General features: G+C 42.7%; 1 protein-coding gene, 1 long non-coding RNA gene, 1 other non-coding gene and 1 pseudogene across 5 annotated transcripts; 3 read left to right on the top strand and 1 right to left on the bottom strand.

Moving 5' to 3' along the window:
• Window positions 1–17,819: 17,819 nt before the first annotated feature.
• Window positions 17,820–31,253, bottom strand: CCNL1 (cyclin L1). 3 transcript variants are annotated; one of them, XM_070406927.1, is made up of 11 exons: window positions 30,873–31,218; window positions 30,505–30,579; window positions 29,898–30,007; window positions 24,188–24,308; window positions 23,043–23,107; window positions 21,250–21,349; window positions 21,046–21,150; window positions 20,810–20,951; window positions 20,461–20,572; window positions 20,249–20,347; window positions 17,820–18,622 (listed from the first exon to the last, which is right to left on the bottom strand). In XM_070406927.1, the coding sequence occupies exons 1-11, from the start codon at window positions 31,176–31,178 to the stop codon at window positions 18,274–18,276; spliced, it is 1,584 nt and encodes a 527-aa protein (XP_070263028.1). In that variant the 5' UTR covers window positions 31,179–31,218; the 3' UTR covers window positions 17,820–18,273. The 3 variants fall into 3 exon arrangements, with proteins under 3 accessions (XP_070263028.1, XP_070263029.1, XP_070263030.1); XM_070406929.1 differs by lacking the exons at window positions 17,820–18,622; window positions 20,249–20,347; window positions 20,461–20,572; window positions 20,810–20,951; window positions 21,046–21,150 and adding an exon at window positions 22,784–22,797 and having other exon boundaries at window positions 21,279–21,349; window positions 30,873–31,253; XM_070406928.1 differs by lacking the exons at window positions 17,820–18,622; window positions 20,249–20,347; window positions 20,461–20,572; window positions 20,810–20,951; window positions 21,046–21,150 and having other exon boundaries at window positions 21,257–22,797; window positions 30,873–31,252.
• Window positions 31,254–39,057: 7,804 nt separating this feature from the next.
• On the top strand, window positions 39,058–39,167 carry LOC139004698 (small nucleolar RNA SNORA2/SNORA34 family; annotated as a pseudogene).
• A 1,950-nt stretch (window positions 39,168–41,117) lies between these two features.
• On the top strand, window positions 41,118–48,239 carry LOC139002284 (uncharacterized). The gene is made up of 6 exons (XR_011470135.1): window positions 41,118–41,202; window positions 42,131–42,257; window positions 44,435–44,492; window positions 46,389–46,433; window positions 47,005–47,122; window positions 48,038–48,239. It is a non-coding gene; the product is annotated as an uncharacterized lncRNA (long non-coding RNA).
• LOC139004627 (small nucleolar RNA SNORA73 family) lies at window positions 45,834–46,033 on the top strand. Its single transcript, XR_011470483.1, has one exon. It is a non-coding gene; the product is annotated as a small nucleolar RNA SNORA73 family (small nucleolar RNA).
• Window positions 48,240–71,578: the final 23,339 nt, after the last annotated feature.

Below are 71,578 nucleotides of genomic sequence, written 5' to 3'. Positions count from 1 at the left end.
GATATCCCTTTACTGCCCTGGCGGCCTTTCCCCAGGCCCCCGAGGAGCTCCCTTTGAGACCCGGCTTCCTGGCGTTGGGACTGGGATGAACGGTTCCCAGACTGCTGAAGGTTCCCCTGCGTGCCCCCCTCCAGCTCAGGGCCCTTGCTCTCCCCGTCCTAAGTGGGCAGGATGACGGGCATCCAGACACTCACTGCAGAACTGAGGAAAACTGGGTCCACCTGTGGCAAGTATCACCTTGCTTTAAGGAAACCAGTGAGCACAACACGGAAAAGCCGGGAGGGTCTGAAAGTGAAGGGGCAACCTGGCCGGTGTGGCTCAGTGGTTGGGCATCGACCTAGGAACCAAGAGGTCACGGTTAGATTCCTGGTCAGGTTGTGGGCTCGATCCCCAGTAGGGGGCATGCAGGAGGCAGCCGGTCAATGCTCTCTCTTATCATTGATGTTTCTATCTCTCTCTCCCTCCCTCTCCCTTCCTCTCTGAAATCAATAACATTTATCAAAAGTGGAGGGGCATGTGGACAACAGTGTCACAGAGGCCTGTAGAGACACAGACAGACAGTTGACGACCCGTCACAGACACCGCTGGATCCAGGTGGGGGTTTCCTGAGAAGGGCCCCTGGCACCCACAGGGCAGTAAAGTGACACGCAGGCTTGCTTCTTTATCCATGTGAGGCTGCGCCCAGATCTTTGTCTCTGGGGTGGAACTAAGCCCTTGGGTGCTTACACAGTCTAGGAAGACTCCCATTTCGTCAACACCTCCTGTGTGCAAGCCCCTGCCTGGCGTGCCTGCGTATGGCCTCCCATTTCACCATTAGGAACACCTGTGAGGTTGGGCTCATTTGTCCTGCTTTACATATTAGTAAATTGAGGTTAAGCGAGGCGGAGAGATTTGGCCTATGATGTCAGCTCCAGAGAACACTGCGCGTAGCTCACCTGACCCAAGACAGGTCTGGGTCCTTTTCTGCTTTGGGCCTGAAGGGAGTCCCTCGGCATGTGAGGTGGGTGCCTCTGATCTTCCTGTCCGTTGGATTTCCAAATGGAGTGATCACATCACTCAGCTATGCATATGTGTGTGCCTGCACTCATCGTTGGCCTTTGTCCCAGTTTCCTGTCCTCTTCCTCCACCGCACAGGAAGGCCAAGTCGTGACTGTGCCAGGCCCCGTGGCCTCATTTGTCTGTCTGCCACAGAGGTCTGGGCAGCTGTGGGGCAACGGGCTGAGATAAGAAGGGAGAAAACATGGGCAAGTCAGGCAGAAAACCCAAGGCAGGCAGGCCTGGGTTTAAACTCCAGCTCTGCCATAGTTTCAGGAAAAACCGCCCAGGTTCTAGGATGGGGATGGGGACAAGGAGGTTCAAGTCAGAATGGTGTGGCTTCGGCCAGCATCTGAGTAGAGGGCGGATGCCAGCGCTAGCTCTCTCTTGAACAGCGGTTCTCAACCTTGGCTGCACATTAGAATCGCCTGGGAATCTTTTTAAAATCCTGATTTCTGGGCCTCATCCTCCGGAAATTCTGTTTCTTTGTTACTAATGTTGTGGCCCCCACCCCATAACAAAGAAACAGAATTTCTGGAGGATGAGGCCCAGAAATCAGGATTTTAAAAAGATTCCCAGGTGATTCTAATGTGCAGCCAAGGTTGAGAACCACTGCTCTAGAACATCCAGAGATGAGACACGGGCCACTGCTGGTTGCTGGCAACCCTCAGCTCATGGGACACAATGTTGGGGGTCCCAAACAAGACCCAGGTGGCTCCTGTTCCCCCAATTCTCTCTCACACGCTGGTCTAAAATGCACTGAAGGCTCTGGTCATGAGCTAAACGTAACTACCCCTGGGACAGCACTTTGCAGTGCTAAAGAGCAGCAAAATGGAACAGGGAAGAACACGTGTGGAGCCCATTAGAATCAGGCTTTGCACGTGGTCTCGTGGCCTCTGTTCTCTCATCTTCAACATATAATAGATAACAACATGGAGGGACAACTGACAGTGTAGGGCTGCTCTATGCAGTTTTTACATAAATTAGCTAATTTACTAGTCAATGCCCACAATAGCCTGATTCCCATTTTCCCAGGGAGGCGGGCATGTAAGTCAATCACCTGCCCAAGGTCGCATAGAGTGTGAGGAGCAAAGCTGCACTTTGAACTCAGCAGTCAAGTCGCAGCATCCCTGCTCTTGACCTCCACACCGTTCTTGTTCTTAGGGGGATGCTGAGGTCTCCCTCTTAGGTATGAGGGCAGGATTGAGAGAGATCATCTAAAGCTCCTGACACCAAGCAAGGACTCAATTAATGCTCTTTCCCTTCCTGGCCTTTTAGATTTGAGAGGAGAGAGCCACAGCCTACCTGTCTCAGCCAAGTTTTGCCTTGCACATATAGGTGCTCAGCCAGAATCTGAGGCATGAACGAAAGGGCAGATTGTGCTAAGGTGGGCGGCAGGAGGAAGGGGAGCACTGGAAACAGATATGTGTATGTGAGGCCGAGGTCTGAAGCTGTGGCAAGTGCCCGGGTTTCCTGGGGCCAGCCCTGCATGCTCAGGTGCCACTTCACTGGCTGGGGCTGGTTCTAAAGGATGTTGGCTTCAGCTTCCACCTGCCCCTATATCAGTGTTAGCCTCAGAGCTCACTAAAGGCCTGGGAGCCCCAGATGACTGGAAAGCCACTGGAGAGGAGGAGGCACCTGCCCTCCCCCAACACTCCCTCACACCCTCCTCCCCCTCCGCCCCCCCCCCCCCCCCCCCACACACACACACACACTGCTCTAGTGCTGAGAAAGGACCAGGGCTGCTCATTAGGGGTGGCAGTGTGGGGTGGGGTGTGGAGTGTGGGGGGCTGGTATATGGAAATAGGACTGTTCTGTTCCAGGCTTATTATAGCCCAGGCCCATACCCAAGCAGTGGCCACCGCACCCATGCTCTGGCCTGAGTCAACCACTGGCAAATGAAATGTTCCTGAGAACCCAGAATGAGGTGTCTGTAGGGGCAGGCATAGGCCAGCTCCCTTGATGGTCTCCAAGCCATCTTGGCACATTTCAGCCAGAATCTGGCTGCAACAACACAGGCTGGCTGTCTGGGCAGTGGTTACTGAGGTGCATTCACTTCTATTTATCAAGATTACACGGGTCAAGGTCAGGTGTACTCAGGCCCAAACGAGCAGACCTTGACCGGGCAACATACCAAAGTACTGGTTTCACCGTGTTCTTTCTGAATGTCTCTCAGCTCAATTGATACATGGTGATCAGGATGGATTAGGATGACTAAAATGGCCTGCCACTCCCTACTTTGACTTTATGTCTGTTTATAGGCACAGCTTCATATCCAAGGGAAGGCGAAACAAGGGCGTTTTTCTCAACAAAGTGGAGTCACTGAATCCCAACTGCTTGGATGTTTTGGGAGTGGTGGTTTAGAAATCCTACCCAGAATAATAACAAAAAAAGAGGAAGGAAAAAAAAAAAAGAACCCTAGCCAGGTGGCTCAGTTTGTTGGAGTGTTGTCCCAACCAAAATGGTTTCGGGGTCCATCCCCAGTCAGAATGTGTATGGGAGGTAACCAATCAATGTTTCTGTCTCACATCAATGTTTCTCTCTCTCCCTTCCTTTCTCTAAAATCAATTTTAAAAAACAACAACAACACATATCCTTGGGTGAGGATTAAAGAAACACACAAAAATGAAAATAATAAAAACAAAAATCCTACCCACTACTTCAGTTTGCTCTGCTCCCTGTAAGTACAGTCACCACCCAAGACTCCAGGACAGATTAATCCACTGCTCCTGTTCTGTTTCTTTCCATGTGACCAGCCAAACTGAGCTTTTTCTTGTGCAAGATCTGCAAAGTATAGTGGAGATCCTGCTTCAATCACAGGCACTTCAGAAGGATTCTGGCCCTAACCAGCTTGGCTCAGTGGATAGAGCGCCGGCCTGTGGACTAAAAGGTCCCAGGTTCGATTCCAGTCAAGGGCATGTACCTCGGTTGCGGGCACATCCCCAGTAGGAGGTGTGCAGGAGGCAGCTGATCGATGTTTCTCTCTCATCGATGTTTCTAACTCTCTATCCCTCTCCCTTCCTCTCTGTAAAAAATCAATAAAATATACTTAAAAAAAAAAAAAAGGATTCTGGAGATGGCAAAATGGTCTCTTTGCATCTTCGCATTTGCATTACCATGAATATTTATGAAGTGCCCACACCAAGGTTGCTTGCCAGTTCTGAACCCAGATAAGAGGAAAGGTTCTTTATTCTGTTTCAGAGAGGGTTGAGTTGGTAAACTCTGTTTCTTTTAAATTTCTAAAGCCTTCCTTTTCCTGGAAAAAAAAAATGTCATGCTGTTTTTGCAAATGAAAGAGTAAAACTTTTGCTAATGTAGAGAATTTCTTCAGTTATCATTTGGGTTTGCAGGCAGTGCTTGCTTTCTGAAACCCTCAAATTACCTTATTTTTCTGCACTAAAAATACTTAGTCATTTGAACATTGGTTGAACTCATGACTTGTGGCAACTTGTGAATTCAACAGATGGTTTCATTTTTTCCGACCCATCCTCCCCCTTTCATCCACTCCACCCAAGAACAAATCATTCAGATACTGCGCTGCTGGAGTGAGTCACATGGGGCCTGTCCCTGACCGAGTTCTCTGCTACCGCAGTCTTGCACTGTCCCCTCGTGGTGAGGACAGCATGGGCCAGCTCCTGCACTCACCGTCTCTTCCCCCTGTGAGAGCAGGGGCTGCTGGGCTGGTCTTAAGGAGCAAGTGGTAGAACCAGCTTGTGAGGGCCTGAATGACCTCCTGGTCCTTGGGCACTGAATGCCAGTTGTGTACTCTCCAGGGTGACATGGCTCTGGGCTGTGGACTTGGCCTTTGCCTGGAGACCCAGGGAAGCAGACAACCTCAACAAAGAAAGCCAGCCCCTGGGAGCTAGATGCTTGGAAAGGAGCATGAACTGCTCCAGGCCTTTGCAGAAACTTGTAGCCAGAGTAGGAGCTCCTGCAGTGGGGGGTGGGTTTTAATCACCTCACTGTTCCCAGAGCCTGGCCCATTGCCAACACTGGGTGAATAGTCTCCATAAATACTTGTGAAATGACTCCAATTAGTCTCTGTTAACAGTCATTTGCCGGGCAGTCACTCTTGTGGGTCCCTGGTTAAGACAGGTTACAAAGAGTTTGTATAAAGGCCAGTCTCAGCTCTGGTGGGAGTCGAGTTAGAGAAAGGCAGGGATAAGAGATGGCACTTGTCAGCCTATGAGTTGTCATTGCTCAAGGAATGACAGAGGAACAGGCAGGGAGAGGCACCAGTGTTTGGGGAAAAGGCGAGATCCACTGAGGATACCACATCAGGGTCAGCTTTTCTGATTGGTGGAAAAGGGGCTGTACCTTTAAGGAAGTGATAATAGTGAAATCGGTCAAGTTCCTCCTACCCTGTGCCAGTGCCCTTTATGTATATCACGAATTCTCACAACATTCATGCCAGGGGAGTGTCATCAGTGTCTACCCACAGATGAGGAAATTTAAGCTCAGAGGAGTTAAGCAACTCTGCCCAAGGCCACACAGCACCGAGCAGGGAGACCAGGCTTCTGAAGCAGGTCCATCTAAGTCCAAGACCCATGCTTCTTCCACCACCCCCTGCCAAGGAGGAAAGGGCTCAAACTTTACCAGGTACCATGGGGCTGAATTTGAAGCCACTTCAAAAGCAAGCCATGACTGCGTCTAGAGAGCAAGGGCGCCAGCAGGGAGGAGCTGGGGGGGATCAGGTTGTCTGAGCACAACACTGACGGATGGAGGTGGAGTCACGCGGTTACTGGGATCGATCCAGGGCGTGGACAGCTTGCAGGTACAGCGGGCAGGCTGGGCCGAGATGTGGCACGGGCATGCCTGCTGGACAAGCTCCCCATGGGCACACAGCTGGTGAGCAGCACCCACTGCCATGGAGAAAAGACGTCTGACGACTTCAGATCTCATTACGTGGACGTTTTATAAAGAGGACAGGGATCCCAGGCTTGGATATGGGAAGATTGGGTTACAATGGGACTCCAGCAAAGCCATGCTGATGGATACACAAGGTAGTGGGTAAGTGGATGGGCTCTGGGTTTCAATCCTGGCTCATCTACGTACGACGTATGTGAAATCAACTCCTCACGGACTTCCCCCCTACCATAGCATTTTAAACAGATGTTAAATGTTATATATATATGAAACAGAATGGCACCTGGAACATAATGCTTATCATATGTGAAGTAGGGGTTGGTTGCTGTCTGTATTTTTCTGTCAGCAGAACTTCAGCAAAGACATGTACCTTTAGAGTTATCAAAGGTTCAAGCCTGTGTTAAGACCTAAATGAGGCCTAAGTGGGAGTGTCTACAGACACTCATGGTCCTTTGGAAACAGACAAATCTTTATTATATTCAGAATAAGGCTTGCCAGTCAGCTGATGAGAGAGTTAGTGAAAGATCTTCTGTTACATGTAGCTGAACAGTGACCTCTAGTGGCACAAGTACTTACTATGACTGTCTTGTACTGCAAACTACTAGTAAAAGGCTCTTGTCCGGAGAGAGCAGATTATAGGAGTACTAGAGGCCCGATGCACGAAGATTTGTGCAAGAATAGGCCTTCCTTCCCCTGGCTGCCAGCACCGGTTTCCCTCCGGCACCCAGGACATGGGCCTTTGCTCTGGCCGCCGCCTCCCGCCTTTACTCCAGGGCCAGGAGCTGCCTCCCGCCTTCACTCTGGGCGGGCTGCCACCATCTTTGTCACATTAATTTGCATATTCCCTCCTTATTGGCTGTGGGCAACGCCATCTTTGTCGCAAACTGACGATCAATTTGCATATTCCATCTTTATTAGATAGGATGGGAACTGATCATGCATTGTCCTACACCAAAAGGAAACTACAGCCATGAGGAGCCCTGTACATTGGCAGTGTCATTTCATCCCTCTAAAGCCAGTCCTGATGAGAAAGCCCATGGGCTTCTCATTAGACACTTCTGGAGAACACACAAATGGTGTGAATCTTTTGGAAAGTACCACAAGTGAAAAAGGACATCTCAAAGGATATAGGATAAATGTTCATCTCAAAGGACATAAGACATAGCTTCAAGGGATTCCTTCCCATTGGCCCCACCAACAAAATAACTGCTGAAATATTTAGGGTAATGTTAACTCAAATGGTTAAAAAAACAATTATATATATATATATCCATCCTATATAATAAAGAGCTAATATGCTAATGGTTGTGACGCCCTCATGCTGTAATGACCGTTCAGCAGGAGGCTGCATGCATGGCGGGGTGGAGCCCCCACGTTGCTCCCGAGATGGGGTGGAAGCGGGGAGGCACCCGGAGGAGGTGGGACCAGCCTGAGGCGACTTGAGATGCTGAGGGCGGGGCTTGAAGTGGCCAGAGAAGGCTGAAGGGGCCGGGGGCAGGGCCAGATGTGCTGGAGCTCTGTGTGGAGAGGTTAGGGTGTCAAGGCAGGGCAGTGCGTGGGTGGGCGGGGCCATGCGATTTCACACGCTGGATCAATTATCTACACTAATAAAAGAGAAACATGGTAATTGGCGTACGACCGCTACCCTTTTCATTGGCTAATCAGTGAGTATATGCAAATTAACTGTCAGCCAAGATGGCGGCCGGCAGCCAGGCAGCTGGAAGCGAACATGAGGCTTGCTTGCTGCAGACTCGAACGTTCCCCGCCTCACTTTCCGGCCTCTCAGTTGCAACTCTAAGAAACTATATACTATGTTGCAAATAAGGAGATAAACAAAACACCAGAAACCAGCTTTCATTCAGTCGGGCTTTAGCAACATTGTATCGATGTTTTCAGCGGCGAGGCCTCAGAGCGAAAGCTGGCCCAGAATAAAAAAAAAAAAGAAAACAAGGAGTGGTTGGAAGCTTCAGTCACCCGCTTCGGGAAAACAGCCCTCAGCCCCTCAGCCAGACTGGCCAGGCACCCCAGTGGGGACCCCCACCCTGATCCAGGACACCCTTCAGGGCAAACCAGCCGGCCCCCACCCGTGCACCAGGCCTCTATCCTATATAGTAAACGGGTAATATGCCTCCCGGCACCGGGATCAGCGTGACAGGGGGCAGCGCCCAAACCCCCTGATCGCCCTGCGGCTCTGTGTGTGACAGGGGGCGGGGCCACAACCTCCCTATCCGAACTGCTCTGTTCATGACAGGGGAAGGCGCCCCAACCCCCTGATCAGCCCTGCTCTGTGCCTGATAGGGGGGAGCTCCCCAATCCCCTGATCACCCTGCGACTCTGTGTTTGACAGGGTGCAGCGCACCAACCCCCTGATCGGCCCTGCTCTGTGTGTGACGGGGTGCGGCGCCCCAACCCCCGCCCCCCCTCAGGCCCTGCTCTGTGTGTGACAGGGTAGAACCATAACCTCTCCATCGGCCCTGCCCCGAGTGTGACAGTGGCGGCGCCCCAACCCCCTGATCGGCCCTGCTCTGTGGGTGATAGAGGGTGGCGCCCCAACCCCCCTCCACGGGCCTTGCTCTGTGTGTGACAGGGTGCGGCGCCCCAACCCCCTGATCCGCCCTGCTCTGTGTGTGACAGGGGGGAGCTCCTCAACCCCCTGATTGACCCTGCTCTGTGAGTGACAGGGTATGGACCCCCAACCCCCGTGATGGGCCCTGCTCTGTGAGCGACAGGGGGCAGCGCCCCAACCCCCTGATTGGCCCTGCTCTGTGTGTGACAGGGGGTGGCGCCGCAACCTCCCCATCGACCCTGCCTTGAGTGTGACAGGGGGCGGTGCCCCAACCCCCCAATCGGCCCTACCCTGAGCGTGACTGAGGGTGGCATCGCAACCTCCCGATCCGCCCTGCTCTGTGCATGACGGGGCGGCGCCCCAACTCCCCAATTGGCCCTGCTCTGAGCCTGACCAGGGGCTGCACCTAGGGATTGGGCCTGCCCTCTGCCACCCAGGAGCAGGCCTAAGCCAGCAGGTCGTTATCTCCCGAGGGGTCCCAGACTGCGAGAGGGCACAGGCCGGGCTGGGGGACCCCCCCCCCCCCTGCCCCCCGAGTGCACAAATTTTTGTGCACCGGGCCTCTAGTATATAGATAGATAGATAGATAGATAGATAGATAGATAGATATAGATATGAAGCAAGTGTAGCAAAATATTAACTGTTAATGAATCTTAGGTAATCAATATAAGGGTATTGGTTGTGCTACTCTTGCAGTTTCCTCAGAGATTTGAAATTTATTAAACTATTAATATTGGGGAAAATAAACTTCCCACAAACAACAAACAAAAATGTTAAGGTCATGAAAGACAAAGTGAGGAACTATTTCAGATCAAAGGAGACTGACTGAAGGCAACATGTGATTCTAGATTGAAGCCTGGCCCAGAAAAGGGAATTAATAGGAAAATTGGCAGTATTTGAAAAAAGCCAATAGATTATAGTTTTAGTCAATATGTTCATTTCTTGACTTGGATAATTACATTGTGGAAATGCAAGTCATGTGGAAATGCAATGTCTTTGTTTTTAGGGAGCATACCCTGACATACTTAGAGGTAATGGGACATCTTGACCACCTATTACTCTCAAAGGTATCAGAAAACTCACAACGTATACGCACACAGATATTTGGAGAGACAGTGATGAAGCAAGTGTGGTTAAGCATTTGGGGAATCTGGGTGAAGAATATATAGGTTCCTTGTACTATTTTTGCAACTATTCCATGTCTGAAATTATCTCAAAATAAAAGTTCTTTTTAAATGTTCACTTCATATTCTCATTCTCTCTGTCTCTCAAGCCTACCGCTTTCCCCACCCCCTTCGTTCCCCACCCCCTTCATTCCCCAGGTGCACACACTCTCTCTCTGGAACACCCTAGCCTTTCCCACTCTCCTCCCCTACCTGCATTCTCTCTGCCTTTCTTCTTCCTAAGCTCCTAAGGCCCTTCTTTGGCCTCTGTAACTTGTTTCCTGAGCCCTAACAGCCCAGTTGGCTCACTTCTTCCACAACTCACTTATTCTAGGTAGATCGCTTCCATGACAGCCCACATCAGGTTACACGCAATTATAGTAGACATTTAACATTTGCAATTTGACTCTTTTCGAATAAGTCAAGTTAATTTGCTGATTCTTAATATTAACTGTGAATAAAATGTGGTCAGCTAGGAACTGAGAGCCTGGCTCATAAATTTCAGCATGGCTCTGTTCACTGTTACTCTATGTTGCAATAATTAACAAGTGAATAAACTTGGTCTGTTTGATAAGATCCGAGAAAATAATAAATACTGAGCAGAAAATTAGTTTTATAATTTAGTGTGAAATATTAAACCTCCTGGTGGCTTAGATTTATGATGTGTCTTGTTTTCTGCACAAAGATCTGATGTGTCATATCCTATATAATAAAAGGCTAATATGCAAATTGTCCCCTCCACCAGGAGTTCGACCTGGAGTTTGACCAGGGGGAGGGGCTGGTCGGCCAACCAACTGCCCAGGCCCCTCCCCCTGGCCAGGATCATGCACCGAGCCTCTAGTGGTCTCTATAAAAACAGGAGAAGTCCATTTGTGGAGTTTTTCTGCAAGTGGTCCAGCTATGCAAGAGCTGCTCGAGGGAGAAATGCCAGTTTTGTCAGCAGTGGTTGGGGTGGTCTCTGGCCAGAGACAGTACTCTGTGCCCCCAGTTCTTGTCCTACTTACAGGAAAAAATTCAAACAAGAAACAGCAAATAACAGCAAAAGCAGGCAAGTATTGATTTGTAGGAAGAAATACACTCAGAACCTGAGGAGGCAACTCAGCTGGCCAAAACCAAATAAAGTGCCACGCTATTTGGAAGTCCAGAGGATTTATTCCCCTAGGCTGGAACGCCCCTCAGTAAGTCTCCCGTCTCCTTCTTCCACCACACTCCCCCCCACCCCCCCAGCACCCGCCAAAAATAAGAGGCTCCTAGATGCTATGCCGCCAGGTAGACCACATCCTGGAGGGGCTCTGAATCATCTGTCCTTCTCACACAGGGGCCTGGTGCCTCCACTGTCTATTTTTGGTTTGTCTCATCTCACATGTATCCCCTCCAAGCCCTACCTACCACCTCTCCCAGCTCCTATCTACCTTGCTGCCTACTCTAACAGTTTGAAAACGTTAACTGTATTATATTGCGGTTAACTAGGAGATATAGGGCAAAGAACCAATTTGATTTTTAACTGACCCAGGAGCTATACACACAATACCACATTCACAGATGAGGGGTTCATTAAGTCTTGATTGTCTTTTGAGATGTCAGGGGTCTACTGCAAGGGCCAGGCAGGTAACATCACTAAACAAAAGGATCATTACTCAAGAAAAATACCCTTATCAGCACACTGGTAATGCAAATGGACACTTGCCTTCAGTGTTTCGATTATGAAGGAGTGGAAGGAACTGGAGTGCACACCCCCAACCTGGGGCTACTCGGGGCCAGTCAATCGTTGCCTTGAGGGGCTGACTGTAGATCTCATGTCTTCTCATTTTTAAAAAGAAGCTGGAAGTCTAGGTCTTTGTATTACTATTTCCAATTTTAAAATGTTAGCAGCTAGCTCATTTAAAACAGACATTGCACAATCCAAAAGCACGTACAAGCTAGGATTTGGCTCCTGGTTCACCAGCTTGTTACTCCTGGGCTGTTGTTTACATGTCTATCTACCCCAAGAATGTCAAACTTGCGGCCCACAACGAGTATTTTTGCGGCTCAGCCAATATAATGGTATGTAAAAAACATTTTAATAAAAATTTCATAACTTAATTTTTACAATATCCTGTTATACATAATTGTTAATAATGAACTACAACGTTTGCTAATGACTGATTACTGTAATCGTGTTGCATCGTTTCCCTTATGCGCCTAGGCGCAGGTGCACCATTTCTCTCCACTAATACTAGCAGTGAATATTTTAGCAGCCAACTGCCACGTCATTAGTCTTGTACTGACTTGTTTGGTGTGTGCAACAGGAAATATTTCGCTTTTGGAGAACAAGGAAAATAGGTTTATTTGTGTTAGGCTTATTTATGCAGTTATTCAGTGTCTGGTAAGTTAACGTTCAAGAAAAAATATTAATTTTTATTAAAATGTTCTATTATTTTATGTTAACGATTACTCATTTATTTCAGTCCTTTGTATTCAGCATGTCTCTATCAAAATAAATCTACATTTCTATGAAAATTGAAGATTTGGGTTTTTTTTTGTGGCCCACATAAACTTAAACCTTGTTTATTTGGCCCATGTTAGCCCTTGAGTTTGACATGCTTGATCTACCCCCTTTAGACTGTGAGCTCCAGGTACCTAGAATGGCAGTTGTTCACACTTGAAAGAGTGAGGAGGGCTTAAAAGTGTCAAGAAATTAGTGGTATGTGAAATTCATTACTCAATATTGATTGCATACCCTAATACCAGCAAAGCACTGTTGTAGGATTAGGTGAAGGGGCATGCAATAGTGAATAAACTGCATTCCTGCTGTTCTTTTAAAGCTTACATTCTAATGAATAAGAAAGTCAATTATTAAAATAATTTCAGATAATGATAAGAATTATGAAAAAATTAATGCTAAGGAATAGAGTGAGATGGGGTGTCTAAAAGGGCTTATTTTAGTTAAGAGTGGAAAAGACCTCTTTGTTTTATATTTTTACTAGAGGCCTGGTGCACGAAATTCGTGCACTGGGGAGAGGGGGTCCTCAGCCCTACCTACGCCCTCTTGCAGTCCAGGAGCCCTCGGGGGATGTCCGACTGACGGCTTAAGCCATCTGTTGGACATCCTTAGCACTGCCGTGGAGGCGGGAGAGGCTCCCGCCACTGCCGCTGCGCTCACCAGCCGTGAGCCTGGCTCCTGCGTTGAGCGTCTGCCCCCTGGTGGTCATCATAGCAACCGGTGAGCATCATAGCTACCGGTCATTCCACAGTTTGGTTGATTTGCATATTAGCCTTTTATTATTTAGAATTGATTTCTGAGAGGGCGAGAGAGAGACAGAAACATCAAAGATAAAAGAGAATCATCAATTAGTTACCTCCTGCACGCCCTACATTGGGGATCCAGCCCACAACCTGGCTGGGAACTGAACTACAATCTCCTGGTTCATAGGTCAAAGCTCAAGCACTGAGCCATATTGGCCAACTGTAAAAGACCTCTTTGGAGACATGACTTTACAGTGGAGACTAGAATGATGATGCTATCACCTAAGATTTGGGGGAAGAGCATCCCTACCATGGAGAATAGCAACTGGGAATTTAAGGGAGAAGTTAGTTGATGGAAGAGGCTGGCAAGGGTCAGCTCACAAACAGCCAGAGTCAGGGGTTTGTATTTTATGCAGTGAAATGGGAAACCATCAAGTTTATCTATTAGAGCAACAGGTGATTGTTTTTAAATAGATTAGCTATTGTCTGGAGAATTGTAGATAGAAATGCTACTACACATATTATTGAGGTGATAGCTGATCCAGGGAGAAGGAATTTGATGACATATAAAAGCAGGCGGGGTAGGAATTTCTTCTGTACTTAGAACTAGGTTAGAATTATACTGAGCAGAGGTGACAAAAGCAGAAAGGTCAAGAGCACACCTGGAATCAAAGTGCCCAATACTGCCATGCTTTATGAAACTCAGACTGTTGAGAAATCAGATCTAATCTGAAGTAGCATTCTGAAACAGCGGTGTTTAGAATTGTGTCTATAGGAAACAATTTAAATCTTAAGTTCTTGGATGTTTTCTTTTTATATATGTATCTTTTTTATTGATTTTAGAGAGAGGAAGGGAGAGGGAGAGATAGAAACATCCATGATGACAGAGAATCATTGATCAACTGCCTCCTGCATGCCCCCTAATGGGGTTCACTAGTCAACGCTTAACCACTGAACACACTGGCCAGGCAATACTTGGATGTTTTCTAATAGGAATTGTTTGGATTGCAAAGGTGAAAATAGAACTGCCTTATATTTGTCTAATACACATACCATACAAAATACTGTGAGGTAAGGACCAATTTGCAGACAAGAGGTTAAATGACTTGCCAAGTTACCTTAGTAGAGGAATGACTTGAGCTGACATGAAAGTCCATGTTTTTTCATCCCAGAAACAGACCAAGTTCAAATGGTTACAAATATTGCCAAGCTGTGACTTCTAGCCACACAAATAGCTACTCTATGAGATACAAGGGGATCAAGGTCCACACAATGAATGCTCTGCCCCTTCCAATTTTCCCAGTGGGTTAAGTGATGGTTTTCCTTATCAAACCCCATGTACCTTCTGTCTCTAGAGTAAACTAAGCTCTCAATATGCCTGTGCTTTTAACATGATTCCTAACAATCTGGATTTAAAAAAAAAAAAAACCCTCAATCTTCATAATTATTTTTTACAGCCCAAAGTGAATTAAGAAATAGCTCTTAGGACAACAAATACTTATTAGTAAAAAAATTAGCTTGTTTTTGGAAACTTTCCTGAAAGCTAACTTTAAATTTTTAAATGAGACTTGATGCAGGTTGTGGGCATTAATAATGGGGTTAATTTCTGATGGTAACAGTGACATTACTTGCACTATAAAGCAAAACTTAGAACTTCAATAAAGAGGTACTCATTTTTATGATCATTTTGTTTTAAAATGGAAAACTGATTAGGAATTTCACTGGTCTTCCTGAAGGATTAAGATACTATTGTAGCACTAACTGGTATGTTCAGTGGTTAGAACATAGGCCTGCGGACTGAAGGGCCATGGGTTCCATTCCAGTCAAGCGCATGTACCTCAGCTGCAGGCTCAATCCTCAGCCCCGGTCGGAGCATGAGCAGGAGGCAACCAATCTATGTGTCTCTCACATCCATGTTTCTATCTCTCCCACTCCCACTTTCTCTAAAAATCAATGGGAAAAATATCCTTGGGTGAAGATTAACAAACAAAAAAGCTACCAATTGCAAAGGACAAAAGTAACATTTTATAACATTAAAGGAATTGTATTAAGAATTAGAATCATGCCCTGGCCAGGTAGCTCAGTTGGTTAGTGTCACCCCAATATGCCAAAGTTGTGGGTTTGATTCCTCAGTCAGGGCACATACAAGAAGCAACCAATGAATGCATAAATAGGTAGAACAACAAACTGATGTTTATCTCTCCCCTCTCTAATATCAATAATTTTTTAAAAAAAGAAAAGAAAAAGATCGAAGTCATTAAAACAAATACTAAACAACAGCTTATATGCATTAGGTTTACAGCCATAGTAGGAAACAAAGGTATAAGAACATATAGATACAATTGGGGAACATATATACAAGGCTGTCAAGGTGGACCAATAAAAAGTTTTGAAACCTAAATTTGATGCAGACTTACAATATATAAGTTTAAAATTCAGGGGACAAAAAATATATGTTCAGTGACACCATAGGGTTACAATGAGCAAACTCAGAATATGGAAAATTCCTCAAGACAAATGATCCAATTCTTTAAATTACACGGTAAAAAAATGGAGAATCTTGTGACTAAAAGCAAAGCCACATATATAGATGTTATTTGAACAAACCAATTATAAAAACAAATCATTAAGAGATAAGGAGCCCGGCTGGCACGGCTCAGTGGTTGAGCATCAACCTATGAGCCAGGAAGTTGCAGTTTGAATCCAGGTCAGAGCATATGCCCAGGTTGTGGGCTCCATCCCCAGTGTGGCGGCGTGCAGAAGGCAGCTGATCAATGATTGTCTAGTCATTTATGTTTCTCTCTCCCTTCCCCTCTGAAATCAATAAAAATGTATTTTTTTAAAAAGGAAAACCTAACTGAATAGTAAGACATTACTGTTAACATTTTAAATAATAATAAAAGTACTATCATTAAGTTTAAAGTTCTTACCTTCCTCTTGAATTGGAATATTTGGGGATGAAGTCATTTATCTGAGATTCTCTGCCAAATAAGGGCAGGAGGTAGAGCAGTGAATTGGTGAGGTATCATCAAGGCTGGCTGACCACGATTTGATCTGTGTTTTTGGAGCTGAGAAATGGGTACTCTACTACTTCTATTTGGTATTTCCCAGCATAAAAGTTTAAACTTATTTTTCCAAAAAAATATATTTTAATTCAGGTAGAGAGGTGTAAATTTGTAAACCTCTTGACAAGAACTTAGAAAACTAATAGCACGAGACAAAAATTAGGGCACAGGGGAAGATATCCTTGGCACAGCTACCACTGACATATAAACCTTAACCCCCATGCAGGTGTACCCTCCACATCTCCCATCTTCTAATAGTGAATTTCACACATCCATAGTTACTTCAAAACAAGAAGGTAGGTAAAAACTTAAGACACAATTGAGAATTCAAGATTAATCTCTTGCCCTAACCAGTCTGACTCAGTGGATAGAGTGTCGGCCTTCGGACTGAAGGGTCCTGGATTTGATTCCGGCCAAGGGTACATGCCCGGGTTGTGAGCTTGATCCCTGGTGCGGGGTGTGCAGGAGGCAGCCAATCGATGATTCTCCCTCATCATTGATGTTTCTCTCTTTCCCCCTCTCCCTTCCTCTCTGAAATCAATAAAGAAATATATATATATTTAAAAGAAAAAGATTAATCTCTTAAACAGGACCTTTGTTGACATTTGCCTTTGCCCTTCTTCAATGCCTGTCATGTAAAGGAAACAAACTGTTCACTACTTAGAGGCAGTTTAAGCTCTACAGAAATATTAGAACATGTAAAACACTCTTTATTTTACCCTCTCAAAAATTATTCATGCTAGGCTGTATTAGTTTTTAGTTAGAAACAGAACGTATTTAAGTGGCATACCCAACATTTTTATATCCAAAAGAATCTTGTTTCTGTCAATGTAGCTGCTTTGTGAGGCTTTCTACTTTTTCCAGCCCTATTGCCAGCCACTGGTGAAAATTTGGAATCCTCCTCAGCTGTAACTTTCTAAAAAAAAAATAATCCTTAATGGCATTAAGTCTTCATCTCTTTGTGGGTGTATGTGATTTTCTGAAACTGCAACAAATCATTTGGAGCCACATATAGATGATTAGTAACCAAGATGGGTGAAAAAACGTTAATGAAAAACCTAATCCTATATAATAGAAGGGTATTATGCAAATTGACTGAACTGCAGGACTGTTGCTATGACACGCACTGACCACCAGGGGGCAGACGCTTAACACCAGAGCTGCCCCCTGGGGTCAGTGCACTCCCACATGGGGAGCACTACTCAGTCAGAATCTGGCTCAAGGCTGGTGCTCAGTGGCTGGCAGGAGTCTCTCCCGCCTCCACAGCAGCACTAAGGATGTGCGCCTAGAGCTCCCAGACTGGGAGAGGGCACAGATCAGGCTGGGGTACACCCGCCCACACCCAGTGCACAAATCTCATGCACTGGGCCTCTAGTGTAACTATGAAATACTGCAATATTTTATTACAGCCTTTTAAAATTTCTAAATTCACTTCCAAAATATTGGGAAAGTAACTCTCAATATAAGTAATTTGAAAAATATTCATTTGGATACACAATAATGGCATTTTCAAAACTTCATTTTTGTGTCCAGATTTTACTTTATCAGCCAACCAGGTTCTGAGGGCCTCACCTCATTACTGAATTATCCTAGCCTAGATAAAAATCACTAAATATATAAATAAATGAACTTTAAAGCTCAATAGTTGGGTCTGACTCACTGTCATGTTAAAAGTTTGGGTGTGTTCAGCAGGACAGTTCACTTTAGAAATAGTACTTAAAACTGACTTATCATTTAATGTTACACTCCCATTTTCTTTTTCCATATATACAGGGAAGACTTAAGAATTATATAATCTGAAACTAGCTAAGAATAGGTTTGCTAGAAAATCAGTATAGTCATTTTACTATTAAGATTCTGCTCATTTAAATAATTTATTTAATAAAATATTTGAAGCAGTTTAGAAAAACAAGATTTGTATTTTATTTCCTTGTAAAAATCTTTACACATGCAGACAAACCAGTGTTAAGAAAGTATTCACCATCATTTAAACAAATAACCACTTAAATAGAAGTGTTTGCAATTTTATCTGTATAAAAATAAGATACATTTTTACAGAATTCACACTCCAGTTCTTATAGCAATAAACAATACACAACTATAAGTACAATTGAACCCGACCATGGTTTTCAATTAGATACTGCTAGGGCATTTTAATGTGCAAAAAAAAAAAAAAAAAAAATTAACATAGTTCTTTTCAAGAGAAATTGTCCTCAGTGTTTCTAGAGACCTAGAGGGTTTTAAGAAATCAAATCCTAATCAGTTTGCTTTTAATGTTTTGATTATGAGTCCATACATCACACTGTAGACAAGCAAAACCAGGCAGGAATTGATGCAGGCTCAACTGAGAAAGTCAGCGCCTGTGCCTGCCATGTCCTGAGCGGCTGCCACCATGATGCTTGCCTTTATGGGACCTCTCAAAGGAGCGAGATCTTTCACGCCTGTCCCTGTGATGTCCCCTTTCATGCCTGTGTTTCTTGGCCGCATCTGAGTGATCCCGAGACTTGCTCTGAGATCGAGAACGAGACTTTTTCCTTTTATGACCATGTCTATTTGAACTTTTTAAATCATCTCTGGTATGCTTGGCCTTAAGGTGAGGAGAACCATGATTATGATGTCTTCTTGGGCTTTCGCTGTGACTGCGGGACCTGCTTCTTGATCTCGAGCTGTATGTTCCAGATCGACTCCGCCTATTATTATAACTTAGACAATAAAAATTTGAGATTTAGATTCAATTTCTGCTGGAAACAGATTATTTTGGTGGTGCTCAAAACAAAACTATCAGGCCTGTATTGACAACAGGCTAGACTGAAGGCTTTTATTAAATTTCTCCCCCTCACTACCTTCCCTTAAGCCTATATTAGACAAATCTTAAACAAATGTAAATAATGTCTATATGCCAAGGAGAGTAATTAGCAAGTTTTACAGGATGTTCTAGACAGCTATGCTTTTTATTAAGTATTTCCCATTTGTTAAGAAGAGCCACGATCCTATCTAATAAAAGACAAAAAGGGTAATTAACCATACCTCCGCTACACTTCCCACTGGATAATCAGCAAGATATGCAAATTAACTGCCAACAAAGATGGTGGCTGGCAGCCACGCAGCTGAAGTGAGCAGGCAGCTGGCTTGCTCCAGTGATGGAGGAAGCCAAGGTTCCCTGCCTGCAGTGGCCTGGCTCTAAGCTCCGAAAGCAACAGCTCCAAACGCAACAAAGTTTCAATTAGAAGCTAAACAAATCCCAGATACCTGCTTTTAGCCAGCCTTACCGCCTCAGAGCTGGGAGTGCCAGTGAAGGCAACAAAGTTTCAATTATAGAAGCTAAACAAATCCCAGATACCTGCTTTTAGCCAGCCTTACCGCCTCAGAGCTGGGAGTGCCAGTGAAGGCAACAAAGTTTCAATTATAGAAAGTAAATAAATCCCAGAATTTAAAAAAAAGAAAAGAAAAAGGAGAGTCTGGGAGCTTCAGTTGCCCCCCAGCCTGAAAACAGCCCTCAGCCCCTCACCCAGACTGGCCAGGCACCCCAGTGGGGACCCCCACCCTGAAGGGGGTGTGACCAGCTGCAAACAGCCCTCAGCCCCTCACCCAGGCTGGCCAGGCACCCAAGCGGGACCCCCACCCTGATCCGGGACACCCTTCAGGGAAAACCAGCCGGCCCCCACCCGTGCACCAGGCCTCTATCCTATATAGTAAAAGGGTAATATGCAAACTGACCCTAACAGCAGAAAGACTGGTCACTATGACACACACTGACCACCAGGAGGCAGATGCTCAATGCAGGAGCTGCCCTCTGGTGGTCAGTGCGCTTTCACATAGGGGAGCTCTGCTCAGCCACAAGCCAGGCTGATGGCTGCCAGTACAGCGGTGGTGGTGGGAGCCTCTCCTGCCTCCTCAGCAGTGCTAAGGATGTCCGACTGCAGTTTAGGTCTGCTCCCCGCTGGCAAGTGGACATGCCCCGAGGGCTGCCAGAGAGATGTCTGATTGCCAGCCTAGGTCCAATCCCCCTGGGGAGCAGGCCTAAGCCAGCAGGTGGTCAGCCCCCGAGGGGTCCCAGACTGGGCTGAGGGACCCTGCCCCCCCCCCCCCGCCCACAGTGCACAAATTTTTGTGCACCGGGCCTCTAGTCTAATTATAAAGCTAATTAGAAAATTCTTTGGCTATGGTTGATTTATTAACCAATAAGTGATTAATGAAAGTCAATTTTCTAACTGAAATCAGACAGAAAGACAATTTTTTCACACCTAATTTGTTCAATTTTTTTTTTAAAGAATAACTTTTTAAACACTCCAAATAAAATTGTTTTTTCTAAGAGAATATTTACTTACTGTCTTCTTGGAGTATGTGATCTAGAATGTGATCGTGTTCTTGACCTTGATCGACTTGCACTTCTGCTATTTCTACTTCTCTTGCTGTCTTTTCTTACACTTCAAAAAACAAAACAAAACAAACAAAACAGTGTATTAGTTACATATTTAGTGTGTTAGAAATTAATCACATATAAGATTCCTGGGGCCAGTTCTAACTCAAGTATACTCACCCATTATAAGGGCTTTTGGAAGCCTGCTGTCTGTCTTCAGGTTCTTTTTTGACCATCTTCACATTAACGGAGATAGGTGACTTCTCTTCAGCCTTTACTTCTCTTGGTGATGCTTAAATAAACAAACATAATAAAGACATGTTAATCACTGGATTTAACAGAGGGTCAAAAGTTGTTCGTACATATAATTCAAGTATCACGCTTTCAAGTATGTCTTCAGTTGACTGTCAAGAGAAAATAATAATGGCTTCTTAACATCGTTTCCTTGCAAATGATAAATGCTAAAGCATTCTAATAATCACACACCTTCTTCAGTGGCCACCTCATTTCAATTCTGAATAAATCTTACATGGTTTAGAGGCTGGAGAAAATCCACCAAGGGTTGAAAGGGCTGGAGTTCCATCAGGATTCAATCCCTTTGCTTTTAATTTGGCTTCTTGTAAGGCCACTTTTCTTTTCTCTACTTCTTTTTCCAGCAATTCATAGTTTGGCTATTGGAGGAAAATGAAGTTAGTATCTCTCCTTCACAGTTTAGAGTGTTAGCATTGAGAAAGTATTAGCACAAACACGAGTAAACAGAATTACCTTTTTCCTGGTATAAAGCCTAAGAGTTTCTACACAGATATCCTGGATCTCCTCTTCAGTAGTACCAAAAAGAAGAAACCAATGGGGACGAGTGGGCAATGGAATCTAAACAGTGAAAAGAGAGTGGTTTAGATCAAATGTTTACTGTTTTTTATTAGGAGGACTAATTTATCCCACAGAACAAAACAGGCTATCTAAACCTACCTGAAGAGCTCTAGCTGCAAGGTAGATGCAAGCACATGCTATAGTCTCTGGTTGAAATCGAACAAATACATTGGTTCGAAGGCTGTCATTCATATAATTCCTGAAAAATATTTTAATCATAAGCTCTGTACATAAACCAGTTCTAAAGCTTACATAAAATTGGAGACTCAATCTACTTTATTCTTTTTTCTTCTCATATTTATATCTATATCTTCATATTCTAACAAATTAACAATTCTTAACTCAAAAATCAGAGAGATAAGAATTTAACACTAGAACAATTCTTCAGCTTTCCTGACTAAATTCCTTTAAAATAATTCTATTATTCTAAGTAGAACATATATGTAAAATTTTAAAACTATATTTTTATGAAAATGCTTTAAAAGTCAATTCTGAATAACTAGTTTCAGAAATGATAAACCACTCCAACAATACTTCAAGCCATTAATTATTGACCATCTCTCCTTTATCCACAATGAAAAGCAGTGTCAACCAAGTTCTTTCAAAAAATTCAAAGTACTGTGACAGGGGTAAAAAGGTAAGCACTCACCAAGTTATATTAAGAAAACTAAGTACTTCAGAAAATCTAGACAGGGAAGTGAAGAGCAATAAATATATAAAACAGCCTTGTTTATATACCTTTTTGGTGACTAAGTACAAAGAAAAGCAATTAACTACTTCAGCTAATAAACTGCTTCATTTCTTAAGTAGTGAACCCTCCCCACAACATCCCTGAAGTATTGAAAAAATTTTTACAAATTGTTTAAAAGGTTAAACTACAAGGTTGTTTCTTAAAAATCCTTACTGTAACTGCTAAAATCTGTTTTACAGAACATATATTAAAAATGTCATGCATTTTATAAAAGCAGTGAAACTTTTCTATTACTAGTATTTACTGAATCCAAAACAAGCATGGCAGTCATAAGTCCAGAACATAAAATTAAGTCCTGTACACCTATTGTGTCGAGATAGTAGTTATGTCTGGACCACAAATCCTTGTTTTACTTTACCTTTAAATAAGCTAGCATTCCAAATCACATATCTGCATCTCAAAAGTCCAAGTTATAAAGTGCTTTGAAAAATCAAGTACTTCTTAATTCTGTTATTGTCTGCAATAGCCCAGCAGCTAGAAATTCATCCAGAATGGAAATGGTGCCCACTTTAAGCTATAAGTTGTAGCTTCCTTTGTTAGAATTCATGCTATACATACTGAAAACTGAAATCTAGTCAAACTCCTAACAAAAAAAATCACTTAATTCATAATGGTCGGATAACAATCAAAAATGAACTATTCATTTTGATAGTTACAGGTATACATTCAATACATAGGCATGTTGAATAGTTACTTCTAGAAGCAAATATACAAATCCTTTTGACACCCCGACAGAACTAGAAGATGCTGCCAGATGGATATGGACCACTTCAGTGAATCTCGGATGAGAGCTTGCACTGGATTGGCTGGAGAGCAGGGCAGCCAATCAGGCCATCCTGAGGTCATGGGCTGAAGTGCAGAGGGCAGAGTTCTATGACTTACCATCATGGACTACCCTTTAATTAAAGAGTAGAAAAAAGAACAAAGTTAAATTGAGTTCTCCATTAAAAATAACTAGTCAAGCCAAGAAAACAGGAAGCAGAAATAAGCATTATTTACCTTTTGATTAAAAAACAAAAAAACAAAAAGCACCAAAAGAAACTCATCTCATTATTTTGGAAAGGGAAAACGAAACTTACTTTATTTCTGCTTCTGTTTTCCTGACTAGGAAAAAAATGTAAAAAAAAACAAAACAACTTACCAGGCAGTTTGAACCAGGGTTTGATTACGTTCACATTCTAAGACTTGTAAATACATAAAAATGATCTGAAGGACAAGGGGAAAAAAACTCAGTTTAGCACAACATTGGTTCTTTCAGAGTACAGAGTTCAATGCATATAAGTAACTGAAAATGTTAGATTCAAGTTTTAATTCTTCTATAAACTACATAAATAATACAGACCAATCTAAAATGTATCTAAATCAATGTGGGTTATTATACTACTAGATTCCATAAAAATTGTTTAAAAATGTTTCAAGATTATACAGGGAAAAAAATTGGGAGTTATTTCAATAAAAAACAATTTTTCATGAATACTAAGTGGCAGGCATTGTGTCCTACAAACAAGATTATAGCATTTAATTTCCCAAGATACAACTCTGCGTGTCCCAAACCCAAACACTGTTTTAATAGGTATACAATGGGCATGATACATTGTAAAACTCCAAGTGGGCATACTTGGATAGTAAGTATCAAACACTGAATGTTTCTATAGTGAAGTTTATCACACTATATATAAGTAGCTTTGCCTCAGTTCAGATGAGGTATTTTAGGACCTCTATTACAACTTTAGAGTTGTGAAATCTAAGAACAGAGATATCTGCCAAGGTTACTCAGCTAATGGCAGAGACAAGTTTCTATTGCAGATAGTTCTGCTTTCAGGGCACCCATTCTTGTAACTATTTTGTTGTTACTTATATCAGCCACATGCAAGCCAAGACTTGCTAGAGAAACCTTTGAACATTCAGAAACAATAACAGTAAGCAGCCAACACAGCTTGAACATTTTACTATGCACAACAGGTAGCATGCCAGACTTTTTTGTGCATATACACACACCCACATATATATAGAATTTATTCCTTGGAATGAGTTATTTCATAAACTCTGTTTCTAGGTAGGGAAAACTGGGTTAACCATAGAGGCAAAAAGAACTTATCAATGTCTACACAACAGTAAAGTTTTAAACCTGTCTTTTTGACTCCCGTTTTTCTGATAAATTTCAAATCTAAAAGGTTGCATTTAAAAACCAAGGTGAACTCTCAAATACAAACATATATTCATGTAAAATAAAGTTTAAGAAAACCCTAATACTTACGAATACAATTCCTGTACTCTATAACTCACCTTATGGGGATGCTTGACATGAACACAAAATCCCAACTCCTTTAGCACCCTCCTCTCTGCTTTGATAACTTGATTTTTGGTGTTAATGTAGTTCTGATCAAGGATGAGGGGGCTTGGAGTCCTATAGTTTGTAAGAAATAAAATCAAAACTGTTTTGCACATCCAAAAATTTTTATTTGTGGCATCTCCGTTTTCCCTTCCAACCAACTATTGGCAACAGAAACCAGCTTTTTAAACTCCTGCAAACAAGTTAAGGCATTAATCTTGTGCTGTCCAAGTTATGCTAAATAAATATATACTTTCTAGACTAAACTCCTATAGAAACTAACTCAATCCTGCAATGGAAATAATTCACTCTACTTCTCTTGTATTTATCCTTGGTTATTTCATATGGATACTTTGGGAATATATGTTGCTTAACGTCAGTGACAGCTATCACAAATCTCATTAGTCTCCAGACTCTCTGCACTGACAAAATGAAAGTGCTCCTGAAAATATTTACTATAAGACCTTGTAAGATTATAGTGATTTTACTCATTTTATAAAATATCAACTCTTGGTTACTTTATGGCCAAAATTAAAATTAAGGGAAAAAATATTGGGTAGCTAATCCACATTTCCCCCGCAAATGGGCAATTTGTTTAAGCAAATTGTTCTAAGATTCTATTTTTGTTAAAGAAAATAATCTGGAAACTAAAGATTTAGTTCAATTACCAAAATAGTTTATAAAATTAAATCAGATTAAAAATTCAAAGTGATCAATAAAAACCATGCCTAAATTTGGTTGAGTTGTAGTTATTAGGCAGTATATTTAGCAATGCAAGAGAAGGGAGGACCATAATGAGGAAACCAGGACAACACTCAAGGTCTCTGTGCCAGATTCAAGTTTGATAGCTTCCAAAGTTATGATGCAGAAGGCTATCTATCAGTCAGGGGCTCAATGTTTTAGAAACAGCACATTCAACGAAAAGACTATCTTATTTAAGTCTTAAAATGAAAAACCGGTTTCTTACTTTTATTTAAAGCTTATGTTCAAAATTAGCTTCTTACTAAGAATTTTTTTTGTCAAGACTTGGACTTTTCATTTAAAAGCCCATAAAATGTCCTAGTGTCCTTTGTTTGATACATTTTTAGATTGAACCAACAAAAATATTTTTTTTGTTAAGATATTAAAAATATTGATTACATGATATATACATATATGTGTAGGATATTTAAATATTTTCCCCATACTCAATTATCAGCCAAAAGATTCAAGAGTTTCTGCCCTGAGCAGAACACAACATCTATTTTAAAAAGATAATAATTCTGAACATTACCCCAACTCACAACTCCTTTTACCATGCACAGCAAATCCAGAAAAATGTAAGCTAACACTTTAAAATCAAAAACCAATTTAAATACATCCACTTGAAAATTAGATAACAACGTGAAAAAAGCCACATTAACTACCCCTGTGGTGACATGTTATCAGAGTAGAAATGACTTATTTTCTCACATTTAAAATGATGAAAACTAGAATGCTTGCTAGGGTATTTCAATTTTTTTTAAATCAAATTGTATTAAACAAGACAAAAGCTGGCAAGCTGACAAAATGGAAAACAGCTGTTAAGATTAACAATGCTGAAAATGGCCTTCACTCAGTTCAATTCCTATTACAGACATAAAAGGTGTGAGGAATGAGGCCATCAATTGGAGAGGGCCGATTTCTAACATAGTATCAACGAATCCATTTTTATTAGGACAATAGGCTACAAGTTAACTATTCTTTGGAGGGGAAAAAAATCAAATTTACCTCAAGACCAATAAATGTATACATGAAAGCATATCTCAAAGAACTTAAGGTTTATTATTTTTCAGGTTTCATCATGACAGGAAATTTAGAAGTTAAAGCCACCTCAGACTAATGTCTCCCTCAACAGGCATTAGGAGAAAGGAGACCTTCCATGTTATAGTGGCATCCAGAACTTTAACTCTTAATCCACTGCAATTGGGACAGCAAAACTGCACCATTAGAAACCATATAAAAGCAGTTTTGTCTCCTTTCCCATTTTTTTTTGAGTAAACTCATTTATACATCTTACTAAGCTTGCTTTAAAAGTTTCCTTCAAATTCTGTTAAAATTCATTTTTCTTGTAATTAACCAGCTAAATACTTGTTCAAATTATGGCTACTCCCTGGTAGTAAATCAGGCTTAATTATCAATTCTGCTTAAACCAACTGTTATTTTCCATCTACTCTGCCACAATCTTTACTTTCCCTCTATTTTGGTGTCAACATTCCAATAACATCAAATGATTAAGGAAACCAAATCCACCATCCACTATTAATTCAACTACATACTCAACTTTTTGCTTAGGCCTACTAATACCTACAGTTTTCAAAGTTAACTTTGTGGGTGTATAATCTAACATCTTCATTTTTGTGCAGAATTGGTTTTATCTCACAAATCAAGGAAGGCTCAATGTGTAATTTACAACTTATATTTTATAGGAGAAAAATGTGTTCGGATAAATAAGCAAGTAAAGGTTCAAGAAAACCGTCTAAGCAAGTGGTTTCTTTTTATTAACATAGTATCAATTAATACTTTTTGTAGCAATAAGCACATTAAATTGAATTAAAGTTTGCTAGAATGCCTTCCTCTCCAATTATGTTAAATCTCCTTTCTGATAAAAGTTTGAAGAGGTGGCATTTTAAAAAATCTCTTAAAAAAGGAATCATTTATTAAGAGAGAGAAAAAAATTTGTTATCAACTAACAACCAAATCTAACTCTACCTTCCCGGCTTTAAAGTTTGTCATACTTTTCAAATTAATTTATATGAAAAGAACAATTTCCAAATTTAGTCTTAATAGGAAATCTTGGGCTTTGACCATTGTAAGTTTATTATCTGCCCTCTTAGGACAACTATTTTTCCGTTAGCATGATTTAGTTCAAATATACCTCAAAGAAAAAGAAATTAGGATCAGGAGATGCAAACATGGTTAAGTTTCACTCATGTAGTATGGAAACTAGTTCTTCAGGAACTATACCATAGTTTACAAAGAGGCAGACTCCTCCTGCTCAATACACAGAAATCTGCAATACGACTTCAAAGGAACATTCTTTTTTTTTAGCAGTGTTTAAAAACAAAATGAAGGCCACCATTAGAGCCATAAAATAAAACTGCAAATGGAGGCTGGACTTATGACCCTTCCAACTTTCATCCATGAACTATATACATGTTGAAAATACCACACTATATGTACCAATGAGAGTGGTTGCACCAGTCTGAAGATGTCTTTTTTTAGACAACCAAGTCTTGTCTTTTTAAGTTGTAAATTACACGTTTATTGAGCCTTTCCTTGAAACCACAGAAAACCCTAATTTGCTGTGAATATGTGCCACCCCAAAAGCAAATTATAATTGGAAACTATTAAATTCAGCCATTTATTCTGAGTTTAAAAGACAATTACCAAACTACCAAAAAAATCAAAGGGGGAAACAGTCAAATAATACAGAATGTGGCTTGGGCATTGGTACTTTCTAAAAGTTCACCTGGTAATTCTAATGTGTAGCCAGGACTGAAAAACAGTATCTAAAGGCTACAGAAATGATTCCTCCTTTGTAATTTTCTAGTTCACACTACAATAAGGCTTTCATAAACTTCATTAAAATAAATAACATTAAAATAACCTGACATTATTTTACCAACTGAAGTATTAATACTGACAATACTTTCTAATGACATTAATCTATGAAAAGAAAATATTAAGCTACAGTTATAATAACTTGGACAGCAAAGATTAAAGCTTATAACAAGAAACAGGAGTTTTTCTAAATGGTTCAGCAGTGGCCAACCTGTTAGTCCCCGATTCCAGTGACCTATTCTCAGAGCACTGGCTTCTCCTTGGGGATTTTCCATACTTCACTCACTGTTGCCATGACGACAGCTTCATCGCTATGTACCACTCCACATCACCCAGGCTTTGGTAAATGTAGCTGGTCGCTGTATAGTCGGTTGCAAGGGAAAAAAGAGTTGAAGTTAATAACATATACAAGTTACGTGTCTGAGTAAACTTGTAATATGCATAGAAACACTTTTACATCCTGCTTAAAAAAAAAGGCTTCCATGCAATTAACAACTCCTTTTAAACTTCATGCTAGTCACTTCTAAGATCGAGACAAAAATCAGTCTCTTTGTAGTGACCCCCCCAAAAAACCAGTTACAGAAACAAAAGTCAGGTGAAATGTTTTACATTCCAAGATTTTTATAGTTAAGAACTACTCTCTGAAATGGAGAAAGAATGCTCTAAGGCTCACAGAAAAAGTTCAAAGTAGATAATCATTATTAAGTGTTAAGAGTTGGCTCAATGGTTCAAAAAGTAACAGAAAGCTATTTCCTTTAAACCAGCATAGAATCCTTTCACTGAAGAGCCTTGTTATTAGTGTGTTTTAAACACCCTGAAGAATCAGTGAGATATCTAAATGTAAATGTTAGCTCAGACCATACTAAATACCAAATTGAAATCTTCCCAATTTCCAGGAATTCCTCACCAAGAAGCTAAAAGATATTTTAAAATGAAATAAAAAATTAGTCTATCCCTGGATATGGTTAGGGTGAATGAGGAAAGATGGCAGAAAAAAAAAAGAAAACTAAAAAAATGTGAAAACTATCTGAAGAGCAATGTTTCAGACTTTTTAACTAATCGTTTTAAGGTTACTTTTCTATTTGCTTGTCTCTGAACAGTTCTACTATGCCAACCTACAGATTCAGCTGATTAAGAAACACTCAGGTAGGATACTAAGTTGGCACTAACCAACACCCAATCCCCAAAACAACTTAAAATCCTTTTATAACTTCCTTTCAAACTCCTAACATCATAATTTCTTAAAAAGTGAAAAGACCTAATCTATTCCAGCTATCTCCTTCTGCAGCATGGACTAGAAGTCACCCGAAGTGCTGCAACTAAAATTTCTGGTACTGCTCACATGAACATGTAAGTCCACATAAAGTGTTATGATGTAGCCACAACACCTATAAGGCACTCTTTTGGTCTCTATTTTCTTACAAGAGAAATTAAACGAGCCTTATCTAAATATAACCCAATCAACCAAGAGTTAATTTTCTAACCCACTAACTGGGACTTATCTGACCAAGACAAAATACCTGTTTAATCCCTTTGACTTCAAACTTTATCATCCTGCAGTCCTTTCAGATCCGGTATATCGTAGTTCAATGATGAAGTACTCTTAACAAAAGCCAACCTCAATTGATAACGTGTTAACTGGGACTTCCGAGTAGAGAAACAATCTACACAAAACTGTGCCACGTTATGAACTTGAACTGCAGTTTAAACTTCCAGCCTTCAGTCTTCCAGAGAGGGGTGGGGAGAAACAACTTACAGATACACTCACACTTGAGCCAAACGCATTCCCTTTCTTGTTTAATCTTAAGCCACAGGACTGCTTCACAGCACTGTTAGGATTGTCCATAAATGCAACTGCCTCTACAAACTTCAGATAGCTGGTTAATTGTGGGGGTTTTTGGTTTTGTTTCTTTTGTTTTTTTGTTATTAAGTATCAGTGTGCTCCTATGTGAATTTCAACACCTAAATAAGTTTTCCTGTGCATGGGTTTTAACTTGAGAGGAAAGAATGTTTTGGTTTGATGATTGGTGTGCACAGTACAGTAGCAGCGAGAGATATTGTGCTCAATCATGCCAATCTTACCTTTTTCCTCTTAACTGGCGTAGGTGGTGGAACACATTAATCACGTCTCTTATTCTTCTGGGCGCTTCTTCGATTTTTGATGCAAGATTAATACAAGCCATGGCAACAATCTGAAAGAACGATCCAAGGAAACCTTGTTAGATGAGGGCTCCATCCCGGGCCGTTCGGAAAAAGTGCCCCTCCCAAAACCTAACTAACTTATTCTGCTGGAAACACTTTAGGAGGACACAACTAGGACAACCTTTGGTGAAATAAAATTAAGATGACATTCCCGAGCCATAAGCTTCCCGGACACGTTAATACTGTGAATTATTTTAATTGATTAATCCCTCCGTTCTGAATACAGAGTCAATCAAGCCCAGTCTCACAGGGCTTTCGAACTCGGCTGAAAATTCTAATTATTGACGGGAGGGCTCGGGACCCATTTCCTGGATTCTAGGCCCTGGAACACATTCCGAAAGCCCCCACTTCCGGGGGAGTGAGAACCAGGTACCCAGGCCCAAAGGAACCACTCTCTTTCCGGGAGAGCTCGCTGCTAGCGCCGCCCCCCCCACCCCCCCATTTCCGGGTGGAGAAATCCTTTCCCCCTCGCCCCCGCCGTCCTTACCTCGAAACTGTGTTTGACGAAAGACTTGGAGTAGAAGAACCGATGGAACAACACCTGCCCCGTTGCCATCGCCACCTGCAGACGAGAGAGAAGAGCGGAAGCGCCAGGGTCAGGCGGGCCCGCACCAGGCGCCGCCGCCATTTTGTGCCGCCGCTCGCTCCCCGGCCCTCCCCACCGCGAGCACCGAGGGAGCCTCGCCTCCCCGCCCACCCGCCCCGCTCCGGCTGGGACCCGGTGAGAAAAGTCCCGAGAGGGCCATTCCCGCTCCGGCCCCCCTCCCCGCTTGCCGGCACCTGGTGGGAAGGGAATACCGAGGGGGGGGAGCGGGGGGAAGAGGCGCGCCCGGAGGCCCGGGCCCGAGCACCGACCTGCGGCAGGCGGAGGAGGATGCCGGCGGCTTGGATGAGCTCGCAGCCCAGGATGCGCAAGTCCGTCTCGCTAAACAGGTCGAGCCCATCCTGCATGGACGGGGTGGGCGACAGCCGCTCCTCCGGGATCAGCGAGTGGTCGATGGTGAGAGAAACTTCCGAGTAGAGGCGGTCTCCGATCAGAATCCCTCCCGACGTGGTCGTCGTCGTGGTCGTGGTCCCCGAGCTCGAGCCGCCCGCGCTGGGGGCGGCGGCCGACGAGCTGGCGGCGGCAGCGGTCGCTGTCGGGTGAGGCCCGGACGCCATAGTCTCCGCGAGCTGCACGCACGCCCGACGCAGCCGGAACCCGGAGCGAAACTAACCAGCGTCCTCGGCGCGACGGATGTGCCCGTGACCGCCGCGTTCGGGGCCGCTTTACGCAGCGTGCGCTTCCGCTCTGACGTCACCACGCGCAGCGGCGCGAGCCAACTAGTCCCTCCAGGTCCCCCAGCCCCACCGCCGGCGGCGCCTCCTCCCGCGCGGTCCGGGAACTGCTGTCGAGGCGGGGGACCCTGCGGGGACCTGGGTGGCCTGTCTGCTGGGCCCCCTAAAGTGGTCGGGGTGGCCCCAAGGTTTTTTTAGCTAAAATAGGCCCAAACTGCCTTGTCTGTAATATTTTCAGCTACAGTAACAATGCGGGAGTTTTGCAAGCTCACCTCCTCCCCAAGTGAGACTTGGCAACAGTTACCACAGCCTCTGCGCGATGTTGGTGGTTTGTGTGGACCCTGCGTCCCCGGGCTCCCTTCGCGCGCCCTCTCCCGAGTGTTCGCATCTGCGGGGCGCAGTGGACCACGGGGACCCCAGGGGCGACCTTCGCCCCCTCGGGCGGGTGCGAGTGCTAACCCAGATGTGTGGGGACACGCTTGTAATTGAAAACGACCCGCGAGGACTCGGAGAGAAGTGCTGTATAGAATTTTTAGAAGACAGGAATGCGAGCCGCATCGGTTCCCCAAAAAGGGCGTGGGGGAGCGATTGCAGGCGAAGGCTGGAGGCTGGCGGACCGGGAGGGCGGCTGCTTTCGCCGCCGGGGTGCGGAGCTCCGGCCCACGCTGCGGTGCCGGCTCCGGGGAATCTGGAAAATCCCTGCTTTCCAGAAATAGCCTCGGGAGGAGAGGCTCACGGGGTGATCTGATTGTGCCCGGAGAGCCCGTCCTCCTCGGGGTTAGTGCGGCCCATATTGTTTCCTCTCTACTATTAGCTAGCAATTCCCAAACATTTCTTAACGTTTGAAGCCAGAACAATGATGCCGAGCCAAGCTGCTCAGTCTAGAGTTGGTCTTGGTTCGCTCCATCTTTTTGTCCCGCCCTTGAACTTCTGAGAGGTTGTCCGGGGATGAGGGGCCCCGTTCCCTTTGGTTACACAGCTCGGCTTTAAGGCTTTTAATCCGTTTAATGGTGAAAAGAGCACTGACTCTGGGATCTGTAGGGCAAAGGGAGTTTGAATACATTTCAGTTTTGGCAAGGATGTCACTAAGGCAAAATACACTCAAAAACTCACTTTTGAAAAAGCATTAAGTCAACTCTGCTTAGTAAAGACTGGGACCGGGAGGGTGGTTCTGAACCCTGGCAGCACATTCGCACCTTCTGGGGAGATTTTAAAAGAGGCTGATTGAGCCCGAGCCGGTTCGCTCAGTGGTTGGAGTGTCGGCCTGAGGACTGAAGGGCCCTGGGTTGATTCAGATCAAGGGTATGTACCTGGGTTGCAGGCTTGAGCCCCCGCCTCTCTCCTTCATTCCCTTCCACTTTCTCTAAAAATCAATGGAAAAAATATTCTCAGGTGAGGATTAACCAAAAAAAAAGGAGGGGTGGAGAGAAATGCCAAAATTCAGAGTTATAAAGGGTCCAGAATTGGGAAGGACTAAGCATATGTTTTAATTGTCTAAAAATACTAGAAATGAATTCAGGCAAGTGAATCTCTTCCATTAGGAAGGTAAATGATTGAATTTTTTGTCACTCGAAGAAAAAAATGTAAAGGAAAGTCTGTAATATAGTTTGTGTATTCTTTCAACAGACGTCCTACTAGTAGGCCCTTAGTGCACCCAGGCCTAAAAGGAAATCAGTGATGATAACTAAAGTTGTGTTTCTGTTTCATGACCTGCAGGCTTCAGATAATGAGTAAAGAGACAAACAGCGATATTCCTGATGTTTGTTGTTGTTAATTCTCACCCAAGGATTCTTTTCCATTGATTTTTAGAAGGAATGGAAGGAAAGGGGAGAGACAGACAGAGGCACATTGATTGGTTGCCTCCTGCATGCACCCAGACCAGGGCCAGGAATGGAGCCTGCAACCGAGGTAGGTGCCCTTGACCGGAATCAAATCCAGGACCCTTCAGTCCAAGGGTGGATGTTCTCATCACTGAGCCAAACCAGCTAGAGCATCCTTATGCTTAAGTCCATTCTCATTCCATTAGCCTCTCTGAGGAGTGTGTTTTCCATTATCTAAATTTTCTGGTTCTTTAATTCTAAACTCACAATTGGTATAATTTTATTAGTTTCTTCAACAATTAGTTATTCATCAGACCCCCAGAATTTAATAATGCAACACTGTAATTTTGGCTAAGGGCAAATCTTCACCTTAATAAAGAGAATGGTACACACTAAGACCATCAAGGTGACCGGGAAGTGCAAAAAGCAGAAAAGGGGTAAGCCATCCTGGTTACTGTCATCAGGGAGAATTTATAAACCTGAGAAATGACTAATCAAGTTTCTGTTCACAGCAGATATCAGAGTACCTGACTTTTTTTGTGAACTGTTCATATAGTTACATGACTAATTTTCATTTAGTCTGGTGGCGGTTATTTTTATCACTTTCTGGTCTAGTTACTCTCCTCATTAGATATACTCATTCTGGAAATGACATCTGTGTAATTCACTCTTGGCATATACTGCTTAGAAAATCTCATGCCTGCACTTGCCTGGGCATTGTGCTGCTGGGTCTGCTGAGAGCTGGTTCTAAGACAGGGGTGGGCAACCTTTTTGTGAGTGTGTGCCAAAACCAGCAAAATCTCTGACTCAAAATTCTTCTGCATGCCAACCCTAATTTTTTGAGAACATGTTACACCTACTTGATATCTCTTAAGGAGTACGTATGTGAAGAACCTTGAAGAAATAATAAAATTCATTCGAGCGACAAAAACACAGTACATGATAATGAAAAATACATTTATTTTTAATGTATACATGTACACTGATAGTCCAACAGAAAACTTTATGACTCCGTTTGATATTATCAGTGGGACTTTTGCTGTTGCATCACTGATGAGAGAGATTTTACATTAGGTTTATATTTCATGACCTTCAGAGATATGCACAAGCTACTACTTTCATCCATCAGGCTACTCCTATTACGAGACTTAACAAAATTCATCACTGAGAACAAAGATTCCCAGGCGTATGTGGATGAAACCAAAACACTGGTCAGATCTAGGAAGGCAGGGAGAGTTAAGGCAGAGGCATAGAAATTGCTCTTCCCCTCTCTCGTTAATCCATGTCTATGGTCTTTAAGATAACTTGTTATGTAAAATTATTTATTTATCTAAGATGCACCTACACTGAATTTATCTGAAAAATAAAAAAGACATTAAGAAAGAAATTGTAAATGCAAGATTTTAAGCGAGGGTTTCGCGTGCCAGCAAAAGTTACTGGCGTGCCATGTTTGGCACATGTGCCAGGGGTTGCCCACCCCTGTTCTAAGACTTTCAACAACCAGCTTTTACCCCTTGAAGTTTCACTGGGCCCCTTGAGGGTCTAAAATTCTTTTGGAATCTGGTCATCCAGACATCTTGAACCTAAACTCATCTTTGGTTCCTAATTCTTCATTCTATTTTAGTTACTCAGTCCTGTTGTTCCTTCCTCCAAGGAGATAGTTCTTGAATCTGCCTGTTCGGTCTGTTCTGCCATATCTGCTGTCACTTCATGCCTGGACCACTACAACAGTTTTCTTTTTTTTTTTTTTTTAATATATTTTTATTGATTTCAGAAAGAAAGGGAGAGGGAGAGCGAGAGCAAGACAGAGAGAGAGAAACATCAATGATGGGAGGGAATCATGGATCTGCTGCCTCCTGCACGCCCCCCACTGGGGATCGAACCCGAAACCTGGGCATGTGCCTTTGACTGGAATCAAACCCGGAACCCTTTTGTCCGCAGGCTGATTCTCTGTCCACTCAGCCAAACCAGCTAGGGCATATGACAGTTTTCTAAATGATCTTGCCGCCATTCTCTCCCATCCCTCCTTCATCCTGGGAAATTGGTAACTATCAAAATACCAGTTTCTTTACCCCACTTCCTCAAATTAAAAGCTCCGGAGATAAAAGATAGACTCAAACACCTTTTGGAAGTTGAGGCTTTCTACAATCTCAACTTACCTTGTCATTCCTTTCCTTATTGCATTATCACCTCACCTTATCTCCCTTCCTCCCCCTCACGTCTCTGCCTGAACCAAGCCTAGCCAGACCTGTCTCCTCACTGATGTGTCTTTACTTCCAGATTTCACACTTTCCCTCATTCTATTTCTCAAGCCTGCAACATTCTTCTCCTATTAATCAAATCCTACCAAATTTTTAAAGATCCAGATGAAGTTCTGCCTTTTGCCAGGAGCCTTCCCCACCCAGTCTAGCTTTCATTAATGTTCTCTTTGGATGCTCTTAAAGTATTTATGACCTCTAGTATACATTTGGACACATGATTCCATACTATTATGCATTGTTATTTGATCACTTCGTGGGTGTGTGTCTTGGCTTTTTAAAACAGTAACATTTTGGGGCTTATTTTGTATTCTCTACAGAACCTGGTAGACACTACTATGTGGAAGATACTTAATCAAAACTTTTGCGCTGAATTGTATGTTTTTCTCCTCATGCCTTGCTTGGCAGCCTGGTCTTGCCTTTTCCTTTCTGGCCAGGGGCCCATTTCACCCTCATCCTACCACCACAGCCCTCTCTCCCTAATAGAGAGCTGCAAGTCCCCAGCAACCCTTGTAACAGAGCAGCCACGTTTCTACGTCTGCTCAAATCCCTGTCCTTACGGTGGGCTAGGTAAATAGCACACGTCTGTTCTATACAGGCATGGGCTGCGGAACAGGAGGCCTGCTGGAATTGCTATAACTGGAGAGTTGTTGGGGGATGGGAGTTTGCAAAAAGCAACACAGTGAAGTAGTTTTGTGTCTGAATGTGGACACAGGCTCTGGGACAGTTTTTGGAGGTGTGTCCAGAAACTGGGCATGTGTGACTAAGAGTTAAGGCAGTGCCAGTTTAATAAGCTAAATTATAAAACCAAGAAAACCCCAGGTTTGCTTTGGGAGCTAGCTTAAAGTTAATATCTATTCTCTTCTTTTTCACACAAGGACACTAAAGTCCAAAGAGGAGACTGCAAATAGTAGATACACAATATTTGCTGATTGCAAATGATCCAGCCAAGCCAGTCCTTGGACGGATTCACTCTATAATATTTAATGTCAGAAGTTGACCAACTACTGACATTGACCAAGAAATTGAGAAGCTTTGCAATAGAGAACTATGCAAAGTAAAAGGTAAAGGCCCCATTCCTATCTATTTGTATCCCCCAATCTTTCACCAAAATTATCTAAGTACCTTCCCCAGAGGTAATAGCATGATGTCTATCCTTCCAGATACATACATATCTCTATATAACATATACAAATTGTTAATTTTATATGAAAGGGAGCACACTATATATACCCAACATGGTGTGGAATGGTACTTCTATATAATCCAATAAAGATGAATTGTCACTAAAATAAAAATGTTAAGTATATTGCAAATGCAGGCCTGAAATGCTTATTATTAGAGCCAACAGCCATAAGGTTACTGTGTCAGATTGCCATAACAACTTCTAGATATTTGCTCTCAATCTCTGTACTTATCTCACTGAGGACTCATAACCAACAGTTCAGAGTTGGGTGCCAGTCTGTGGGCCACTCTTTGAGTGGTATTACTCTTTGAATTTTTTTAAACATATTTTTCTTATTGATTTCAGAGAGGAAAAGAGCGAGAGAGATAGAAACATCAGTGATGAGTCAGAATCATTGATCAGCTGCCTCCTGCATGCCTCACACTGGGGATTGAGCCTGAAACCCAGGCATTGATTTTTAAAATTTTCCCAATTCAATCTGATAATAATAGAAATAGGATTAAGGTACAGAAATGGTTCCTAGGATGGGTTAATTTTGTAAACACGCAAACAAGGCGGCAAAAAGGAGGCAATATGTGATCTGGGTTTTAAAGACTGCACAGGCATTTGTCAGAAGAATAAATATGGAAGAGCATCTTAGGCAGAGGGGAGCCAGGAGCCAGGGCGGGGAGGTATGAGGTTGCTAGGGGTGTTGAGAAATACAGGGGACATCTGTTGTTTTATCTCGGAATTCAACCGCCCTTCTGTTTTTCCTTGGGACCCATAACTTCTCTGTCCTGAGTGTAGGTGGTTTGGGTGGGGCTGACCTTTTCCCCAGCTCATGAACTAATCAGCATCGCCCAGCCCTCCACTTCCTCTCAGTGATTAGTTCAGAATGGCAATCAAGTCCAGGACTTTTGCTGGAACCTTGGCCAGGACAGGGGAGAGAAGTACTTATTCCTGCTGGGATTGCTGAGAGGAGGATGTAAGCTCCGAGGTACAGACTGCATGGAGAAGAGGGCCAGTTTGAGAATGAAGCCAACAAGAAGAAAAGCAAAACAGAGACAGAAACCCAACCCAGTGACTTCATTTATGGCCCTGCATGTAGCCATACCCTATATTTTATTCCTGGGATTTTCAGTTTCATAAACAAATAACTTCCTTTTTTATTCATTTACTCTTAAACTTACCTTAACTAAAAGACTTACACAAGGAATATTATGGAGTGATAGAATATTGTGTGTGAGTATGTGCATGCGCACTAGGCACTAATGAGGCTGCAGAAGCAGGCAGGGCTAGAATGTGAAGGGCTGAGAAACAGGCCCTCATCTCTGGGGGGCTCCCGGGAGCTCTGGAGGGTGTAAAGTAGTGATTACCTCAACAAGAAGCTCTAATATTAAGAACATTAACTTCCTCAGGCTTTTCTAGTGGTTTCATTTTTGTTATGGTTTCTCTCCAATTGGGGCTAGGCAAATTAAAGGTAGAAAGGACCGAGCAGGCTCCTGAAAATAACATTTTAGAAAATTATTCCATTTTCCTTTTAAGGATTGAAAGTTAATTTTGAGTCATGAAGTAGCTGACCCTGTTTAGTACTCTTTCCTATTTACAATAAAAATTCAATGCAAGCAGATTTTCAGTGCAGAAACTTTTAGGAATAATAAGAACCAGCTTTTCTGTGTACAATTAGTTTTCTCAGCAGGAACAGGAAGTGACTCTGGGAACCTGAGGATCATCACATTTAGCCATTGTGAACATTATAAAACAAAAACAGAGGAGCCTCACCCTAGCTGGTTGGGCTCAGTGGATAGAGCCTCGGCCTGCAGATGGAAGGATCCCGGTTTTGATTCCAATCAAGGGCACATGCCCAGGTTTTGGGCTTGATCCCCAGTGGGGGGTGTGCAGGAGGCAGCCTATCGATGATTCTCATCATTGATGTTTCTGTCTCTCCCTCTCTGAAATCAATAAACATATCTTTTTTATTTTTTTAAAACATATATTTTTTTTTAAAAAAAGGAATTCTCAATTAAAAAATAGAGGAGCCTCCCATCAAGTCCCCTGCAAAGAGCTATCATGTCTCTTTAACCTAGAACAATTCCCTAGGGTTTCTGTCTTTTATGATGCTTTTCATGATTTCTGGCCAACTCTTTTGCAGCATGTCCCTCAATTTGGATTTGTCTAATTGTGTCTTTATGGTTAGATTCAGGTTAAACATTTTCCCAGGAATGATGATGTATCCTTCTTCAAGCTTCACATCAAGGGGCACACAATGTCCTTTTTTTTTTTTTTTTTGGTTAATTTTGGTCATTTGGTTACTGTGGGGCCCACTAGATTTATCCATTAAAAAGGTCCCTTTACACCTTCATAATTAATACAGTCCGTGGAATGATTTTTTTGACAATAGCATTCTTAATAACAGATCTTACCCACATTATTTTAAAGAAGAACTGTCCATGATGAAAATCTGTAGAGATAGAATTATTCCCATAAACCTCTAGTGAGTATCCCGTAAACACTTACACTTGGTGTTAAGACCAAATTGCTAGGAGCCCAAAGAAATGTCTTTCTATGATCTGCTGGCCATTTTAGAACTTAGGAAGTGTAATGGTCAACTAATTAGAAAGAAACATCTGAGGATAAGGAAAAAAAAAAAAAGACTAAAGTGATGAAGACTGACCAGAGTATATCATATGCTAAACAGAGTCCATGAAATGCTAAAAGAAAGGGGAAAGTACCACGGAATTCAGGAGAGTCGCAAAAACCACATTAAATGTGAGGAAAGGAAAGTTCAGAGATATAAAATGACTAAGATTTTAGAACTATCTTTATTGATTTCAGAGAGAGGAAGGGAGAGGGAGAGAGAGATTGAAACATCAATGATGAGAGAGAACCATTGATTGGCTGCCTCCTGCACACCCCCTATGGGGGGTGGGGTCGAGCCTGAACCTGGTCATGTACCTTTGACCCCAATGGAATTGGGGACCCTTCAGTCCACAGGCCCATGCTCTATCCACTGGGCCAAACCAGCCAGGGCTAGAACTATGTTTCTGATGCCCCGTCAGTGTTCCTTCCATGGCAGCGCCCGAGGCTCTCCTGCAGTACCGGTCACAGGACAGGTGCAGCATTTGTTAGGACACAGGTGTAACATCTGTTATCTGTGAAAACAACCCATCTCTATCTCACTAGGTAACTGAAAGCACACACCTTCTCCAGCCCCACCAGCAGGTGCGTTAGAGGAAATGTTGTTCGGATGGACTCAGTCATGTACTTTGGGACATTAAACTCTCCGAGACCCAGTCTTCTTTTGCCTCAAGGAACAGGTGTCCTGCCAGCGGCCATGACACATACACACCACACAACCGGATATTGCTCACCTGCCACACCTTAGGACGATCACAGTACAATATGTTTCTATTCACAAATACGGAAACATTCCAGAGGCACGGAACTCCTGCCTCCGGGGAGTAGCTGTTTGCGGCTGAAACATCATTTCTTTACAGTGCACACAGTGTGTTCATATGTATCGCCGGGGCCTCACAAACAACCAGTTCCTCCTCCAGTGAGACGCGGGGACCAGAGTGAGGTGTCGACTGAATTACTGTGTTTGTTTGTTTTTCTTTAGACTTAAGAATACCTAGTGTATCTATCCCTAGTTTCGGAGTAGAAAGTAAGAATCGTCTTACACACAGTCACTCACTAGTTTGCATTCATTCATCGAGTCCCAGCGGGACGACCGCAACCTCTAACTAAAAAGCTGGGTCTACAGGCGAGCTGTTCTGGGCGCTGTTTTGGTGAATCGTGTGATTTCTTCTGCTCTGTGGACACTGAAGTCCCAACCTGCTTTCTCCCTTGGGCTCAGCAAATTCAGGGGAAAATAAGTGGCTGCGGGGACAACAAAAGCTGGAGACGCTCCATTCTACACACTCAGTCGTTTCAAAAGCTATTTTTAAACGCCAAGGCCACCGTGTCCTGTGCCTTTTGCTGGCCCTGCACCTTCCCACGAAGTCACATGCACAGCCTGCTTGCTGTGACTTCATCCCACAGGTATTAGGACTTTTACAACATTCACAGAAGGACCTGGCGAAGCATCAGTCACCACAGGCCGCCACGGGGAGACTCAGGGGCCGCTGCCCGGGAGGGTCCAGCGGGGAAATGATCCCCGGGGGCTGGTCGGTCGGGAGTCCGTTTCCCCTTCCCACGATCTCGGCGGGAGCCCGGTGCCCACACCCAGGCGCGGCCGCCTCCCGAGCCCCACGGGGCAGCTGCGCTCGGCTCTGCCCTGGAGCTCGTGCCAGGTCCGGCCGGGCGGCCGAGGGCTCGAGGGCGAAGGGATTTCGCAACGGCCCAGAGGGAGGAGGGCGGCCGCCCTGTCATTTCTAGGAAGCCTCCAGCCTCTCAGGCCGCGGGGGCTGCCGGGAAAGCCGCTCACGAGCCGGAAGAACTGCCCGTCCGGCCCCCTGCGCACGCGCGGCGAGCTCTCCCCTCCCGTGGCGCGGCCGAGCGGCTCCCTCCGCCGGCGGCCGGATCTAACTTGTCGGCTCGCTCGGTCCGCTGTGACGTAGCGGGTCCACTCCCTTGGCCCCGCGGCGCCGGCCTCTTGTGACGTCACAACGGGATCCGCCCACGGGGTCCGGCTCTGAGGCTCGTGGGGCGGGCCGGATAGGGAGGTTTCTGGTTCCTTTCCTGTCTTTTGTAATTTCACAACACTTCTCGAGAAGGCTTTGAACTCTGCCCATTTCCTAATAAGGGTGAAGAGGAGGGCAGCCCTCACCCCGGCTCATTTCCTTCCGAGCTGGGAGTTCTGCTGAAAGTACAGGGCAGCCCGGCCGGTGTGGCGCAGTGGTTGGGGCACACGCCTGGGTTGTGGGCTCAATCCCCTGTAGGGGGCGTGCAGGAGGCAGCAGATCAATGATTCTCATCATTGATATTTTTATCTCTCTCCCTCTCTCTCTTTCTCTCCCCCTCTCTGAAGCCAATTAAAGAGAAAAAAAAAGTACATTGCAGCCCAGCCCTGTGGCTTGGTGGTTGAGCATTGAGCTGTGAACCAGGAGGTCACCATTCCATTCCAGGTCAGGGCACAAGTCTGGGTTACAGGCTTGATCCCCAGCGGATTTCCATCCCTGGTGGGGGACGTGCTGAGGCAGTCCATGGGTGATTCTCCTTAAGGTTTCTCTTTCTCCGCCTCTCCCTTGCTCTCCGAAAGCAATAAAATATGTTTTTTTTAAAAGTACACTGCAAAATATGTCATTACTCAGTGTTGCCTGGGAGCTTTTGTTTGTTTCTATGTGTTCTCTTAGTGTGTAAATTGGAAGGATGGCATCCATAAAATGGCAACTTTGTATACGGACACAGGGATAAGCAATATCTACTCTGACTTGAGGGAATTAATGTAACTTTAATTTAGTTTAAATGTAGTTTTCGTTTGAATTATCAGGGAGTGGCATCTTGAAAGGCTATATGTTGAAAGCACTTTAAGAGATTAGAAGAGTGATTTTTTAAAAAAGTTATTTAAAGCCCAAATGAAAATCAAGGTGTATTAGAAATAAAATAAGAATTAAACTTACAAAGGGCTAAGTTTTTGTTTACATTTTACAGATAATGAAATAGGCCCAGAGATTGCTGGGACTTGCCCAAGAGGGTGGAATTCAGGCCACTGCTTTCACCATGCAGTGCTCCCACCAGCTGGCGAAGGCTGCCTTCGGAACAGGCTGGGCCTGGACAGGTATTGCCTCCTTCCTTGCCTTCCTCACTCCCCCACCCCCACCTCCACCCCCATTTCCATGATTTTGGTTCCTGTCCTGAGTTCTCCTCTTGTTTTCTGTTTCTTTAACGTTTTATTTTCTTGATAATTGACACCCCCCCTCTTGAAACTTCCTTTCCTTTAAATCACTCCCTCAAATGACCATAAAAGGAAATAGAACAGAATAATTTTAAAAGTTTATTTTCATAATGGTTATTTTATTGTTTTAAGGGTGTGTTTTTTCGGGGGGGGGGGGTGGGTGGAGTTCATATAAAATTTCCTCTAGTAAAGCTGTCTTCTGCTTCCATAGGTGCTCAGTGAAAGTGTGTGTGTGTGTGTGTGTGTGTGTGTGTGTGTGTGAATAGTGAAGAAAAGATAGAGGTAGAAGAGAGTGCGTGGCAAGCTGTTTAGAATCAGAAACCAAAAAGATAATCTGTATAAACTCGACATGATGCAAAACTCAATTAGAAACAACAGCAGAGCTGCAGATTCTTTAAAACGTAAGAAACACATCATTTCCAATCAGTCCCTGCGTGTGCCTCTGGGAGGCATTTCCTTAGATGATTTTGGTCTTTCATGGAATAAACCTGGAGCTCTAGCTGCCCCAGAAGAAGTAATTACAGGGATTCTATCTGTGAAATAATAAAATATCAGTGTTTCCAAGCTATATGGCCACCCCGTATGCTTCTCAAGGTGGTGGCACCTGTTCTCAGTCCCACCCGTGGCTGTTATTCTCGCTACACTTTGGGAAGATAAAGCACAGAGAGTCACTAACCTAATATAAACCTCCAAGATGGCAGAGTTTCTGCTGCTATTTCCAATTCCCCAGTCTCTGAGTGAACATGTCTAGTAATAAGGAATTAATGTTTAATTTTAAAAAATATATTTTTATTGCTTTCAGAGAGGAAGAGAGAGTTAGAAACATCAATGATGAGAGTCATTGATTGGCTCCCTCCTGCATGCTCCCTTCCAGGGACCTAGCCCACAACCCAGGCATGTGCCCTTGACCGGAATCGAACCTGGGACCCTTCAGTCCACAGGCTGACACTCTACCCACTGAGCCAAACCGGCTAGGGCTAATTTTAAATGAATAATAGAATTCACTAAAACGTGCAAATACCAACTGACTGAAGTATGCTCTCTCATTACCACTTCAACTTTCTCTGTTTCTTATTCTACTTGGTCAACAGTAACTAGCAGAAATTGATTGGAAATATGTTTTGTATTTTGCTAAATCATTTGAAGTTTGGTTTATGTTCTAGTTCCCAATATTGAAAGAAGTTACACTGTTCTGCATTCCATAATTTGAAAATAATTGGAACCTTGGCATTATGCTAAGTGAACTAAGTCAGAAAAAGGCAAATACTCTATGATCTGGCATATGTGGAATCTAAAAAAACCAAACTCATAGGAACAGACAGTAGAATAGTGATTACCAGGGGCTAGGGGGCGGGATGTTGGTCAAATGGTGCAAACTTAGTTATAAGAGGAGTAAGTTCTGGGCGTCTAATGTACATAGTGGTGATTATAGGCAACAGTATAACCACCATAGCGATAGCTACCACCTCCAACCTGCCGCATTATTACCATTTCTTTTTTGTGGTGAGAATATTTAAGGTGTACTCTCAGCAATATTCAATATACAGTATTACTAACTATAATCACCACACTGTACATTCGACCCCCAGAACATGTTACACATATAACTGGAAGTTTGTATCCTTTGACCAATACCTCCTCATTTCCTCCACTCCCCAGTCCCTGGTAACCTCCACTCTACTGTCTGTTTCTCTGAGTTTGGCGTTTTTAGATTCCACATGTGAGATCATAGACTATTGTCTTTCTCTGTATGACTTGTTTCGCTTAGCATAATGCCTCTAAGGTTCATCCAAGTTGTTAAAACCCACAGAATTTCCCCAGCCTTTTTTTTGTGTGTGTGTGTGTGTGTGTGGCTATGGATGTATATATCTCATCTTCTTTATCTATTCATCAGTTGATGGACACTTAGGTTGTTTTCATGTCTTGGCTATGGTGAGTAATGCTGCAAAGAATGTGGGAGTGCTGATATCTCTATGAGATCCTGATTTCTATTTCTTTGCTTATATACCCCAGATTAGGATTGCTAGATCAAATGGTAATTCTATTTTTAATTTTTTGAGGAACCTCCACACTGTTTTCCATAATAACCGCACCAGTTTGCATCCCCACCAATAATGGGTAAGTTTTTGTTTGTATCCAGACCCTCACAAACATTTACTTCCTTGCATTTTTATGATATACATCCCAACAGGTATGAGGTGATCTTTCTTATGGTTTTGATTTACATTTCCCTGTTGATTAGTGATGTGAAGCACCTTTTCATGTGTGTGTCGGCCATTTGTATGCCCTGTCTGGGAAAATATCTATTCAGTTCCCCTGCTCATTTTTTAAGCTTTCTTTTTTCCCCACTGAGTTGTAGGAATTCTTTTTAGATTTTGGAAGTTAGCCCTTATCAGATATGTGATTTGCAAATATTTTCCCCCACTCCATAAATTGCCTTTTAATTTTGTTGATTGTTTCTTTGCTGTGCAGAAGCTTTTTAAGTTTGAGATAGTTCCATTTATTGATTTTTGCTTTTGTTTTATTGTGTTTTTGCTGTCATATCCAGAAAGTTGCTGCCAAGATCAATGTCAAGGAGCTTTTGTCCCATTTTTTTTTTTTCCCCTTTTAGGATTCTTGCAGTTTCAGGTGTTATGTATAAGTCCTTAATCCATTTCCAGGTCATTTTTTTGTGAGTGGTGAAAGATTTAATTTTTTTGCATGTGGTTATCCAGTTTTCCCAATAAGAGAGATCTTAAATGTTCTTAACATAACAACAACAATAAAATGGTAATCATGTGAGGGATGTGTTAAGTACCTTTATTGTGGTAAACATTTCACAATATATGCATGTCATATCATCACATTAAACTTACATCATGTAATATATCAATTATATCTCAATAAAAAACTGGGAGGGGGGAAGAAAAAATGTTCATTTTAATGACATTTGATAGTTGGATAGTAAAAACAGAAAAGATGACACACTTTATGATCTTTAGCCCAAACATTTAAATGTTAGGATAAATTACTCCCATGTTTGTGTAATGTTATAAGTCTACCCTGAAGTCTACAATTTACAGAAGTAGTTATTCTATATTATTCTTTTTTTTTTCCTCCAAAAAATTCTACCTTCCAGGGTAGTGATTCTTTAACTTTTATATTTTACTAGAGGCCTGGTGCACGAATTTGTGCATGGGTGGGGTCCAGCTGGCCTGCCCCGATGGGGGCCCATCAGGCCAGGCCAGCAGGGGGGAGGGGCCGTGGGCAGTTGGCCGGTCAGCCCCACCCCCAATCGGGGTGTTGGGGGCCAATCAGGGCCGAGCTGGCAGGGGGTGGGGTGGGGGCAATTGGGCCCCGGATCAGGTTGGTTGGCTGCCACAGTGCGCATCATAGCCACCAATCATTCTGGTCATTCTGGTAGTTCTGGTCGTTCCGCCATTCTGGTCGCTGGGCTTTTATATATATAGCTACCTTACTGCAGTGTGGATACCCCAGAAGTTCTCCTCCCTGGGGCTCCCAGGTGGTGCAGGGGGAGCATAGGGCTCTGCCCCATAATGCACAGCCCTTTCCCCAACATTGAAGAGAAAGCTGGGCCTTGAGTCTGTCCTGCATATTCCTATAGCTTCTCAGATTCTTGCAGACAATGACCCAGGAGGCAAACCATGCATGAACTATCTAGGAAAAAATAAGAAAGGAAGAAAAAAAGAAGTAAAAAAATATATTTTATACCTTACTGTAAAGTTGGGAACCTGGGTCCTGGAATGGTAAAACACAAAGCTTGCTTAATCCAAATAGCATTTTGTCTAATTATAGGATTTTATTATTATTACCATATACAGTGTTTTGAGGACAGAAAGCATTGTGGGGGTTAGTTTTACTTTTGTGGTTCTAAAATACAAACAAAAATCATGATTTTGTTAGTCTTTAAGAAGTCAGCAATCATGTTGACATTTTTACTGCTAGAACTGTTAAACATACTAATAAGAAATCATGTCATCACCAGAAAAGTTGTACTAATCAATTCTCTTCCAGGAAAGCTTGAAAATGCATTTTTCTAACAACACCTGCATTCATGAGGTAAAATTTAAAATGGAGGCTCAAAGGGGTATATTTGCTAATTGTAACCCTTATGTCTTACAACAATATAGGCTCTTACAATTAAGCAATTTGAACAAAGCATTAGCAAGATTTATATATTTTACTGCTCTGAAGCTTTAATAAATCATTTTAAAAAAATGATTTTTAAAGAGAGAGGAAGGGAAAGGGTAAAGAGAGAGAGAAACATTGATGCTACATCAATTGGCTGCCTCTTGCATGCCCCCTACTGGGGAGCAATCCTGCCACCCTGAGCAGGAATTGAACCAGCAACCTTTCTGAGTATGGGACAAAGCCAACCAACTGAGCCATACTATCCAGTGCTAATGCTATAGTAGAAAACACACACGTGCAAAGATTACTTCAGATTATTTGGAAAAACTTTTATTCCAAATTATTGTAAACTTCCATTTTGCATGGAATATTTAATTGGAATATCAAATGATTGGAATGTTTTTGAATAATTAATCTATTCATTCACATTGATAGATCTTTTTATTTATTTAATTTTTTTGTTAATCCTCACCTGAGAATATTTCTCCTTGATTTTTAGGGCGAGTGGAAGAGAGAGGGAAAGAGAGAGAAACATCAATGTGAGAGAAACACATTGAGTTGTTGCCTCCTGCAGGAGCCCCAACCAGGGCCTAGCAGGGAAGGAGCCTGCAACCAAGGTATGTACCCTTGACTGGAATCGAACCTGGGACCCTGTGGTCCACAGACTGATGCTCTATCCACTGTGCCAAACCGGCTAGGGCACACTGGTAGATTGTTGACCCTCCTAGTTTATTGCAGTTACTACTGCTACATAATAAAGTGACCCAACATTAGCATCTTGAAACAACTGTTTTATTATGTTCACAGATTCTGTGGGTCAGGGATGGTTAATCTCTCCTCCTTGAGATCTCAGGTCTTGTCCCTTGGGCTGGGCTGGTCAAGATCAGGTGGGCTGACAGGAGCTCTTGCACTTGGCTTCTTTATGTGGCTTGGCTTCTGAACAGCTACTGATCTCAGGCTAGTTAGACTTTCCGTGGCAGCTCCGGGCTCCAAGCTAGAGTGTTCCAGTGCATAAGCCGATGCTGCCTTTCCTTTTATACCCAACCTTACTATTTGGTCCACCGCCATCTATTAGCTGGAGGAGTCATGAGGCTGCCCATAGTCAGGAAGCATGCCCACAGGAACCCCCTCTCCCTCATCTCCCCATGAGAGGAGTGTTGAGAGACTTGGGACCATGTTCCAAACAACCTGCTTACTCTATATCCAATTCTCTCACACTCATAATCAACTTGAAAAGATTTCCCCTTTAGATATTTTCTCAAAGTGAATACAACATATTCATTACAAGCCTTACATGGGGCCATGGCTACTGAAACCATGTGATGATTTTTCTTTCTCAAGGGAAGCAGATGGAATGACCAGCGTGTGCCTACTGTTTTGAAACATGGCTTGCCAGTATCTGTGTGCCCTTTCCCAGAAATGAGCCCTGTTTCCGCAGTGAGGGAGAACATGAAGTCATCCCTCATTGAATAGATCAACTCTCTTATTTAGAGACCATGCTTGCTTGCTTTCTTTTGCTGTTTGTTTTTCAGATATACCTGCATGTCTCTGCAAATAGACTGAGCAGAAGCTTGTCTGTTAGTACCTCCATCAAAGTAGTGAAAACATGCCCCTGGACCTGGATTAGGGTGAAGCAATTGAGACACTAGCTGCCGCTGCAAAATTTAAGGGGGCGTCAAAACACTCAGTAATCAAGACCAGTGTTTTAATGCAATATTAAAAATAATAATTAATGCCAAGCAGTACATAATAAAATATCAGAATTTTTAAATAGTCAGTGATTTGTTTGCTGTAACAAAGTGCCATAAACCTGGTGTCTAAAAACAACAGAAATATCTTGTCTCCCAGTTTTGGAGGCCAGAGAAACCTTATGCCTCTCTGCTTGCTTCTGGTGACTGCTGCCATCTTTGACGTTCCTTGCCTCAAAGCTGCATCATTCCAATCACTGCCTCCATCTTCACATGGCCTTCTTCCTTGTGTTTCTCTGTATCTCGCCTCTTATAAGGACACCAGTTGTTGAATTGAGGGCCACCCTAATCCAGTATGATTTCAACTTTTTTTAAAAAATATATTTTTTATTGATTTTTTTACAGAGAGGAAGGGAGAGGGATAGAGAGTTAGAAACATCGATGAGAAAGAAGCATCGATCAGCTGCCTCCTGCACATTCCCTACTGGGTATGTGCCCGCAACCAAGGTACATGCCCTTGACTGGAATCGAACCTGGGACCCTTGAGTCCGCAGGCTGACGCTCTATCCACTGAGCAAAACCAGTTAGGGCTCAACTTTTAATTGCATCTGCAAAACCCTATTTCCCTACAAAGTCACATTCTGAGGCTCTGGGTGGAATTTTTGAGAGATGCCAATTTAACACTACGGACAGCATCAGTATTACATCATTTGCCTCAGGATCCACTATAGCTCAGCATGGCATCCCCCATTTCAGTAGCTACTAGCATGGGCTGGCCACTGCCAGGTGAGCTGCTATTGCATCAGCTCTGGGGCCCGAGACTGAGGAGGCTCCTCTGTGCATTCTTCCTGAGAAGTTTCACCCACTCACCTGCTTCAGCTTCCACATACCTACTTGACAACTCAACTCCAAAATCGCTCTTTCAAGCCTCACTGCTCCCCTGAGTTCTAGACTCCTTTTTGCAGTGGCTTCTGGACATTCCAACTAGTTAGTCTGAAGGCATCTCAAATTTAACTTGTATCTAACTGAGGTATGCATGTCTTCTTGTCTTCTTTTGCTGTGTCCTTTATTGGTGGGCTCATCACTGCACCCCCACCAAGAACTTGAGAGGTGTCTCACTGCTAGTCTCTCCCTCTCCTGCATCGTTTCCTTTGGTCCCACCTCAGAGATGATTCTGGATCACCATCCCCTGCCAGAGCTCACAGGTCTTTATCAGCAGGTTTGTAGATATCCCTATAGACCAGGGGTGGGCAAACTTTTTGACTCGAGGGCCACAATGGGTTCTTAAACTGGAGCGGAGGGCCGGAACAAAAGCATGGATGGAGTGTTTGTGTGAACTAATATAAATTCAAAGTAAACATCATTACATAAAAGGGTACGGTCTTTTTTTTTTTTTTATTCATTTCAAACGGACCGGATCCGGCCCACGGGCCGTAGTTTGCCCAAGGCTGCTATAGACTATTATGTTCAACATGACATGCTTTGAAAATAGAGTTGTGATTTTGTTACAGGTTGAGATATCAAGCATATTTGGGCTCAGAAAGCCCAATCACTATAGATAATTTTGTAGTTGTCCGCCCAACTTGGACATTATGTTTTGATGTTTGGTATTGCTAAACTTGATTGCCCTAAGCAAATTCCTTCTCTTCTCTCTCATCTCTAAATGCTCCCTTCCTTCACCTCCCTACCATCACAGAAGCCCTGCTCTGCAGGAGGACACTGTTCCCTGCAGGTCTCCCTAGTGTGGCTGGTCAAAGGCCTTCTGCTGCCCCTGGGCCTGGAGGAGGATGGGTGGGGGGTTAGGGGTTGCAGGGAGTGGATGTTTTCTCATTTTGGCCACTTCTCCCCTCCTCTGTCCTCCTCCTCCCATGTTTAGTCTTAGGTCATCAGACAATACCTTATTCTACATCTCTTATAATGCAGTCATTATGGACCCCTGGGTTCTTCCCCCTCATATTTTGAAGATTTTTATCTGACGGCTCACTGCCATTCTCTGAAGCAACTCCTTATTTCAACATGCAAGTGGATGATCTTCCCAATAGACAGGTCTCATAGTTCCTTGACCTGTCCTCCAAAATTTATGCCCTTTCCCTTCACAGCTGCTCAGCTCCCATGGACTTACTCTAGACTTTGTCATACCACATCCTAGCCATAATCTCAGTCTCACTCTATGTCTCCAATCTTTGCAGGTAACTCCTTCTCATAGTCCTTTTGACCCCACGTCATTTCTCAATATTCTCTTTACCTGGCTTGAATGCCATGATCAGTCATTATAATTACTCCCTTGCATAACTCTCAGCTCCCAACCTAAACCGACTCAGCATGCCATAGCTGCAGAAAAACATTCCAGCATGCCAACTGGGATTACTCTAAATGCATGACCTCAACCCCCCGTGGGCCTTTTCTTCTGTCTGTCAACTATACATTTCCCTGGAACATTCACCCTCTCTAGATAACCCTTCTGGATAACATGTGCACTCTTCTAGATAACTTGCTTACATACCTTCTCTTATTCCTTCTAACCTATACCTTTCTCATCCTCATTCTTTTGGTTTTCTTAAAAAAGCAGAAGCAATCCAAATAGAATGTCCCTTGCTTTCACCACCATGGCCCCATTCCATCCACATCTGGGCCAAATACTGAGCCTTTCCTCCCATTCCTGTGCATGGACTGTCCACATTCCCAGATAAGGGTGGTCATTTTGCTGTGCCCAAGATCAATTACCAATAGTTTGAAAGAAACACTAGACCCAAAATGGAGTCACTTTTGCTAAGCTCCCCCAAAGTTTCAGCCTCTCCCAGAAGTGGAATTTTAAACCAATCAGTCTAGAATTTCCTGCTCAATACTAGTGAAGTAATCTGCCTTATAAACCCCCTTGCTTCCCCTAAGGAAAGATGGCATTGCCTGAATAATCCACTCTTTTCACTGTCTTGTCTCAACATCTTTCTGCCTATAAAAACCTTCCATGTTGTACAACCCCTTAACCTTCAGAGGTCCCTTATACTTGCTGAGTGAGATGCTGCTGATTCATGAATTGCTTGACAATGTTAATTAGATCTTAAAATTTACTTGCTTGAATTTTGTTCTTTAACACAATCAGTTAATACAATTATCAATCAACTAGAGGCCCGATGCATGAAATTCGTGCAAGAGTAGGCCTTCCTTCCTCCAGCTGCTGGTACCTGCTTCCCTCTGGCACCTGGGACCCAGGCTTCCCTTGCAGCCCCGGCTTCATCCGGAAGGTCATCCAGTCTAATTAGCATATTATGTTTTTATTATTACAGATGAATTATTTTTCATCAATACACAATGTGTTCTTTGTCTAATAAAAAAAACAAACAAGCCCTGACTGGGTAGCTCAGTTGGTTAGAGAATTATCCTGACACACCGAAGTGTGGGTTTGATCCCCGGTCAGGGCACATACAAGAATCAATCAATGAACGGATAAATAAGTGGGACAACAAATGGATGTTTCTTGTTCTCTCTCAAATCAATAAATAAAATTAAACAAACAAACAAATTTCTCTCACATGTTCTCTAGCTACTGCCCCAATCTTTCTGCTCTCTTTCACAGCAAACAACCCAACACTCCTCCAACTTCACTTTCTATTCTTTAATGGACCCATTTAAACCGGGTCTCACCCTTGCCAGGCCATGGAATCTGTTCTTGTCAAGGTCATGACTTCCATATACTGGTTAGTTCTCTCACCTCATCTTTCTTGACCTACCAGTAGCTTCGACACAGTGGTCTCCTAATTGACTTCCCTATTTGTATCCATGTTCTCTCTTAGTCTGTTCTCAACACAGAAGCCACGGTGATTCTTTTAAGACCAAAATCAGCTCATTTCATTCCTTTGCTCAAAAAATTCAGAATAAAATCCAAAATCCATACCATGTCCTAAAATCCTCCCTGAACTGACTTCTCAGGAACTCTGGAAACTTCTGTTACTGTCTCCTTCCCAGATACTCTCCCAACAGACCTGGGAGTACTTCCACTCAGGACATTTCTGCAGGGAGTTTGCTCTACCTGGAAGGCTCTCTCCACCATTATTATCTGCCCCCTTCTTCTATCCCTCCTTCCACACTCACCATTAGAATGGTACCCCTCAAAGGCAGGGAGGCTGGTCTCTTCAGTGATTGCTGTTATCGCACTGCTTTAGGACTGTGCTGGACACATAGTGGGCCCTTATCCAATATCTGTTGAATGACTGGAAAAGTGCCATGCTTTGTCTTGAAATAATATTTTCTTATATATAACCCCTATTCAAATTTCCCCAATTGTCCCAGTACTGTTTTCATGGCTTAAATTTTTTTTTTTTAAAATCCAAGATCTAATCAAGGATTGCCCATTATCTTGTTTTTAAAGTTTGCCTAGTTTTTAATGCATCTATCACTATACTATCTCTTGTCCATTATTTCCAAGAGAAGAGTAAAATCTCCTCGCAGAAGATCAAATAAATGAAAAAATCTGTGGCAGGGTAGTGAGAAGCTAGGAAAATTACTGGGCAAGTGGAATGGGGAAACTGAGACAAGAACATTAAACAAGGCCAAACAATTTGGGCAGTTTGCTGCCAGCCTGTGAATCATAAGCCCTTATCTTCCCCAACCAAGGACACTTGAGAGCAAGTGGTTTATACCTCTCCTCCATAGCCAGAGAATACATAGCTTAAATCACTCTGGTCTGGGAAAATAGAGAACAAAGACCCAATTAATGCCACTTGTGCCAGCTACATCCAAGGACAGATAAAGTCTGGAAGACAAATAACAGAAACCCCCAAAGTGGTATCACTTAAGAGGATAATGCTAGACAGGATGAATAGCTTCTAGGGAAGGAGGGGGGAGGGGGCAAAAGGGGGGAGTTTATCTCACTCACTGAAGAAGGAAGTCATCAGTCTTGGGACTTGCCAAGATAAAATAGCCAGACCTTCTCATAAATTCTGAGGAAAGCAGCAACAATGTAAAAGGGGAACCTTGAAACCTATAGGGGGAAAAAGTATAAAACTTTTGCTCTCCTACCAGGTGGAACACTCAGAGTAGCCGAGTTGCCCTCTTGTGCTTTATGCCAAGTGTATTCTTAATAAATCTGCTTGCTTTGTCTCCCTAATAACTTCTCTTGCTTTGCTTCAACACTGTTGTCTGTCACTTGTCTGAATTCTTTCTCATAAGATGGTAAGAGCCAAGAAGGGGAGAGCCCCCGCTGACTTGGGCAGTTCTCTGGTAACAAACCTATCAATTCCACTTTTATTTTTCTCTTGGAGGTGCCCTCTCAAAGGTCTCCATCCAAACAAGTTGTGTCTCATGGAGCAGCTCTAGAGCTTCCCCTGCTTCCCTTTACCACCATCGGAGACTTTCCTTGCCCTCTCTCTAGGTTGGATTCCATGTGGCCCGGATCCCAGGTTTCCCTCTGTCTTGATTGAATCCCTTGTTTTGGTAGAAAACTTCCTCCAGTAGCTTCTTGTGGAAGAGGATGCATTAAAGGTAAGTTTTCTGATAATTTGCATGTTTGAAAAGACCTTTATTCTACTCTCAAACTCTACTGAGAGTTAAGCTGGATTTAGAATTCCAGGTGTAAAAATAATTTGCCCTTGATATTTTGAGGGCATTGTTTTGTTGACTTCTAGTTTGCAATGTGGTTTATGTAGACCTCCCATTTGTTCTGATCACTTGTTCTATGTGTATAACTGTGTCCCCTGCCTCCACAAGTCTTTTAGGATGGTTTCTTTATCCCTCGTATTCTGAAATTGTACAATAATATGCCTTGTAAACTCATTTCTTTCAGTTTGGGCAAATATTCTTTTATTATTTATTCAATAACTTTCTCCCTTTGAGTTATTCTCATTTCTCTTTCTGAGACTTCTATTACTGTACTGTTGGGGAGCCTGGATTTATCTCCTAATATTCCCATCATTTTTTTCTTTTTGTTTTTTGTTTTATTTTATGAGAAGTCTTAAAAATTATCTTCTAACCTTTCTTTTGAAATAGTTTCTGTTCTACTTATTATACTTTTAGTTTCCAAAGCCATTTCTTTTTCTGATTGCTTCTTAGAAAAAAAAAGTTTTAATAACACCTTATTCCAGACCAGTGATGGCGAACCTATGACACACGTGTCAGAGGTGACACGCGAACTCATTTTTTTGGTTGATTTTCCTTTGTTAAATGGCATTTAAATATATAAAATAAATATCAAAAATATAAATCTTTGTTTTACTGTGGTTGTAAATATCAAAAAATTTCTATATGTGACATGGCACCAGAGTTAAGTTAGAGTCGTTCAAAATGCTGATACGCCGAGTTCAAAAGGTTCGTCATCACTGTTCTAGGGTATGTGTCCACTAGTTTTTCTTCTTTTTCAAAGGGTTCTAGTGAGTTTCTTAGAACTTTTCTTCTGTTGTCCATTTGCATTGTCTCTTTCTCTTCTAAGATTACTTTTTTCCTTTTTGTTTGGACTGTGTATCTTATGTTGGAGTCTTTCCTAAAATATCTGCTGACCTTTGGCTCTCTGTATTTAAGAGTGAGTATTGAAAAATCTGATTTTGGTGGTAAGGGTGAATTCTAATGACTGGTGAATTTTACTGGAGGATAAAGAAGCTGGGGTGAGCAGACTTCTAGTGGACTTGCCTAATGTTAGCACTCAGAGGATCCACCACTTTCTAGCTTTAGAAGGAGCAAATCAACCAGGTCAGACAGCTTTCTGGGAAATTCGTGGGCAAAAAGGCTGGGAGGCCTTGCAGACTGTTTTGTAGGATGAATGAAAAAAGGGGGCAGGGATTCTATGTAGAGTAACCTCACAGGGTGATCTGATCATAAATTCCCAACTGGGCAGGTTGTGGTGAGGATCATGCCCCAAGACTATAACTTTCAAGTAAAAGGTTTATCCTTGCCTTAAGCTAGCTCTGTCTGTTGTTTTCGTGTATCTAGGTTGACACATCTAGGAAAAAACCAAAAGAGCACAAAATCTTGTTAAATTTTATAATCCAGTCCCCACTTTGCTTCTCCCACCGCCATGTAATTTTCCCTAAATTTCCCCCTTAATTTCAACTGCATTAAAGAAGCTGCAAAATGTATTCGCGGGAGCATTTGAGATCTTGCTGGCTGGCATATGTCATCAGTTTGGCTCAAATAAACTCATAAAAATTCTCTACAGGTTTGGGTATTTCTTACATTGACCAGTAGGTTTCTCCCATTTGTATTCTATTTTTCAGTCCACCCATGGCCCCTGCCTTTCTAGGCCCAGAGGCGGGGAGTGTGGGAATTAGGGGCTGGGGTGGGGCATTATTTTGATCTCTGAGTCACCACTCTACTCCCTTCTCCCCCCCGATTCTGGTGTGAAATAGGCTGGCTTCTCACGTGTGCCCCTCCGTTGATCTTGGGTTTAGCTTTTTCCTAGGTTAGTCACACTCAGCCATCAGTTGCCAGCTTCCTAAAAATGTGATCTATTTGTTCTCTTCCACATTTTATTTCCTTGTGGATTTATAACTTTTACTTTCCTTGTCTGTCTTTTTTTTTGGCTGCAAAAATTTTATTGTTTCATTTGGTCCAATGCATGGGAGAGGGCTTCAGGGTAGTGAAAAGAAGGGCTAATAGTTTTGGAAAGAGTCTCAGGTAAAAGCCAGACACCACAGGATGCAGAGGGGCCCCTCAAAGGCGTCTGGGGTCCACAGGCTCCTAGTCAGGCTTGAGGGCGGGCCTTTTGAAGAGGTACTCGCCCAGCCCAGTCTGGGGGCCGGCCAGCCTGCAGAGGTGAGTCAGGTGTCGCCCATCTTCTTGCTGAGTTTCACCTCCTCACTCTGGAAGTGGTTCTCCAGGAAGTCACAGAGCTGAGGGTCTGTGGGAAGAACGCAGGGCCTGCAGCTCCCAAAGGGCCTGGTTCAGGTTCCTCTCCAAGGCCAGGGCGGCTTCCATGGACCCTGAGTTTTGCCCACTCATCTTGGGAGGCTTCAGCATGTCCTGGAGAGAATGCAGCCAACACGCTGGTTTTGCAACTTTAAGAGATGCTCAGCACCATGTGCTTCTTCTCTGCCAACTTGTGGAAGAAATGGCCCACGTCCTCGAGAGCCCCATCGCCCCGGTGGAAATAGAAGCCCAGAGAGAGGTAGGTGCAGGAGGCCTGCAGATGCAGGCTGGCCAGGCGGTTGGCCGCAGCCCCCATCTCGGTGGAATAACTCTGACGATTTTGGGAGCTCATGGTTGTTCGTCTATGAGTTAAGAAAAAACAATGGTGTTGACTGGTCTCAGAGGTGGTTCTGAAGGTGATGACTGGCTAAGAAGCAGGAGAGTGGCCGGAGGCTGGAAGAAGGGGCGTCCCTGGGTCTGTTCGGACCAAACACTGTTGGAGCTGGAGACAGTTCTGGGACCGTCGAGGGCACTGCCCCTTTTCTGTCTTTTGAGGGGCATATGGAAGAGTTCAATTCTCCATCTTTTTGATAACTAATAATTTTGTTATCATACTAAAGGGGTTCGTTTGCCTGTGTGCATCAAAGCCCAATAAAATTCTAGAAGTTTGCAGCAAAGAAATCAGGGGTTTATTAGTTCAGGAAATAGTGCCAGGTTTGGAGACTCAGGTAAGCTAGTGCTCTAAAACCTGGCTCCCTGCTGGCCTGCACGGGGACAGATTATATACAGGAAACATTATTAATCATGGTGATTAAGAGGGTGGGGGCCAGGGTAGGGAGTCGTTGATTATTGTGTAGCTCCTGATGTCAGCCATGGCATCATTCTGTCTGGTTTTATAAGGGTGCGGCCAGTAGGGTCTTTCCACTTCCATGCACCTGGGGCTGAAACACAACTTAAGTCAAGATGTTACCTTTAGTTTGAGGGAAACTCTGTGTCTGAGGTAAAAAGGCCTGAGGCTTTGTTCTTATTTTATTTTATTTTATTCTATTTTATTTTATTATTGCTAATCCTCACCTAAGGATATTTTCCCATTGATTTTCTTTTTAGAGAGAGTGGGAGGGAGGGAGAGAGACACACAGAGAGAAAACCCTCATTGTTGGGGGCCAGATGTAAGCTGGCAAGGTCCTTGCACCTGAAGGGGCTAGCAAGGCTGGGACCCTTCCCCACACAGTTTTCCCAGACTTGTTTGGATGGCAATTATCAGTAGAATGAGAGCAACCTTTGTAGAATGAGAACAGCCTTTCATGGCTTACCAAGAAGTCTGTAACTATTTACTGAGATATGCTGTACTGAGAACTTGTCCTTCTGCTGTGTCTCTCCCTTAGAGATTAAGAGGAAGAAAGAATACATTCCTCTTGACAGACCTCCTATTCAGTGTGTTGTGTATAAATAAGATTGTGTGGCTAATAAACTTCACTTCAGTTCCTCGAGAACTGGAGTCCTCCCGATCCCGCTTTCCTGTCTTTCTTTCTTTTCTCAATTCCCACCTTCCTGCCTCAGCCCGGCTCAATCTTGTCATGCTGGCCCTGACACCTCATGTAAGAGAGACCCATTGATTGGATGGGTTGCTGCCACACTCACCCTGACCAGGGCTGGGGATCGAGCCTGCAACCCAGGTACATGCCCTTGCCAGAACTGAACCCCAGACCCTCCCCTTCAGTCCACAGGCCGATACTCTATCCACTGAGCCAAGCTGGCTAGGGCCTGAGGCTTTGTTCTTAAGACAGTTTGATGCTGACCAGAATCTGATGTGCTGGGGACTTAATGATTAAGGAAGGGAGTGGACAGACAGAAAGGAGAAAGAGTCAGGGTAAAGAAATGGAGTTTCTGGGCAGATACAGTTCTTTATTATTAAACTTTTTAGATCATTACAGCACGGTTTTCTGACCACATATATAATTAAATCTGCCCATACTTTATTCACACACATAATTAAATCTACCCATACTTTATTTTATTGTGGGAATAAATGCTCCATCGCTTAAGAACTTAATATGTATTAGTGCCATCTAGTGGACAATGTGAATTTAGCACCATAGGCTTTAAAACTGACGGGGCACCTTCTGAAATGAGCGAGAAAGCATCAGTTACTCAATCCTCGGTGTCTCTATTCAAATCTCCCTAGATAGAAGTGTCTCTTCTATTACATGGAAAGCACATACACACTCATTTCAGAACCGATTTTATTCCATCTTTATGGCTATCTTCAAGTCTTACTATTAAACTTTAAATTATTATTTTTTTTTTGCTAATATCCTTATTGGAGATGAAAAAAATTGATGTTACCTTTTATTTATAACAGTCTTTTTATTCAATGAGGATTCGATTATATTTTTTCTCCCATGGGATGTTTCACAAGTCCACAGCTGGCTTTTCCAAAGAATTAATTGAGAAGGAAATGGCAGAGATGATTAGGCTGCTGCACCTGCTAAAATAATAGAGGCCAGGCTTGGAGGTACCCTGGGCAGCGAATTATGCTGCTCTGTGGTTATTAAGACTTCATGCTACACCGGTGAATTGAAAAGACATACATTGTCCAGTCTTGCAATCATACCCTCAATAATTTACTTTAAAAAAAAAATAAACAAAAGCCACAAATGGATCTGAAAATTTCAGGCAGAAATTTAAAATTACTTGTCTCTTTTCATAACTCCAAAAGGATTTTATATCTGTAACTGCAGAACCTGCTATAGATATTCCTAAGCTTCAATTCTGCCAACTCCTGAGAATTCCCATGGCATCAAAATACATGAATCACCAGTGCTTGAACCAAGTGCAAAGCAATTAAGCTTTTAACTAGATCAACTGTGAGCTGAAATCTGCTACATAATTGAAATGCCATCTAGTGGCCAAGTGCCATTTTTAGTCCTCAATCAAAACAGCTTTGCCCTAGTTGGTTTGGCTCAGTGGTTAGAGTGTCGGCCTGCAGACGGAAGGGTCCTGGGTTCAAGGATCCCAGGTTTGATTCTGGTCTAAGGGCACATGCCTGGGTTGCGGGCTCAGTCCCCAGTAGGGGGCATGCAGAAGGCAACCGATCCATGATTATCTCTCATCATTGATGCTTCTCTCTTTCTCTCCCTCTTCCTTACTCTCTGAAATCAATAGAAATATATTAAAACACACACACAACAAACAGCTTTGGTGCCTTCTAGAATTTTTCTTAGGTTGATTTATCAAATAGTTTTGAATCAGGATATTATAGCTGCTTTTGCTCTTGCAGTGAGATGGCACTGGAATATTTCCTTATCATAAAAAAATGTTGAACAGCTTGAAATGTTCCAGCTCTTATTCTAGGCCCATCTGTTTATACAGCTTCAAAACAAACAGTTGTTGCTTGGTTTGGTTACTAAGTCATTAAATAACACCAGTAGCTGTAATTTATTACTTTGTAGTTGAAAAATAAAAAGAAGTATATATGTAATGTCAGGTAACTAACATTCTAAATATTGATGGCCAGAAGATTGAAAGGATTGACCTTCAGTCTCAGAAACTTGAAGAGCTGTGAGGGAGACACATCCTTTGTCCATGAATGAATGTCATGAGCAAGCAAACGAGTGTGATAGCAATATTATTGGCGGTAGGAGCAGCAGCTAACATGTATTGAGTGCCTACATGCCAGACACTGTTCTTAGTGCTCACTTGTAATCACACTTTTAATCTTCACGTCAGCCTGAAGACATAGCACTATTGCTATACCTATTTCATAGACAAAAGAAGGCACAGAGTGGTTACAATGCATGCGCACTAACCGAGAGGCTGAGAAGGGAGCAGAATATTCAGAGTGCCCTTTGGTCTCTTCGCTGGTTTAGATTTTGGTTAGCACTGCTTTGATGGAGGATCCTTGGAGGACTATGAACGTCCCTTTGATAGAAGCAGGGCACAGTCAGCACTGGATCATTCTGGCCTGGGTTTGGCGATGTTTGTGCGAGGATGAAGCTGAGAGAACAGGGCTCGCTTTGGGTCCCTCACCCGATCAACTTTGATTACACCGGGGGAAACTGTGTAATTTTTAATGGTGAAGGGGGAGGAAGAACAAAAATTAGGAAAAATAAAATTGTTATATCAGTGTTTTAATCATATTCCCATTATATACTTATGTACCCAATTTATCTCTACTTAATGGGGCACAAATATGAAATAATCTAACTTTTTCTTATCCTGGCTGCGAAGTTGTGATTTATAACAGGAAATATAGATTTGGTCTTCCATTCAGGCTTATTTTCCAGGGAAAGAAAGGACAGATCAAAGAAGTTCTGAAGGAAATTGCAACAATCAGTGTTTTCCACCCAATAGGAAGAGAAAGTAGATAACACTACGTTTTTAGGAAGCTGTGTGTGTGGGGAAATAGTGGGGAGGTTTGGGAAGGAGAAACAAACACACACACGGAGGCACATACTCTACACCCAAGACAGGAGAAAAAGGAAAATTCAGGAGGAGGAAGGGAGAGAAGTGGTCAAATAAGCGCACCCTGATTTTCTCCTCATACCTTCACGGTGTATTTGTAAGCTCCTCCCGCTCTTCTCCAGGTAGTAGGTAGTGGATTGATTTGAGTGTAACCAAACTAGCTGTGGTTATGCAATAATAGGTCATCATGAAGTATTTTTCTTCTTGTTCGTCACAAACCTGGTTCTATTCTTTCACTTTGGGTGTGTGACCATTTAAATCCGTAAAGACAACCAGTGAGCTTAATACCTCACACCGTGCTTTGTTGCTTTCAGTGAGCCTCACACAGTGTTTTTGAGGTGGATGACAATGGGTTTACTATCCTCCATGTACAGATAAGGAAACTGGGACTCAGAGAGATTAAGTGGCTTACCAAAATTCACATGACTACTGGGCACAGAACTAGAACACAAAAGCATTTCATTGCATTCATTCACACACACACACACACACACACACACACACACACACACACCCCACATTTTTTCCAAGCATGGAGTATGAATATGTGTGCATGCACAAATGCCAATGCCAATTGGATGTTAGGTAAGGTAGCCTGATATAAAAGGAAAAATTATACTAATTGCAATTTTATCATCTAATTTTTACTTTCTCAGAGATCTTACTATTCAGAGATCTTCAAAAGCAAGTCAGATAACCAAATCAGCTAAATAGAATAGATACTTTAGGTGTTTTACAGCCCCGAAGGAAAAATCTAGGTAATCTTTCAAGGTTTCCTCTAGTCTAATTTTATTTTAAAAATGTAAAATTCTAATTCTTTAACAAATTTTGTATTTGTGAAATAACATACCTCTTTAGCAGCTTTGCAAGCTTATCATGCCTGGTACAATTTATCCAGAAGGAGGCAGCATTTTACTATTAAATTGATGCTTCTGCAAAGATTCTAACAAGTTTTTGTGTTTTTTTTCCCCTCCCCTTTAAAGATGTAGACTACCTAATCACACACATCCAAAAACACTTCAGGGAAAAGATTCTTGGATGTCACTAGAGCTTTGCATATTGACACAGTATGTAAAAAGCCAAATTCTGCTCAGATTAATCACATTTAAAATTACAAATAGCATATATGGTGCCCAAATTCATTGGCAGGAACCAGTTTTGCAGTCAAGATACTGATTAAAATAGAGTTACACAGAAGATGGAGTGGAGGAAAGGGGAAAGTAATGATTCAATCATTGATAGCTTGTAGAAAGAAAATATTTGGTCAATAAGAGATCCACTTTAGAGAAAAAAATCTTTAAGTTACTCAAAAATAAGGGTAATGAGTTTTAATCATCTGCCTAATGTCATGAATGTAACTTGCTTCTTCTTTCCTGGTTTCCATAGAATCACAGCATCTTATCGAAGGGACCTTGAAATGTTATGTGACACATCTCAGTGAAGTGAGGTCAGAACTCATTTCATCCATCTAGGGAAGTGAGAGTCCACCTGCTTTCCAAAAATCACCTCGTTAACATAACAAAAGACCCGTTTATTACTCTCCTCACTTAGGAAATGCCCAGGGTTTAAGGAGCTCTGTCCGGGGAATGGAAGACCAAATACATATTTCCTGTTATAAATCACAGCATCACGGCAAGGATTAAGAAAAAGTTAGATTGTTTTATATTTCTGCCCCATTAAGTAGAGATAAATTGGGAATGTGATTAAAACACTGATATAATAATTTTATTTTTCCTAATTCCTGTTCCTCCTCCACCCTTCACCATTAAGGCTTATTTCCCAGGGAAAGAAAGGACAACCTCAAAGAAGTTCTGAAGGAAATTGTGACAATCAGTGCTTTCTATCTAGGAAGAGAAGGTAGATGACACTAAGTTTCTAGGAAGCTGTGTGTGTGTTGGGGATGGGGGCGAGGTGGGGAGGAGGGACAGACATATACATCCAAGCACACACTCACACACTCTACACCCAAAACAGGAGGGAAGGGAAAGGTCAGGAGAGGGGGGAAGGGAAGAGGTCAAATAAGTGGACTTGGATTTTCTCCTCATACTTTCATGGCCAAAGGAGAGAGGGAGTTAAAAAACAATTTTTTTTTAAGGGTGGATATTCCCAGAGCAAGAAGGTTTGTTTCTAGTTTCTCTAGATACAGACTAAGAACACTTCAAGACATCTAAGGGAATCACAGTATGTAATATGGAGCCACCCATCAACAAAATTGAAATGGCTGAAAGTAGCATCTAAGCATAGAGAGAGTCAGATATAGAGTCCCAAGGATCCCTTGGCTTCTGTGTGATGTGGAAGGATTCAGGAGGTGTTATATACCCTAATGCAGGAATTGCAACCAGAGGCCTGCTACGGCTGTGGTAGCAATAGGTGGGAGGAATCCCAATGAGGCCTCTCTCAGGGCTGCTGGAAGCAGTAATGGATATAGACTTAAAGGATTTGCAGGGCCAGCCTGGGCCAAGCTGGGACCAGTTAACAGAGGAACAGACCCCCGAGACCCCCAGCTTTGCCAAAGGAATGACCACGACTTTCATCAGAAGGTATGACCAGGTAGTGCAGAGGGCATCTCTGAGGAGGCCAGCCCAGGGGTCAGCTTTGCCCTTCAGCTGTCCCCTTGGAACAAGAGAGGAGAGACAAGTCTTAGAGGAAGTCTGAACTTTGAACTCACTGTGTATTTATCTGGAAGGGAGTCTTTAACCCAAAGTAATGGATCAATTCTTAACTGGCACGTTTGTATCTTCCCTTATTCCACTTCACCTGACCCGCCTCAAAAAGTACAAACGGGGGTGTTACCGATTGGGGTTACTGGTTGGGACCTCCATTTTTTTCTCGACGCAGAAAAGATTTTGAGGTCAATGAAAATGAAAATAAAGCAAAATGGGGTTTATTGAAGATACATTCCAAACGAGGAGCAGGCCAGGTGAGAGAGAGCCTGGCCCTCAACTCCTGGGTTTAAAAGAAGGATTGTCTGCCTGGCTGGAGTGCTTTGTGGTTGAACGTCGACCTATGAACCAGGAGGTCATGGTTCGTTCCCAGTCCGATGGGGCATATGCTCGGTTGCAGGCTCAATCCCCAGTGTGGGGTGTGTAGGAGACAGCCGATCAATGATTCTCTGTTGTCATTGATGTTTCTATCTCTCTCTCCCTCTCCCTTTGTTTCTGAAATCAATAAATATATATTCAAAAAAATAAGTAAATAAAAGAAAAGAAAAGAAAGGAAAGGAATTTTCTGGATGGACACTTTCATTTTCATTCAGAGATGATGGACAGAAACTATATTTCTTCTGGGCATGCCCTTACCCATAATGTAAACAGAAAACACCATGAAGGCGGGGTCAAAACCAAAATGCAAATTTTATTATAGTTAGTCCAGGGCCCTAGTAAGGTCACATTGGCATTGAGATGACGTCAATTTCCTCTGAACTTGCGCCAAGAACTGGCTGGCTCCAAACATGCCTGCTGGCAGTCTGCTGTCCCCCCATAGAGAGGGGGTCTGAAGGCAGTGTTGGTCTGATCCCTGCTCAGGAACCCAGGGCAGGACCCACCCCAGCCACTCATGTCTAACTTCCTCCCTAACAGGGTGGATTGGTCAGCACGGGGTACCATAACAAAATACCATAGACTGAGTGGCCTACACAATACACATTTATTTTCTCATAATTTTGGAGACTGGAAGTTTAAGGTTCGGTGCCAGTAGATTTGGTAACTGGTGAGAACCCTCTTCCTTGGCTTGATTCTCATGGCAAAAAAAGAGAGAGCTCTGGTGTCACTCCCTCTTTAATAAGGACACTAATCTCTTTATGGGGGCCCCACCCTCACGGCCTCATCTAAACTTGCCAAAGGTCCCTTCTCTAAAATACCACCACATTGAGGGCTAAGGCTTTCCCATATGAATTTTGTGGGGGAAACAATTCAATCTGCTGCATGGGGCTTGTGAGGAAGCTTATATCATTTATGGAAAAACACAGTACCACAATCTTTTGGCATGTGTAAATTAAAGTGTGCCATTAAAAACCGATTATATGACAAGTATTTTCAGTTCCCCACCTCCTCGCCCATAGGAACAGTGTGTGTATAGGTAGAGAAATGGACTGAGGGTGGAGGGACGGAAAGAGAAGGAATGAAAAGGCTCGAGGAGGGTGAAAAGGAGAAAATTAGAAGGAGGTGAAGGAGAGAAGGAATGACCTGGAGATGGAGAGAGAGTGGGAAGAAGGGAGAAAGAGAGGAGGAGAGAGGAGGAGAAGAGGGACTAAACTCACTGGAGCACTGGAGCAGGGGAGTTTGCCAGAAAGACTGGAATTTGGGGGGAAATTGGAATTAGAGAGGATTCTCAGGTAGCCTTGCTCTGTGATACGACACCCTCCTGAATTTCTCAAGACACCTTCTGTCAAGAAACACATTCCTATTCCTCCCTTTTACAGTTGAGTTTCCGTTTTTTATTCTGATAGTTTGCTGTGTTGGGATCTTTGAGGGCCTTGGGGTCACACACTTTTCAAATAGTGGTGACCCAGGCTACAGTTTAACAGGCCCTCCTTATTACGAAGTCTGTCTTGTATCTGACCTCCCTCCTGTTTTGGCCCGTTGGAGAGCAGTCTGTCCCTGGTATGCCTAACAGCCATTGTAAAGGACAGTCTGATAGGAGAGCACTCGGGGTTTTTCTCTCCAAGCTGGAATAAACTTAGTTTCTTTGTTCTCCTAGGTTTTCCTTCCGAATCACTGAATCATCTTTAGTTTTCCTTGAATTTGCCATGTGCTAATTAGCCTGGAATGGGATTAGCAAATACCACAAAACAGTGCTTGGCTCGTGTATTCTGAGTCATGCTCCGTTTCTTTCAACAACTTTACATTTCTTTTTTTCAGACTATTTGCTTAATGAAATAAAAGGTCATATGTTAGTTGTAATGGTCCCAGTGATTTCAACTATTTGCTGCGTTATTCCGACTCCTTCAGATTTTGTGACAACAGTGGCTAGAGGACACTGGATGATTTAAAAAAAACTATTTTCAGTGTAAAACTCTTAGTGAATATTTAGAAGTTTGATTTATTACAAAGTTTAGAGTGTGTGCTTACTTAAAATGAGAGAACTCTAATTCTGTCATAAATGTCCATTTTGGTTGACTACTTGCCTAATGAGGCATAATATACAAAAATGCTGAACATTCCATTCAACCCTGTGGGACAAACTGGGAATTCTGCAGGATTGAATTTCAGCATTAAAAAAAATGAGAAAATTCCATACAATTAAGAGGATATTGGAAAAAGGAAATGGTAAGTTTGTAATTTTCTGGGGAAAAAAATTAAGAAGGATTTTTTTCCTGTGTGAGAAGTAGGGGAAAGTTTCAGAATTTATATATATATTTTTTTATTTTTTTTATTTTTTTATTTTTCGCTTAAAGTATTACAAAGGGTATTACATAAGTGTCCTTTTTTCCCCCCCGCCCTTGACAAACCCCTACCCTCCCTTACCCCCCAGTGTCTTATGTCCATTAGTTATGCTTATATGCATGCAGAATTTATAAAGTATATAGATTGCCTTTATGTCTCCGAGTAGATTTTTGTGGTCTACTTTAAGGCTTGAAAATAGTGTTTGTAAAACTGATTGGATTAGATATACTGAGGCTATCTTTCACAGTTAAAGGTTATCTGGAGATAAGCACTGTGTTGTTTGAGAATATTATCAAATACTTCAGTACTCATTCAGTACTCATGATCCCAAGCACAAAGTAATATAAGTAGTTTTTAAGGCTTCCTGGAAGCTATGTGGAAATTTTTTGGACAAGGTCAAAGGTATTTTGAAATATCACGTACATTATTTTGTCTTTGACCAAAAGAATAGGAAAGTAAAATCATGCTTAATTAAATAAAAAGGTAGCAAATTTGAAAAATCAAATATGCTTAACATCTGGACTATTTAAGAATGTTGTTTGAAAAGAGTGACTCTATTGTATCTGTGTAACATCATCCATGTTCTTTTTGGTAAATAAAAAAGGAAATCACTAGTTGAAGACAATAGCAGAGTTCACATTTTCGTGATCCCATATCTCAAAATCAAAATATAAATGCACTGTTCCAAGAATTTGTCAGTTTCCATATGATTTATTCTTGTTAATAAGGGCAAATATATTACAGTTTTGTATCAAACCTGTGTCCTAAAGGATTTAAAATAAACCAGTCTGAATGACAGACAGGTATGATACAAAAAAAAAAAATCACTAATGAAAATAAGGCAGGATTCCAAGTGTATCAGATGTCCACGTTGGTGTGTGTTACATATTAAAATAATGGATTTGTGATATCAGAAACCTTGGCTTGATTTAAGGTTTTGGTATCTTAATGACCCACCCAGCCCTTTTCTTCATTATTCCTTGACTCTTCCAAAGCCTCTACTTCTCTACTTCTGCCGACCCTTGGTATGCTCATGTCCTATCACCTGCATTTTTCCCCCTTTGGTCACAACCTTTTCTCCTTCAATGCCCCCGTTCTCAACCCCTCTGAGATGGTTCTTTTTCCCATGGCTGCCCTGGCACTCTTCCACGTAGACTGTGGCAGGCTCGCTCCAGCCTTTGGCTCCCTCTGCTCATTTGGGGGCCTGGAATCTTGTCTGGGCCAGACTTGGTCCTTATATGAGCTCACTAATATGTGGAATCTAATGAACAAAATAAGCTGACGAACAAAATCCCCAGAAGCATGGGTACATGGCACAGACTGTCTGGTGCCCAAGGGGCAGGGGATGGGGGTGACTGGATAAAGAGGGTGAAGGGATCAGCTAAAGAACATATATGCATACCCTGTGGACAGGGACAATAGTTTGGTGAAGGCCAAGAGAGAGGGAGGGAGAGATGGGGGCGTGGAGGTAGGCAAAAGATGGGAAAAGGGGGATGCCTGCAATTATGTCAGCATTAACAATTTTTAACTAAAAAATAAGAGAGAGAATGTGTTTTTAGAAAGGTGAACAGCTTTGATCTCATTGTGATGTCCTTTTCTTTAACAGCCCCCTCCCTCGTCTTCCAGTCTGTTGGCACACCATTTCCTTTGCTTCAGCTGCATGTTTGGGAAAGAACATAGGGAAGGCACACTGTACATGTGACCATCTTGCCCAGAAGTGACCCTCATCACTTCTACTCACAGTCAATTGTCCAGTAGAACGGAAAGGGAGGCAGGAAAGTGTAGAGATACAGAGAAATCAATGAGCATCAACAGTTTCTTTGTTTCTTTGACATTTACCTTGTAATTGTCTTGAGAATTAAATATGTTCACATCTGTAAAGTATTTAGCTCAGTGCTTGGTCGCTCAATCATTATTTGGTATTCCAGGCCAATGAAAGTTGTTTTGCTCATTGTAAGTGGATACATTTGCATTTTCCTTTACATTTAAATATTTCTGTGAGTTTGGTTAATGCAAGCGAAAGTCAGAGAGGTGGCTTCAGACTCAGAGTGCTGATAAGACAGCCTTTCTGGGTCTGCAAATGCAATGACTGCTTAGAAACTGCCTAGAAGCACCACCTTGTGGAGTCACATCGTGGGGGCAAGTCAACTGTGAGGTGAAATTGCTCAGTCACAACTGCTGCCTTTCTTGGAATTGTACCAGCTTCTAGAATATGTTTTTTTCTTCTGGTCTTAGCTGGACTTGCAATATACAGAGCCAGGGGTGGAGCTACCTACCCATATGGATCTTTGGTCCTCCTTGGTGATCTCTGGTCAGCTCCTTTTCCTGTTCCCCACAGCAGTTTCTGAGCTTTTTGTAGATGCCTGCTATGGAGTTTCCCCTGGTGTAGCCTGGAGTGGCATTTGTCTGGGGGTCTTTCTACTCAGTTGGTAACCACTAATATTCCAGCCAGCTTACCCTCTAATACCAACCCTCAATATGTTGCTCTTTCTAAAAATTACGTATCATCATCCTTCTGCCACTTGCCTCCCAGATCACAGCATGTCCACCCCTAGGAGAGGAATGGCATGTCTTCCTCAGAGTCAATTTTACTGGCAACAAATAAAAATTATTAATTTTATTTTGGAAGAAGCATAAATATGTTAGAGGTAGAGTGTAAACTCCTCTTAAATTTTAAATCTAGAACTACAAGAAAATTTCTCCTATAAATTGGGTGGATCCCTAGCTTCATTTCTACTTTCGTTTCCGTTGCCATCTTGGATATACTGGGGGAGAGTTCAAGGACCACCACTTCTCTCTCTTGCCCATCGGATTAACTTGGACTTGTTCTCACTGAGTCTCTTTCATCTTCTGATAGGCCATTCCTGAGGTCCTTTTGCTGGTGGAGATGCCTCTTTTTCATTCTCAGAGCCGTGCATGGTTCTCCTATGGCCATTCTTCATATTTTATTATATATTTAGGTATTTAATACTTATAGCACTTACTAAGGGCAAGGCAATCTTCTAAGTGATGAATATATATTTGACTTCAAAGAAGAAGGGAGAAGGAGAGAGAGATAGGAACATCAATAATGAGAATCATTGATTGGCTGCCTCCTGCACGATTCCCCCCCCCGGAGATCAAGCTCACAACCTGGGCATGTGTTCTGACCAGAAATCGAACTGTGACCTCCTGGTTCATAGGTTGAAGCTCAACCACTGAGGCACAGAAGTTCAATAATGTTTTCAAAGTCACACAGCCAATCAATATAAGCCATAAACCAGAGTCAGGATTTGAACTTGGATATCTCATTTCTAAGGCCATACTCTTAGTCACTATGTTATGCTGCCTCTTACATTAGTTGCTGGTTAATTTTTCTGAAGACTATATGGGCCTGGAGGACAGAGTTTTATTTGTCTCTGTATTCCTCAAGCTTAGAGTGAGACCAGCACACAATAACAGTGTAGCAGATGTTGGGGAACCCTCTCCGGAGAGAGGTGAAGGTCACGAGGGTTGTGCACCAGGGCCAGGTGATGCTGTGCGTAGTCACCCCATCAGCTTTTTTATGTACACGGCCAGCAACCTCTAATTGCTAAAGGGATTTTAAAGTTATTTCATCCTGTGCTTAGTGGAACAAGTTGTGCAACTTTTGTATATAATATCTTTAGATGTTTTCCTAGAATATTTTAACAATTCTTTGTTAATGCCTGAATGGAAATTCTAGGAGTTCAATTTCCTCCGACACCCTGTTGTTGGACTCTAGGAAATACGGTTTAGTCGTGCCTGTTGAAGATTTGTGGAAGTTTACAAACCTTTGTGCCAAGATCTGAGATTTCAGTCGGTACTACCTGTCTTGGAGCTTTGATGTCAAGGGCAGACTAACAAAAACAAACAAGCAAACAACAACCACCCCCTAAAAAATAAAACAAACCACACCCAACATTTTCGAAGCTTTGATAGTAGAAACGAATGCCACTACCTGCCATGTCAGCACTTTCCCTTGGAATCTTTCCTAAGTCACAGTTCAAGAAGGTGGTTTGGGATCACAATTTTATATTCCCTGTGAGCTGACACATTTTGAAAACATACTCATCACAAGTGATGACTGGTTAGAAATAAATCTGCCGAGTGTCAGCTTGATGTAGGAGTAATCACCAGAGCTTAAGAAATTAAAACCATGTTTTCTTAGAAATCATTTTCTTCACTAATATCAAGCTGAGGATCTTCCGTATCTTGCTTATAATCAAAGGGAGGGCTTTCATTACAGCAAATTTTGACTCTCTCGTGGTTCTCATTTTTCCTGGCTGACCCTGCCTTATTATACACACATTCGCTTGAAAACACACACACACACACACACACACACACACACACACACACACACACACACACACACTGTTTCTGTTTGAAAGATTTTGAGAAAATGTGGTCTCCCTTCTGTCAGTCTCCATGTCAACGTTTATTGACTCTAATGCAGTAAACATGATATGTAATTTTTATTGTTACTTTGAGGCAGGATAGTAAGAAGCTAGAAAAATTCCTTGGCAAGAGGAATGGGGAAACTGAGACAGGTAGCTAAACAAGGCCGAGCAATTTACAGCCAGATAATAAATCACAAGGTCTTATCTTCTCTAACCAAGGACTCTTAGAGGAGCAAATGGTTTGCACATTCCAGACCCTGCTGTGGGCAGACCTGCCTCCCTTCCAGTCCTCTCTGGTGACATTCTTTGAAGTGAAACTGACCAGAGAATGACCCCTGACCCTTCTATACACTCATTTTGATGAATTAGCATATTAAATAACACAGCTGGAAAGTTGGTGAATATTTTACTGAGATCCTTCCAGGAGACCTTTCCTAAAATGCCAGCCTTTAGAAAACAGATATAAAACTCTTAAGACAAAGGGCCAAGGGTGTGCTCTCTCTGGAGCTTGCCCCTGCATTCCCCCAGTTCTTTCCTCAGGCATGTATATCTTTGCTATTTTTCTCCTTAGCTCAAAGGATTCCCATGAGACTTGCAACCAGGGGAGCAGTAGGCAGCAGAGGCTTGTCCTGGGCTAACCCCCTGAACCTTTCTCTGAGGGTCCTTCTTTTGCCTCTGTAACTTGTTTTCTGAGTCCATGTAGTCCAGGTGGCTCACTTCTTCTGCCTTTGTGACTTTCTCTCTAAAGGACAAAGGCATCCTTACCTAGGCTCACCTCTCCACGTTTCCAGAGCCAAGGCAGCTTCACCTAGGCTCACTCCTGTTGCTAGAATCTTGCCTCTTCTACCATTTGTTTCACTATCCCCAGCTTTAATAAATGTACTTTCAAAATCCTCTAGACTTGTGTTGTGAAATCTTTCCTGCACAAAGTCAAGAACCCACACATTGCAGAATGTGCCAGGTCAGACCTATCTCAGTCCCATTCCCCTTCCAGTGACAACCTAACTTGCATATGATTTTCCATTTCAAAAATTAAAAATAGTTACACAGGTCTTTCCATGATCAGATAGTTAGAATCATGTCAAAATTATTCTCTCCCCCTGTTTCCCTCCTACCTTGACCCCTCTTTTCTCCCACCTCCAATGTTGAAAACAAACTATTGATGTTTTTATAGTCAGAGAATACCTTGAGAGAGGGAATACTTCTATTTCCTCTTGAGGGTAGTCTAGTAAATTTTGCTAACACACTAAGAGGTGTGAATCAGTCCAGCAAGACCAAAGGGATCATATGGCTGAATTCAGACC

Source organism: Myotis yumanensis, unplaced genomic scaffold (assembly GCF_028538775.1).
Source record: "Myotis yumanensis isolate MYYU_CA2020_CCGP unplaced genomic scaffold, mMyoYum1.0.hap1 SCAF_2, whole genome shotgun sequence".
Classification (NCBI taxonomy): domain Eukaryota; kingdom Metazoa; phylum Chordata; class Mammalia; order Chiroptera; family Vespertilionidae; genus Myotis; species Myotis yumanensis.
Note: the sequence above shows the minus strand (reverse complement) of the source record. Positions and strands in the feature narration are given on the sequence as shown.

Excerpts from the sequence above, each read along its gene's own strand:
- CCNL1 (XM_070406927.1), bottom strand. The coding sequence starts at position 31,178 with ATGGCGTCCGGGCCTCACCCGACAGCGACCGCTGCCGCCGCCAGCTCG. Across the intron at positions 24,309-29,897 it reads CGCCAGTTAAGAGGAAAAAG|GACTCCAAGCCCCCTCATCC; the intron begins GTAAGATTGGCA and ends TACAAACTATAG. Across the intron at positions 20,952-21,045 it reads GGCTTTATACCAGGAAAAAG|CCAAACTATGAATTGCTGGA; the intron begins GTAATTCTGTTT and ends TTCCTCCAATAG.